The 72,089-nt window shown below is 44.6% G+C and overlaps 3 protein-coding genes across 3 annotated transcripts; all 3 read right to left on the minus strand.

Moving 5' to 3' along the window:
• Window positions 1-31,389: 31,389 nt before the first annotated feature.
• LOC128467476 (vomeronasal type-2 receptor 26-like) lies at window positions 31,390-37,029 on the minus strand. The gene is made up of 3 exons (XM_053449135.1): window positions 36,689-37,029; window positions 33,857-33,980; window positions 31,390-32,294 (listed from the first exon to the last, which is right to left on the minus strand). Exons 1-3 carry the CDS (start codon window positions 36,905-36,907, stop codon window positions 31,390-31,392), a joined length of 1,248 nt encoding a protein of 415 aa, XP_053305110.1. The 5' UTR covers window positions 36,908-37,029.
• Window positions 37,030-40,182: 3,153 nt separating this feature from the next.
• LOC128467485 (vomeronasal type-2 receptor 1-like) lies at window positions 40,183-57,810 on the minus strand. Its single transcript, XM_053449146.1, has 6 exons — window positions 57,585-57,810; window positions 57,136-57,190; window positions 47,774-48,065; window positions 41,911-42,744; window positions 40,391-40,553; window positions 40,183-40,265 (listed from the first exon to the last, which is right to left on the minus strand). Exons 1-6 carry the CDS (start codon window positions 57,808-57,810, stop codon window positions 40,183-40,185), a joined length of 1,653 nt encoding a protein of 550 aa, XP_053305121.1.
• A 6,530-nt stretch (window positions 57,811-64,340) lies between these two features.
• Window positions 64,341-70,187, minus strand: LOC128467496 (vomeronasal type-2 receptor 26-like). Its single transcript, XM_053449156.1, has 3 exons — window positions 69,581-70,187; window positions 66,777-66,900; window positions 64,341-65,245 (listed from the first exon to the last, which is right to left on the minus strand). Exons 1-3 carry the CDS (start codon window positions 69,761-69,763, stop codon window positions 64,341-64,343), a joined length of 1,212 nt encoding a protein of 403 aa, XP_053305131.1. The 5' UTR covers window positions 69,764-70,187.
• Between the last annotated feature and the right edge of the window lie 1,902 nt (window positions 70,188-72,089).

Here is a 72,089-nt window from a genome sequence, read left to right on the forward strand (position 1 = left end):
CTTTACAGCAGAAATAATAGGCAGGCTAGATGGTTCCTATCTACCAACCGATTTTATGTTTCTATGAACAGGAGGTTTTTCTAGTGATCTTGTTTTACCATCAGAATTTTTGTTCAGGAATTTCAAAAAGATGTTAAAGAGATCTCTGAACACTCAGATCCACTTAGCGATCCATGGAAAACCACAAGTCAAAAGTTTATGGCAGAGAAACAAGAGCCTCCATATTAAAATATATTTTTTTAATATTAATTGTAGATTTATGGTTAGAGAAGCGTGTTTTCATTTTCTGGATAGTCTCACCAACATAAATGAAATGGACAAGTAAGCATATTTCTATACAAATATAGAAATGATAAAATTGTATAAAAGTATATATATCTTGTCTTAAATAACATTTGTTTCATGTATACTATCTAATATGAGTCAGTTTTTGTCAAGAACCGGGGGAACAGGTCTGATAGGAGCCCAGGTGCAGGGGATACGAGGGGCTCTGTCTGTACCCCACGATGCATGATGGCCTGGGGTTGGTACAGACAGGCGCAGGAAATAACTCAAAGACAGAGGATGCGGATTAAGAGTTGTATTGCATATGATGGTACAATATATATACAAAGAAAGTCTCTTGGTAGGAAGCCCTCTGGTTGGGGCACACACGGCTGGAAGCCCTCTGGATGGGGGTACACACGGCAGGAAGCCCACTTGCAGGGCACACGGCAGGAAGCCCACTTGCAGGGTACTCGACTTGGGAGTCCAGTTAGTGGGGCGCTGGCCGCAACTCAGGAACACAGCAGGAAACAAATCAGGAACCAAAGCAGGAAACAAATCAGGAACCAAAGCAGGAACTAAAGCGGGAACAGATCAGGGAACAGATCAGGGAACAGATCAGGGAACAGATCAGGGAACAGATCAGGGAACAGATCAGGGAACAGATCAGGGAACAGATCAGGGAACAGATCAGGGAACAGATCAGGGAACAGATCAGGGAACAGATCAGGGAACAGATCAGGGAACAGACTGCAGGGCTGGGCAGGTTTATATAGGCTGTGATCTCCAGGTGCACCTTGTTTCCTGGTTATGGCAATCAGATCTGAGTGCAGCTGGACTAGATAATGACTCTGAGTGCTTCAGAGTGACAAGAGCGGCCACTAGAGGTTGGAAACGGGAATGAGCCACACAAAGTATGAACAAGTCAAGCCAGTGAAGGGTGAAAACGTGACAGTTTTTTCAAAAGAGCGCTTGAGTAAGGTTAAATATTCTCTAATGTGTCATATCTTTTGTGTTTTACAGATCGCGGTAATCATCCTCGTTTTTTTCATCTTCGGCGCAGCTGTTCCCGTAGCGGTACAGTTATTACTATTATATTGTGCTGTGCTAAGCAGCTGCATACTCAGAATCCATAAATATATAGAATACCTCCCAAAAGGGAGTCCACCCCTCACATTTTTGTAAATATTTTATTATATCTTCTCATGTGATAACACTGACAAATGACTCTACTACAATGTAACGCAGAGTGTACGGCCTGTATAACAGAGTAACTTTACTGTCCCCTCAAATATAACTCAACACACGGCCTTTAATGTCTAAACCTTGGCAACAAAAGTGAGTGCACCCCTAAGTGGAAATGTCCAACAACAGAAACTTTCTCTAACTCTGTAAAAAAAATAATAATAATAATAATAAAAATATCTCGCTGCTGTCACTCAGGGGATCAGACTGCCTAGAGACAATCGGGCATTTCCTTTTTGGGGCTGTCAGGGCCCTTTTATTTGATTTTTTTGCTTGGATGGTACCGGCGCATGCGTCTAGAATTTCAGAGCCAGAACTTTCCAGGATGTGCCATTAAAAAGGTAAGTGAATCTTTTATTTAAATAGGTGGCCCTGTTTTTGTACCAGTGAGAGGGCAGAAGTCACCTTACAAACCTCTGGGGTATAAGGGGACATTTGTGAGTTGGATCACTTTTACAACTGCAGATCAGTGAATTTGTCTGTTGCCTTAACCTCACATGCACTCGCACACAATCACATTTCCTAATGCGGGTAACTTTAATGGATCTCCCCGTATTGTTTTTCATTTCATTGTTGGCTGACCTCATGACCTTTGCATCACGATACTTAAAAGGCCTAAACGATTACATTATGTAGCAACATAGTGAAGAGGAAGCAACTGACAACAGAAGCTGAAACTTTACTACTACCCCTAGATCGAAGATGAAGCATAAGATCATGGATAAACTAGCCACAGTGACCCCTTAAGAGCGATTACCAAGGCTTAGCAGAGAAGGACCATCACCTAGTATGCTAGAAAATGCCAATAGATGTCTTACAACCATTCCCACTACCACCAACTCAGACCAACAAACTGATATACACCGATCAGCCATAACATTCTGAGCACTGACTGGTGAAGTGAACACTGATTATTTATCATGGCCAGTGGCGTCGCTACAGGGGGGCAATTGCCCCCCCTAGGATATTCCTTGCCCCCCCTGTTGCCCCCCCGCCGAATTTGGAGCCACCCAGGACAGTCCCCTTGACTGCTAACAACGGCATGGTGCCGTCGCTAGCAGTCCCAGTCGGGTGCTAACGACGGCACCATGCCGTCACTAGCACTATCTTACCTTGATGGAGGTCTGTGGACCCCCATCACCAGCTACCCCGGCGATCTGCCCCTCACACTGAAGGGCATCACCGGGGCCACCCGATCCGGCCGGTGACGTCTCGCGCAATGACGCGATGACGTCACCGCGCAACTTTATTAATAACTGACAATTGTCAGTTAAAGCGGTATGGGGGCATGCTGCTTAGTATCTCAGGCATCTAAGCAGCTACAGACCTCCAACATATACCGTTGGAAAGGTAATCGCCTCACCTTTCCAACGGTATATAGCTTGTAAAAAAATTTAAAAAAATTACATTAAAAAAATGTAAAAAAAATTATTTAAACATAAAGTAGTTAAACTTTAAAAAAAAATAAAAAAAGTTTAAGTATTCTAGCTAAATGATCACTGTGGTAGCCAATGTTACCACAGCGATCATATAGCTATAAAAAGTCACATTCCCTTTTTAAAAATGGCCGATACTAATTTTTAATCCTATGATCCCTTTGATCATGGGGTTAAATTTAGCCAACGGTAGAGGGAGGCAATTTTTGAAATCCTGATGAACTACAAATATTATTAAAATCAGCCATTTAGCCTGTGCGGTACGTGAGTAACCATATCATCCCTGGAGCGCCTTGCATTTTTACTGCAAAACTTATTTTTGCTGTAAAAGTGATTTTTGTTTTCTCCCTTTACCATCATTTCTTTGGGATTGTAAGGGGAAAGAATGGTGTGTGCTTCTGTGAGTGAATGTATGGAAAGTATGGTGTGTGCTTCTGTGAGTGAATGTATGGAAAGTATGGTGTGTGCTTCTGCGAGTGAATGGAGATATGAAAGGCGTGTGAATTTAGGGTTGAAGCCTTGACGTGGCATTACTGCTCACGTAGGAAGTTAAATTATGGCACAAAAAGTACATATTTGCAAGAACTACACCCCTTGGCGCATCAAATGAGGGGCTGTATGTGTTTCTAGTACAAACCTGGAGTGCGCAAGACACAAATGAACATGTCGCTATGGTTAGAAAAAACATATTTTCTAGCCAAAGCGACATATTCCGTCATTATTTGTGCACTCAACTTTTGTCCTAGAAATACATGTAGCCCCTCATTTGAAGCTCCAAGGGGCGTAGTTTCTTAAAATGGATGAATTGTCTGAATGAGGGAGAGCATGAGTTAATGTGTGGATGAATTGTCTGAATGAGGGAGAGCATGAGTTAATGTGTGGATGAATTGTCTGAATGAGGGAGAGCATGAGTTAATGTGTTTGTGTGTATCATAGATGTATAATTGTGGAAGGGCAAAGATGGCACTAGCAGGATGTTTGAGCCTTGGGAACCGAGATGGCACAGGCCGGGTGTATATGGGACAAAGATTGCAAATCTTATGTGTGTTATCTGGGTGCTGGTCAGGTTCTATGTGGACAGTGTGGACGCCAGGGCTGGCTTTGGGGTGTGCAACCTGTGATCTATCCCTGTAATTTAGGGGGTTTTAAATATACCATTAATGCCGTGTTTTTATGTGAATTCCAATTGATCTATACCTGCAAAGCTGGGTTTCTGTGTTATTCTGTAAATCCATATCTGGTATGCTATGTTTCCATACATTATTTATGTATACCTGCAAATACAGGGTTGGTATGTCTGATTCTGTTTATTTGATATATACCTTCAGTGCTGAGATCACAAGTGAATTTAAATTGATCTATACATGCAAAGCTGGTTTTGTGTGTTAATGTATTGATCTATACCTGCTATCGGCAGCAGGGTCTAATATTTATATATATATATTTATATATATATATATATCGTCAGCAGGGACTAATATTAATATATATCGGCAACTAATATGAATGTATATGGGCAGCAGGGGCTAATATATATATATATATATCAGCAGCAGGATCTAATATTAGGCCCTGAAATCATTTAGTGCAAAAGTTAAGGTATTGTGTTGTTTAAAGGATTTTAAGGATTAGTCGTACTAAATTGTGGCTTCAGGCTTCCCATGTTGAATGATCAAGTATTGTATTGTCCAATAACATATATATGTGTGTGTTTTTTCAGTGGTATGATTTAATGGTGGAAATTATTAATGCCCCCCCAGTTTGACTGTGGTATCTTGTGTGCCCCCCCTATATATTGTTTCTAGAGTCGCCACTGATCATGGCACCTGTCATTGGGTGGGATATATTATGTAGCAAGTGATCATTTCGTCCTCAAAGCTGATATGTTAGAAGCAGGAAAAATGAGCAAGCGTATGGATCTGAGCTACTTTGCCAAGGGACTAAATTGTAATGGCGAGAAGACCGGGTCAGAGCATCTCCAAAACTGCAGTTCTTGTGGGGTGTCACAGTCTGCAGAGGTACCTATCAAAAGGGGGTCCAAGAAGGAGCAACAGGGTCATGGGTGGCCAAGGCTTATTGGCTTATTGAGGCATATAGGGGGCGAAGGCCGGCCCGTGTGGTCAAATACCACTACTATAGCTCAAATTGCTGAGGACATATTCCCTGATAACTCATATCCTAAAGATTTCAAAGACCTTTCTAGGTGACCCACCACAGCCACAAACCTTCCCTAGGATGCGGGGCTCATATCTCTACTTTTTCACATGCCAGACGCGTTTCGGAATGGACGCCGCACACTGAGCTACCAGAAGCAAGACATATTCTCCCACGTTTTATGAGCACGGATATCACATGTATGTAGTATGTCAACATTACGCCGTCACAAGAGACTCCCAAATCACAACACTACGACACATCTGATAATTTGGGGGGGAAATCCAACCCCTCAACACAAAAATAACCCCTACAAACTGTATTTCCCCTGAATGCACATTGTCTGAAGATTTTAACTCACTCCCTTTACCTTTCTAAGTAAGAAACAAGCATGAATCTAACAGGAACTTTAGGATTTTAGGGCTTTGAGGATTTTCCCCTTTACAATTTAAAGTTTTGTGCACATTTTGGGACGAATGCTGCATGCTGGAGTCCCTCCATTTACTGGCACACTTGGTAGGGTTTTGGCAGCGTGCCTTTATCGGTTTTAGGGGTTTCTTTCAAATGTTAATTAAAATCTAAAACAAAAATGTAATCAACAACCAATATGCTTGGTTTTAGTACAATATGCGAATATTACAATAATGTAAAAACAAATTAAAAATGTAAATGATTCAAAAACCCAACTAGTGTAATCATGTACATAGATATATATATGAATATTTATACTTCTAATATGTTTGGACCACTAAATTATTAGACACGTTCTCTTTGTGCGATAGCAACTTCCATATTTTAAGAAGATGACCTTACTGTGCTGTGAAGTTCATCCCCTCCTACCGAACATACACTAGTCACCAAAATATGGAAAATGCTGAGTATGCAAAACAAAAATCAAAAAAAAAGGGATTAAAGCCAATTACTTACAGAGTCCGGATCAGGAGGGGGTTAAAGAGTTAGACATTTTTTGGATTGATTGCAAGTTGAAAGCAAATGCTCTTTGGAGACCTTTTTCATATCGTGCCGGACAGATGAGGGTTTCATGTAAAACCGAAAAAACTACACCCATAACAAAAAACACTAACACTGAACTACAGACAGACAATGTATAGATTAGAGATTAAGAATAAAAGTTATAGGAAAACTACTTACAAATAACAATACGTTCTTCGCCCTTTCTCCTCGAAAAGTTGAATCCTTACTGTAAAGATCCCACCGATAATAACGTCTCCATCCTGGACATATTTTGGTTCAAACACAGCAATTCTGAGGGGGAGACGGCATCCCGGTGTCACTGTTTGAAAACCCCCTTCTGCCGACAGCAACCACAGACAGGCCATCACCGCAGACAGAGCGGATCTGCCACCCGTCAGAAAGTCCTGGGTCTTCTCCATGAAATAATCTTCTCCCGGGGGAGCTCGGTGCAGGTCTGTTGGACGCGTGACGTCTCGTAACTAGACCTGCATTTTGCAAGTGAATCTGATTTGCAGAGTTGAACGTTTTTATATTCTCTGGAAGGGAGTCTGGAGACTTAGGTGACGCGTTTAAGCCATAAAAGAACTGTACGTACTGGGAATAGTTTCATACTTTAATTATTTTTTTAGACTCTAAGCTCGGAGGAACCCAGGATTAAAAACAATCCATTTAACTGGAGTTAAAATAATAATAAAAAGGTTTATCAATAATTTCCATACAAAGCCTGTACAGTGAATGACCCTGACAAATTGGCCGAAAACTGCCCGGCCGCTTCTGGACGTCACCTCTGGGGTTGGGGAGCAGGTAGAGGAGCAGCAAACTTAAAGTGAAATGTAGGATCAACTAAGTAATCATGACTTTAGAAGAAGAGGGTGATTTGCATCATCAACCCAAGGGTGGGAAAGAATGAAACCATTTTTTTATTGGTACCCTTTTAGTCAATACTTAGTCAATACTTTGTGCCTTATCACTCTGCCAAGATAACAGCTCTGGTTCTTTTTTGTATAATGTCTGATAAGGTTGGAGAATACATAGCAAGGGGCCGCAGATCCTTCACATTTTGAGGTCGATGTGGTGGCCTCTCCTCTTCAGTTCACCTCCAGGTTTTCTACTGGGTTCAGTCAGGGGACTGGGATGCCCACGGTAGGAATTTATGGTCAGTAAACCATTTTGTGTTGATTTTGATGTATATTTTGGATCATTGCCCTGATGGAAGATCCAACCATGTCCCATTTTAAGCTTACTGACAAAGGCAGTCAGGCATTTACTTAATATCTGTTGATATTTGATAGAGCCCGTGATTCCTTGTATCCTAACACAATGTCCAGGTCCTCTGGCAGAAAAACAGCCCCAAAACATTAAAGAGCCACCGCCATATTTAATCATGGGTATGAGATACTTTTCCATATGGCTATCTCTCTGTGAGCGCTAAACCCACCTCTGGTGTTTATTGTCAGAAAAGCTCTATTTTGGTTTCATCTGCATATGAAACCCGATCCTATGTGAAGTTCCAGTAGTGCCAACTAAAGAAGGTTGAGTTTGTTTTTGCATGATAGTCATGGCTTTTTTTCTTGAAACCCTTCCTGACAACCTGTGGGCATGTAGGTGAAGTCCGATTGTTGTTTTGGAGACTTTCTCACCCCAAGATGCAACTACCTTCTGTAATTCTCCAGCTGGGAATCTTGGAGATTTTTTGGCCACTTGAACCATCCTTTGAGACATTGAGACAATATAGACGCAATATAGATATGCGACCTCTTCCAGGTTAATTCAAAACATTTCCAGTTGAGTGAAACTCCTTAATTATGGCCCTGATGGTGAAAATGGGCATTTACAATGCTTTTGCTATTTTCTTATAGCCGCTTCCAATTTTATGAAGCTCTACTGTAATGATTAGGTGAGGAAGAACCCCTTGACGTAAAGTGGTTAAAAAGTCATTTTAGAGGAGGGGCGTGGCCAGCCGTCGGAGAAGATGGACGCTTAGGAGAGGAGCTCCGCTGCGGCCCTAACCATTGATAGCCATCCATAGCCATCCTGCATCATGGGCAGAAATAAAAAGTTGCCTGTATAGCCAGAGACCCCCAAGGGCAAAAGCAAAGTGTCTTCCGGCTCCTTGCGGGAATACTTTCAGACGCCACGAGACCTGGCCCCGCTGCCTCCTGAGGGCCTTGGGGTCCCTTCGCCTGCGAGCACGGAGGGTACGGAAGACAGCCGGCAGAGTTGCAGTGACGATGTTCCTGCCGATACCCGAAGCCAGGAGACCGTACACCGTTTGTTTTCCTCGGCCCCATGGAAGGAAGACTTCAGTACCCTGATCACAGAACTTAAGCACGCGGTGAAGGAAGAAGTGGCGATGCTGCGAGCTGATCTATTAGGCCTTGACAAGCGCCTTACCACTCAAGAACAGGAATCTACACGTCTCACGCATAACCTTAAGAACGTGGCAAAGGTTTCTGCTCAACATACTCTTTACCTGGCGGATTATAGACGGCGGTTGGAAGATCTCGACAACCGAGGCCGGAGGCATAATATCAGGGTCCGAGGCTTACCTGAGGCGCTACCCCAGGAGGGTGAGGACTTGTTCCGGATACTTACCGCCTTGTTCAACGCACTCCTCAACCGACCCCCGGAGACGGCTATCTGTATGGACCGAGCCCATAGGGCTTTACGACCGCGTGGTCCACCGTCGGCACCCCCCCCCGGGATATCATCTGTCACCTGGTTGACTTTCGATTGAAAGAAGCCATTATGCAACGAGCGCGGGAGGTAGGCTCTTGGCCCTATGAGGGTCACGATCTTTCGTTCTACCATGACCTCTCTGATCTCACGCTTCAAACCAGGCGGCTATTACGACCACTGACCAGGGAGCTGCAAAGAAGGGAGCTGAGGTATAGCTGGGGCTACCCCTTTAGCCTGAATGTACGGATTAACAACGCCGTTAAATCACTCCGCTATTTCCATGAGCTCCCGGAGTTTCTGGATGCCCTTGGCATCTTGGGTCTTCACATCGAAGACTGGGGTCTACCGGAGCTACATGTGGCCCCAGACCGCTCGGATCGCCTCTCCCGCCGCCGCCGACGTGAGACGTCCAGACCCCGAAGTCCTCCGGGACCACCGGATTTGGCTCCTGTCCCTCGTCGTCCTGCTGATCCTCCAGGTCGATTCACGCGAGAGGAGTGAGGTTCTTCTCGGTTTTATTGCCCCATGAAGACATGTTTGGGCCTTGCCACGTGGTTTTCGCCTGCTCCATCATGGCGTCGAGACTGTGCACCTGGGACTTCCTTTTTTGCCATCTATACTGCCTTCTATGCCTGTGAGTATCCGAGGTCGCCGGCCATGTGCTCCGCCTGTCCTTCGTGACTTTAACACCGTAAATGTCTTCAGACCGGGCTGTTTTGTTTTGATTTGGATTTTGATTTTGGTTTGTATGTTATGGTGTGCTACTGTATTGTGTGGTACATTATGCGAGCCATGTTAATGTGGTTTTCTTGCCAATGTTTCTGTGACCATGCCACCATTATCTCTATGTATGTATTTGCGAGGGGGGGGTTTGATTTGGGAGGGGGGGGGTTGTACGATATTGCACTGTACGATATATGCATTGCCCTCACATTTAGCTATTCATGCTTTTGATCATGTGTGCACCTGTGGACGGACCCTGTCGTTTTCGGTGGGCCCTTATGTCCTTACTATTGCCCTAGCGTATTGAGGCCGCTCCTAGGCAGCCCGGTCTGTCGAGCTATTCCCATCACACATTTTCTCGATGAGGGAGTTCCCCCTCCCTCTCTGTGTACATTTTGTGTAGCTGTATGGGGATGCTTTGGGTCTACTTCCACACACATTACTCTTCTTATTATTTTGGGGGATATGTGGGGGGTGGGTTTCGAGGGGGGGTTGCTTTGGGGTGTTAGGGGAGATATATAAATTTTCCTTTTTTTATTTTATTAATATTTTGGGTTTTTATTGACACCTGTGGTCAGGCATCACAGCTAGAGTTGGCCCTGTGGCCCTCCCTCGACGTTACACTTCACACTACATTCATGCGGCGGGGCTGTTCTGGGCTTGGTTCGGTTGCTCATCAACTCTATCTGTTTGTATTATACATGGCATGCATTCACACCACGTTTTTATTTATTTTTTTTTTTTTTGCATATACTTCTGCCCGGGTTCTATCGTCCCGGCCTTAATTTGGGCCCTCTATGAATGCGCACTTTCACCTGGATACACGGGGGAGGAGTTTGTGGGGGTGTTTCTTCATGTGTACCCTGTACTGTGCTATTCTGGTCTAGACGCGGAGTTGCGCCGTGAATGTTTTCTTCGCTTATCGCACCTCCCAGATGCACCACACTTACACGTCTTTATGCTTTATTTCTTTATGGGGGGGGGGGATTGGCTTAATTTGTTTATTGTTTTTCTTTTTCACACCTCCTTGCGGTCATGGTCGACCGCCAGGATACCCCCTCCACGGGTGTGCCTTTTTGCCTCCCTCACCCTAGATTTCTTGCCCCTTGGGGTTGTTCTCTGGGATGCGACTCCGTGTCTGGACTGGATTATATATTTTATGTTTTTTTTTTTTTTTTTTTTTTTTTTTTTTTCGTTATATATGTATATTTTCAATGTTGTACATCTGTATTTGCTCTGTGACCTGGCCCGGTGCATTGCGTGCTCTGACGGCCACCTTCTGCTGCCCTTTATTGGGACCCCGCCACTACATGGTGTATGCTGTTTTTTCTGTTTGTACTAGTTCTCTTCGGTCTCTCGCTCGTTTTTCCTCTGGTATCGAATGTTTCATGATTCCTTATTGGAATCCTTCACAGATTACTATTAGTAAAAGAGGTATCACACTGATGTTTCTCTCTTTGGATCTTTGGTAATTCCTGCGGGATATAGAAATCCTGCTGATGGTTCGGGGCGGCGGCGGCTGCCCTCCGCACCAGTGCTGTTATTTTGTTTTTATTCCCTTAGTTATACAGTTTTTGGTGCACCTGCTTCCCCTCTGGATGGGTGACGCATACCCCCTCATTGGGAGTGTTTAACGTTACTGAGGTGGTTAAGACTGCCGTCCTTCCTTGTTAGGGAGGCCGCGTTCCACTATCCAGTAGTCACTCCAGGTGGTTTTTGTGTCCCTTCCCCTTTTTCTTCCCTGCCCTTCCCTCCTCAGCCCCTCCACCCCCCCACCCCTTTATTTATTTATTTATTTATTTTTTCCTTTTTTTTCCTCTTCTTTCTCTTCTCTCTCTTTCCTCTCTTCTCTCTTTTGCTTCTCTCATGGCCTCTGCTGTGGCGCCCTTGGCGCTCAGGCGTCCTCCCTGTGTTCCTCGTGACCTTACCATTGTCTCCTATAATGTGAAGGGTCTCAATATACCCGAAAAACGTTCCCATTTGTTGAGAGACCTGCGCTATCACAAAGCCTCTGTTGTCTACCTTCAGGAGACCCATTTTAGGGCTTCCGGGCCGCCTACGTTGCGCAACGCTTCCTACCCATTGGGGTTTTTTAGTAATAATGTTACCTCTAAATCTAAGGGCACGGCGATTCTTTTTGACAAACATACCCCGTTTCTTGAGAAGGCTACTTTGACGGATCCAGGTGGTAGATTTGTTTTTGTGAAGGGTACAATTGCGGACTCCCTGTACACTTTCGCTAATGTTTATCTGTCTAACAGGCAGCAACATCGCTGCTTAGCTAGGATTCTTGAGTTGCTGCGGTCCTTTCAGGAAGGTCTGTTGGTCCTCGGAGGGGATTTTAATGTGGCTCTGGAGCCTGCGGTGGATACTTCTGCTGGGCACTCCTGCACCCCCCAATGTCCTCCATCGGTTGAAGTCCTTACTCCATGATTTCCAACTAGTGGACTGTTGGAGGGCGCTACATCTTTGCGACAGGCACTATAGTTTTTTCTCCACTCCTAGGGGGCTCTACACTAGAATTGACTATTTCTTTCTGCCGTACTATCATCTACACTTGTTGAGGGCGGCGCGATATGGTTCGATTACCTGGTCTGACCATGCACCGCTGATACTGGACTTGACTTCGACGTTGACCAGGCCGACCTCCTCATCGTGGAGACTTAATGAAACGCTCTTTTCTGACCCTGTGCTTCTGGCCGACACTCGGACGCTCTTGACTAATTACTTTTTAGAAAATTCGACGCCTGACGTTTCCCCGCTGACTGTTTGGGAAGCTCATAAGTGTGTGGTCCGCGGGCATCTCATTAAGCTTGGCGCTGAAAAGAAAAAGGCGGACTCGGCTGCCCTTGGGAGATTGTATCAGGAAATAGCGACTATTGAACAGGTTCATAAGGACACTCCCACGGACACACTGTTCCAGCGGTTGGTCCTTCTTAGGAAGGATTTATCCTCCCTGCTTGCTGCTAAAGCGAGGCGTTCCTTTCTCAAATTGAGGGCAATATACTATGAACATGGGGATAAACCCGGCAAATTTCTCGCACGGGCACTGCGTGCTCGCCGGCGACTCTCTTACATCCCTAAAGTACGTTCTTCGTCTGGGGCCCCCTGTAGGCTCCCCCAGGAGATTATGACAGCTTTTACGGAGTATTACTCCGGTCTCTATAACCTTTCTGATCCTCTCCCCCCCGCCCCCCAAGCTGTGCGGTCATCCAAAATATCTGCTTACCTCGATAGAACTTTGAGGAGAAAATTGTCTGTGGCGGAGGCGGAGAGTATGGAAACTCCCATCACCTTGTCTGAATTGGGGGCTGCCATTAAAAGTTCAAAGCTGGGGAAATGCCCTGGTCCTGACGGGCTTCCCTTGCTCTATTATAAAAAGTTGTTGGACGTCTTGGGTCCGCAGCTGGTGCTCTCTCTTAATGCTATCCTGGACGGCAAGGCTATCCATCCGCACACCCTGATGGCTACTATCTCCTTAATTCCCAAGGAGGGCAAAGATTTGGAACAATGTAGCAGCTTTCGGCCCATTTCTCTGCTTAATGCAGATCTTAAATTATTTTCTAAAATCCTTGCTTCTAGAATGCAGTGTTTCATTCCGGTCCTGGTCCATCCCGACCAATCGGGTTTTGTACCGGGGGCGGGAGTCCAGGGATAGCACGATCCGGGCCCTGAATTTGATACATTACGCGCTCCAATCTCGGACTGAGACTATCCTCCTGTCGACGGACGCTGAAAAGGCGTTCGACAGGTTGGATTGGTCGTTTATGTTTGCGGTCCTGGAGCGAATGGGTTTTGGTCCCAACATGCGACGTTGGGTGGAATCCTTGTATTCCGGCCCGTCCGCCAGGATTCGGGTCAATCGGATGCTTACTGAATCCTTTCCCATCACGAACGGAACTAGGCAGGGCTGTCCGCTATCTCCTCTGCTTTTTATATTGTCCCTGGAGCCCTTTTTGGAATCTGTACGGCGGAACACTGATATTCGGGGACTCCGAGTTGGAACGACTACGCACAAAATTTTGGGCTGTGCGGACGATTTGCTCTTTGCGATTACGCAACCGCAGTTGTCTCTCCCGATTGTTCTCCGGGAATTCCGGGAATATGGAGAACTGGCGAATTTAAGAATCAATAACTCCAAGTCTGAAATCCTTAATATAAATCTCTCTGCCGCAACTGCTACGCTCTTGAGATCTAGTTTCCCCTTCAGGTGGTGTATGGAGAAGATGCGTTATTTGGGTATCAGGCTCACAAATGATATGTCCGCTCTATATCGCCACAATTTCGCACCGCTACTGGTTGCGATCCAAAAAGACCTCAATGGGTGGGCCCCCCAGCATATCTCGTGGTTTGGGAGAATCAACGTGATTAAGATGAATATCATGCCTCGGCTTCTATTCCTTTTTCAGTCGCTCCCGATTGCGATTCCCTTGGCCTTTTTTACCTCTGTGAGGTCCATGTTTCTAAGATTCATCTGGATGCGGAAGCAGTCCAGAATCAAATTTGCCACCCTGTGTAGGACGAAACGCTGTGGCGGCGCTGGTCTTCCTAACCCTCGCTTGTATTACCAAGCGTGTCATCTTCTCAGGGCTTTGGAGTGGTCCCATCGACCTCTCCATAAACTTTGGGTCGATATTGAGTCCGCGGCGATTACACTGCCGCTGCATCACCTTTTATGGCTGCCTCGCCATCATTCCCGAGCTCAAGCCCGCGGCCACCCATTTGTGTCCGCTACACTGCAAGTTTTGCATTCTTTACACTTGACACACGCTTTAACGACGTATCCTTCACCCTTGCTGCCGATTCGGAACAACCCTGACTTTCCCCCGGGACAAGGGGCGGGCCCCTTTCTCTCGACTTTGCTGACAGACAAAGCCCAGATCTCTATGTTTTTGGTTGACGGCAAGTTACGGCCCCTGACAGACATTGTGGTGGACAGACTACCTACTGCCTTAGATAAATTTCATTACCTTCAACTAAAGAGTTATCTTGCTACGATCCCTCAGAGGTGGATGCTGACTAGGGACCTTACCTGCTTTGAACTCCTCTGTACCGGGTCTTCCCTGCCTGCCCATGGCATCTCGCTGTTGTATCAGCTCCTATTACAGTCTATGACCGCCGTCCCTCTGCGCTTTCAGGGCTATTGGGAACAGGCTTTGCAGGTTTCTTTGAGCCCCCAGGAGTGGGAAAGGATTTTCCTTCTTACACACAAATGCACGCGTAGTACGAAGTTGCAGGAGACTTCATATAAACTTCTTGCTTGCTGGTACTGGACCCCTGTGGCGATTCATGGCGCCTTCCCAGACGTGCCCGATACCTGTTGGAGATGCATGGCGGGGGTGGGTACGCTGCTACATATCTGGTGGGAGTGTCCGAGGATAGTTCCCTTCTGGCGACGGATTCACGCGCTTCTGCTGAGGTTCACGGATTGCTCAATTCCGTTTTCCCCTGCCACCTTTCTTTTACATAACACCTCCAGTTCGGTCTCCAGTTATAGGAAGTCGGTAGTGCCTCATCTTTTTAATGCTGCAAAAGCTTTAATACCCCTGCATTGGAAGGACCCCGTACCTCCTTCCTTCAAGGAATGGATTGTGAAAGTGGAAAGCATTAGAACATTGGAGGAACTAACTATGTCCTCTGATGATCAGACTGTGAAGTATAATAGGACGTGGTATTACTGGTTGGAGTACGTTGCAAGCCCTGATGCTCGGTCCATGCTGGGGATCTAGGTGTGGGCATGGTGCTTGGGGTGCTGTTGGAGAGGCTCTTTAATTAATTATTATTATTATTTTTTTTTTTTTTTTCTCTTCTCTTCTTTCTTCCCTTTCTTCTCTTCTCTCTTTACCTACTCTTCCGCTACTCCGTACTACCCTGTTTTCCTGTTCCTTTCCCTTCCCTGTAGCCTCTTGTCCTACCCTTTTTGTTTCCCGTTTGTGCTGCCCTTTACGATGGTCATGTCACTCCATGCTGCTGCCAGTTTCGGGTGGTACTTTGATTATGGATGCAGACACGCACTGTTTAAGTTTTGTACATGTGCTTTTCGTACTTTCTGTAAATCTCTTATGTGACAGTATTATATTCTGCCAGTTCCGCTGCGTCGGGACTTATGTTTCCCTTCCCCGTCCCTTGATGGTGTGTTGAATGTCTCCTCTACCCTCTCCCCATTTCCTGTTCTACTTGTATGAAAAATTACTGAAAATTAATAAAAATATATTTACAAAAAAAATGAAAAGTCATTTTAATTGTTGACCACTGGACAATTTTGTTCCCAAAGAGGAGTTGCCCAGACCAGACCCCTGTCAGTGAGTAGGGAGATGACATATCCAACACGGGCTATGTCAGATGGGAACAAGTGGGGAGACATCTCGAAGTGAATGGCGCACTGGTTTAGGAATGCACAACACCTCCATATCTGGGAGGAGGAGGCAAACGGAGGGTATGAAGACTTGGGTCAGCCAGCGGTGGAACAGCAACAGCTGTGGCCGTAGGCGCAGGTGGAGGACCACGTGATGGATCAGTCCTCGCCAGGAGTGTTTGCAAAGCCTGAGCGAACTGGTACATGTGATGATCTAAACTTTCAATACAGGCTTCACAGGCAGACATCTTCTGGCCAATCTCCGAGGGATCCATGGTGGCCCCCGGCTGGCGGAGTGAGCCAGGCAAACAGGAACCAGGAGTAGACAAGAAGCAGGTCTGAGAACTAGCCTGGTAAAACCAGAAAAGCGGAAGCCGAATCAATATCCAGAAGAGTAGTCAAACTAGCCGAGTCAATACCAGACAATAAGATAACAGGAGCCAAATCAGAAAACAGGAACAGGGGCGGGCTGGAAACTGCCCCCCAGGCCGCCCTGAATCCGTCCGGACGGCAGACGAACATTCAAAGCAGCCGCAAAGTTCAAAACTAATCGGCTGCGAGCGGGATTGAATACTGCCGTCCTGCCTATAGCGTAGCTGGCGGGGGGCGGTCTGCCCCGGGTGCCGCTCATCTGAGGGGTGCTACCATGCCAGCACGCCTCCAGAAACAATGCGCGCGGCAACTGTGGCTGTGCGCTGGGTATGGTGATAGGTGTTATGCTGTACCACTGTTGGTGCGTGCCTCAGTATATAATGATAACAGTTATCTTATACCACCGTCAATGTTTGCCTCAGTGTATAATGATAGATGTTATGCTGTGCCACAGTCAATGTTTGCCTCAGTGTATAATGATAGATGTTATGCTGTGCCACAGTCAGTGTGTGCCTCAGTATATGATAACAGTTATGCTGTACCACAGTCAATGTTTGCCTCAGTATATCATGATAACAGTTATGATATATCACTGGCAATGTTTGCCTCAGTATATAATGACAGGTATTATGCTGTACCACAGTCAATGTGTGCCTCAGTATATAATGATAGCAGTTATGCTGTACCACGTCATGCCTAACCATAGAGACTATGCAGTTTTAAAGTGTGGAAGTCCCAGGTTTAAATAGGGAGAGATGGAGGTGTTTCCTGCATGTAGAGGTCACCCGAGGTTATAAGAGCACGTTACAGGTGTAACGTCCAATATAAACGTCCATCTGATGACTTATCGAAGATCTTCGTTAATTATCTTCGATAAGTCATCAGATGGACTTTTATTGACTTTTATTGTTTTTATATATTTTTATTCAATTGATTTTATTTATTGAATTTGGGCTAGTCCCATAATAAATATTACTTTTCTATATAATCTGCACTGTATTGGATCCGGAGGGAAAAGAAGAGCACCAGCTCAGAATCCGTTGGGAAATAATCATGCTGATTTGCACATGGTCGGATGTGCAACATCTCATGTGAGTGCAACTGATACATTACTTATATTTACCATTAGAAAAACATACTGCACCATTGGGCCTCTGGTTCTCTTTTCCAGTATATGCCAGGGAATACAAGAAATATCCAAAAAGCTTGAAAACCCTAATATCTTTGTGAGTGCAATAATATACCTGAATATTGAATTATTGGTTTAAACGGTCTACACTATCATTGTTGTTATTTTCTTCTCTCTCTTTTTTTCTTATATGAGCGCCCCCAAGTGGATCTTTTTTGGTATTGTTCAACATTTGGAGAGTGTTGTGGTTGGGTGGCAGCTGTAAGGACTGAAGGAGGAAGTATATACATATATTTTTTTCTGTTTCATTTATATTCATTTCACCTCATTTTCTTTTGGGTGCACTGGTTTTTTCTCACCCCACTTACATACTTTCTACGTATATATATATATATATATTTGCCATTTCTGGCCTAGCCAGATTCAAAAAAATTCTGCTTGACCCCAAGCCCATAAGGGTCAAGGGGAAAAGCGTTGCAAGCAAAAAAGGCCACCAAAGTGAGATTGTGCGCTCATGGTAACAGAGGCGTGCAATCTCTACACCATGACTCCGGCATTTCACCAGGGCAAATCAGCACCTCGGACTCCTTGCTATCCCGGTTCTAAGGCCATATGGGTACTACACTTGATCTTAGCCAAAAGACCAAGCAGTACAGAGCAGCAACAGTGAGAAAACCAAAGCTCTCTAAATCCCAGTTTCCCTCCTTCCTTCAGTCTGACCAGTATTATTGGTTCTGATGGCAGGATTGTGTAAGTTGGTGTGGTTTTCTGTTAAAAACTAATTTGCGGGGGCGGAGCGAGCCACGACCCAAGATGGACGCGTAGAGCTTTTGCTCCTCCACTCAGCCCTATAATATGCTATAAATTCGCGCTCACTTTCACCCTACATCGCTTCTTTGCTGCTGTGTGTGGCCAGAGAATGTCCGGGAAGCCCCGCAAGTCTTCCAAGCAGAAATCGGTGCAGGACTTATTCTCCCACCAGCCCGCGACTCCTGAGCCTCCTGGGCTCTCTCTAGACGACGACACGAGGCCTTCGGCCGACATGGCGGCACAGGCCTGCTCCAAGCAAGATATTGCCGAAATCAAGGACCTTGTGCGCTCGGTGAAGAGAGATCTGATGGATCACATCCATGCAGAAATCGGAGACCTGAAGCGCGACATCCACGATATCGGCACCCGCACTGATACACTGGAGCGGTCACACGCCGTCCTTCAGCGGGAAAAACGCAAGATGGCGGGCGACATTGAATCCCTACAGCAAGAGGTTCTGGCTCTTCAGGACGCTCAGGAGGACCTGGAAAATAGATCCCGGCGCTCCAATTTCCGACTGCGGGGGATTCCTGAGACTTACCTCGACCTGACGGAGGTGCTCCGCTTGGTTCTCCACCAACTCCTTCCGCAGTCTGCCCATGAGGTGCTCCCGGTGGACAGGATACATATGACTCTGCGGCCTCGTCCAGGCCCTGCTGACAAACCCAGGGATGTCATCATCAAGTTGAGTGATTATACCCTCAAGGAGGAAGTTATGAAGGCGGCGAGATCGACTACGCTCACGCTCGACAACTTCGAGATCCAGGTGTATGCTGACCTCTCACCCCGGACCCTACAGCGACGCAAGCTTCTTAAACCCCTTACAGACCATCTTCGGGCGCACTCCATAGCTTATCGCTGGAGGTTTCCGTTTGCCTTACAGGTCCACACTGGCGACAGACAAGGCTCCTTGCGGTCCCTCTCGGAAGGCCGAGGACTTTCTCCAGACCCTGGATCTACCACCCCTAGGCTTGGGCCGGAAGACAGAGCCCTGGTGTCCCCGACCCGGGAGATTGGCAGGAGGTCCCGGGCAAGCACCCTTCCGTGAGGACTCTCGTTCTATGCTGCGCGACGCCTCCATGAGCTATCTGGCCTCATGGACTTTTTATTTATGTTCTGTTTTCTTTCACATGTTTTTGCCAGGCCTGCTGTCTGTTAGGTCGTTCCTCGGCTTCGTGCCGGGTCTGCCGTTGTAGTAGGTGAGCTAACTATCCCTTTTTTTTTTTTTTACGGGCTTTCGTGCACCGTTAGCCGGGAGCCGCTCGCGCCCTGTCACATACACGGGGCTTGCCTTGCTGCACAGGCGGGATGTATGCCCATTCTTCATTGCACACACACAACATTCCCCATTTCCCACCTTGGCCTCTAGGGGGCTCGCATGCACCTAGACCACTGGGGGGCTCGCATACACATCATGCATACATGTTTTTTTTTTTTCTTTATTGTTTGTTTACTTTTCTCCTCCTCCGCTTTCGTGCGTCGTTAGCCGGGAGCCGCGCGCGCCCTGTCACATATATGGGGCTTGCCTTGCTGCACAGGCGGGTTGTATGCCCATTCCTCATTGCACACACACAACATCCCCCTCTTCCCGCCTTGGCCACTAGGGGGCTCACATGCACCTTGACCACTAGGGGGCTCGCATACACATCATGCATACACGGTTTTTTTTTTTGTTTGTTTTTCCGTTTGTTTACTTTTTTCCTCCTCCGCTTTCGTGCGTCGTTGGCCGGGAGCCGCTCGCGCCCTGTCACATACACGGGGCTTGCCTTGCTGCACAGGCGGGATGTATGCCCATCCCTCATTGCACTCACACAACATCCCCCTCTTCCTGCCTTGGCCACTAGGGGGCTCACATGCACCTTGACCACTAGAGGGCTCGCATACACATCATGCATACACGGTTTTTTTTTTGTTTGTTTTTCCGTTTGTTTACTTTTTTCCTCCTCCGCTTTCGTGCGTCGTTGGCTGGGAGCCGCTCGCGCCCTGTCACATACACGGGGCTTGCCTTGCTGCACAGGCGGGATGTATGCCCATCCCTCATTGCACTCACACAACATCCCCCATTTCCCACCTTGGCCTCTAGGGGGCTCGCATGCACCTTGACCATTAGGGGGCTCGCATACACGTCATGCATACACGTTTTTTTTTTGTTTTTTTTTTTCCTCCCTCTGCCTTACTATGCTACACACGGTGCCTGGACGGCAGATTGTTTATTGTTTATTTTTGTGCATTTCTTGTTATTTGTTTATGTTCTTACATCTATGGGTGATTGTCCACCGCTAGGGCGGGGTATCCACCTTGATGGTAGTGCTGTCTTCTACCCCCGTACGGCCGTTACTGGCCGAGTTACAGCCTGATGGCTCTTCCCCCGGGCAGCTCCTGGTGGGAGGTTTAGTCAGGGTTCAGAGCTGTAGTTTCCTTGGGCCATGTGGCCATGATGTGTTCTCTAATACTCCTCGTGCCTTATTTTGTCAGTTTTTTATGCAAATGCTGTTATGCGCCTGTACTTTATTACACGATATTGGCATGTTTCCCCTGTGTTTTTCCCTTTGTCCCTCCCTCTCTCCTGTTTTTTTTTTTTTTTTTTTTTTTCGTTCCCGTGGACCTTCATCGCCTTCGCTCTCTCCCGCATCTCCAGCCCCGACGATTTTCCTCCGTGAGTGACCATGCCGCCGGATCAACTTAAGATAATTAGTCACAATGTACGGGGCCTCAACTCCCCCCAGAAGCGGCGACAAGCTATGCGATACTATCAAAAGTTACATGCCGATGTTATTGTGCTGCAGGAGACACACCTTCGTAAGGCCTCCTTGCCCTCGTATTGGAACAGGTCCTTCGGAGTCCACTACCACGCTACGCATCCTACTAAACGTAAAAACGGCGTAAGTGTTTTCCTGAGAGCCTCGATGGGATTCCAGTGTGCTGACGTTTTGCGTGACAAGTGGGGCCGTTACCTTCTTTTGTCGGGACTTTTACACAATAAGCCAGCTGTCATCCTCAATGTTTACGCTCCTTCGACTCAGTCGGCCTCCTTTTATCATCAGCTCTCGAATCTCCTTCTGCCGTTCCGCAACCATATGCTTATTGTAGGAGGCGATTTTAATACGTATTGGGACGCCTTCGTTGACCGGAGGGGTGCGACTGTGCGGCAGGGCTCTTCTCCTGCCTCCAAACAGCTACGAGACTTTGCTATGACGGCGGCGCTTGTGGATATTTGGCGGCTCCATCACCCTAAGGACCTAGACTTCACCTTCTTCTCTCATCCCCACGGCTCTTACTCGAGGATAGACTACATTTTCCTCAGCCAGAACTTAGCTCCGGTTGCCCATGCTTCGCGGATTCACCCCATCTCCTGGTCCGATCATGGAGCAGTGGAATGTTCCTTCTGTCCTGCCGACTGGACCCCGGGTGCGCGCACCTGGCGCCTTGACAAGTTCCTGCTTACGGACCCGGGGGTGCTGACTGAGGTCATCTCCGACATCACGGAGTTTCACCGCTTTAATGACACTCCGGGCACTGACCCGCAGCTCCTTTGGGTTACTCACAAAGCCTTTGTCCGTGGCTCGTTCCTTCGCATCGCGGCCAGGAAGAAGAAGCTGAGGCGCCATGCCATAGACTCCCTCACTGCTAAACTTTCCTCCCTCGAACAGGTCCACAAACGGACACTGGATCCTGCTGTTCTCCGAGAAATTATTCAACTGCGGGGCGAGTTAAACGTTCTTTTCAGCAATGACGTCCTCCACTCCCTGAACCACACCAAGCAGACATTTTTCGAGTCCGCTAATAAACCTGATGCTATGTTGGCGCGCCGGTTGCGCTCCCAGAGGAAGTCGCAGAATATCCGCAAGATCATTGACTCTGCCGACACTCATTGGGTGTCACCTAAAGACATTGCTCACCAATTTGCGCTTTTTTACGGCTCCTTGTATGACGGCAACAAGGCCCCCAGGAACCGCTCTGGGAGTGACTACATCCGCTGTTTTCTTGACTCGCTACCCGCCCCGAAACTCTCTGACCAGCAGGTTGACCTCTTAAATCAAGCAATTTCGGAGGACGAGCTCCTCGCTGCCATCTCCAGTATCAATTCGGCTAAGGCTCCGGGTCTGGACGGCCTCCCGGGTTCCTACTACAAGAAATTCAAGGCGCAACTTCTGCCGCACCTGCTCCGTCTCTTCAATTCCTTCCTGGCAGGATCTGCCCCCAAGCCCGAGATGCTGCAAGCTAAAATTATTGTTATCCACAAGGAGGGGAAGGACCCCTCTAGATGCGGCAGTTACAGGCCCATCTCGCTCATCAACGCTGATGTGAAGCTTTACGCCAAGGTTCTGGCCAACCGCCTGGGCAAAGTCATCGCCTCCATCGTCCACCCCGACCAGGTCGGCTTCATCCCGCATCGAGAAGCACCTGACAATATCCGGCGCACGGTTGATCTGATCGAAATGGCGACGCTCACCCACCAACTGACTATGTTACTGGCCCTCGACGCTGAAAAGGCGTTCGACAGGATAGACTGGGCTTACATGTGGGAAACTCTGAGCTGGTTCGGCTTCCACGGTGATTTTTTGCGGGGTATCTGCGCTCTCTACGACGGCCCAACGGCCTCGGTCGCTCTGATGGGCTGTGAATCCGGAACCTTCAACATTCTTAATGGTACAAGACAGGGGTGCCCTCTCTCCCCCCTTTTATTCGCCCTGTGCTTGGAGCCTCTGGCTATAGCTATCCGCAAGCACCCTAATATCACCGGTGTTGAGGTTTAGGGTCAGCAATATAAACTGGGACTTTTTGCCGACGATATCCTTCTGACTCTGTCTCGCCCCCTTATATCTCTGCCGAACCTATATACGGTCTTGAACGAGTTCCCAGATTTCGGGCTACAAGATCAACACCGCTAAATGCGAGGCCCTAAATGTCAATTTGGATGCCGGGGTGCAACAGACTTTAGCCATGTCCTTCCCGTTCCAGTGGCAACCATCGTCGCTCAAATACTTGGGCATTAATCTCACCAACAGCCCCCGGACGCTTTATGCCGCTAATTACCCTCCGCTACTGTCGTTGCTTCGTCAGGATCTTCGGCAATGGGCGCAGTACCACATTTCCTGGCTGGGCCGGATTTATGCGGTCAAAATGAATACACTGCCACGTCTGCTGTACTTGTTTCGCGCCCTGCCAATTGCTGTCAACACCCGTGACATCGATTCGTTTCAGTCGTGCATTTTCCAGTTCATATGGAATGGTCGGCGGGCCAGGATCAATCGGCACACAATGTACTTACCTAAGGAGCGGGGCGGCTTGGCGGTCCCATGCCTTCGCCTGTATTATCTATCCGCCAGGCTTTCACAGCTGGAATCCTGGTCTTTCCCGGCTGGCACGTTGCCCTGGATTGACATTGAACGCCTCTGTCTGCCTGACCGCCAGCTCCAGTTATGCTTGTGGCTCGACCGCGGTCGGCTGCCAGGCTCCCCGCTCTTGTCCACTATGCAGACGTCCTACTCTCTCTGGATGAAAGTCAGATTTAAGTACCAGTTGAGGGGACGTGTGTCCCAGCTGACCCCGTTGTTCTTTAACCCACTCTTCCCGGAGGGCATGGACTCCAGACGATTTCAGTGGTGGGACGAGGCGGGCCTGAGTAGGCTGGGTACCCTGGTGCGCGGGGGGCGACTCCCTACGTTTGAGGAGCTGCTTGAACGCTATCGCATCCCCCAGGCTGAGAAGTTTCGCTACCTGCAGCTCAGACATTTTGTAACCACTCTGCTACGTGACGCCGGAATCTCGGAGCTGACCCCCCCTTGAACAGAGGTTTCTTACCCGCCGCAGGCTACGGGGCTCTATCTCTCTTCATTATTCGTACCTCGTGGCTAAGACATACGTCTCTCCTCCGGCCTATCGGGCACGCTGGCATACCGCCCTTCAATGTACCTTCGAGGATGATGACTGGTGCAGAGCGGCAACTAACACACATCGCCTTACTGTCAACACAGTTATAAGGGAGCGGTCTTACAAGGTTATTGCCCACTGGTATCTCTCGCCGGTGCGGCTCTCCAAGCTCTACCCCACTTCCGACGCCAACTGCTTTCGCCACTGTGGTGATGTAGGCACCTACCTCCACACCTGGTGGTCCTGCCCGCTTGTCCTACCAATCTGGTCTAAGTTCTTCCGGGATCTCTCGATGGCATTGGGCACTCCGGTGCCTGCTTCCCCCCAGACGGCTCTACTGAACATGGATGTGTCGACGATGCAGTTGTCTATCCCTGGGCGTCAACTGGTGCATCGGATCTGTGCAGCCATTAAACAGGCCCTGGCCAGGAGGTGGAAGGGAGCCCCCCCGACCGCCGATGAAATTCAGTCCAACATTTGGCAAATCATCTCCATGGAAAGGATTACGGCCAAACTTCATGATGAGATGCAGAAATTCTCCGATATTTGGGACCCCTGGATTGCTGCCTTCTCCCACGGGGGCACTGTCTTGCCGTTGGTGTCCCTCTGACTCACCGCTGGGTTGGAGGTCTCTTCTGTTGGGAACGTTTTTTTTTTGTTTTTTTTTCCTCTTCTCTCTCTTTTCTTTTCTCATCTTCCCCGCTCCCTCTGGGTCCTCTGTCCCCCCTTCCCTCCCCCCCTCCCTGATTTGGTAGCTACCTTCTGCTGACTATGTTGGTTTATGCCATTGCATCCGTTGTCTTTCGGCGCCTGTGGCGCCGCCTGACGGCTCTGCCGCACTGCACGAGCGTTTTCGGTATGTCAGAAAAAACAGAAAATACTGTCGATTTATTCAGGTTTTTATCTTTATTTTTCTGCCCTGTACGCGTACCTGCCATACCGGCCATGTTTATATGTACCATCTTTTAATGCTGTACCGTGGGTGCCTTTAATCTTATTGGAGTCCTTTGCATTCTCTTATAGGCCCTGCGGGCTATTTCATGACTGGCTGTTTGTTTATGTCTCTCTTACGCCATTTGTTGTATTGATGTCGACACCAATAAACATATTTAAAAAAAAACAAAAAAACAAAAAAACTAATTTGCATATGATCTGCATATTATGTTTTACATATGGTGTGATGCATGCTGGTTGTAACTCACTGCCAGCCAATTGAAAGGCTCTTGGAGGCTGGTGGTGATTGTTTCCTCAATAAGGTTAGTTCCTGTTTTATCTCAGTAGTATGAGTCCTGTCTTATCACCAGAGGCGTATCTAGGGTATGGCACCTATGGCTCGTGTCATGGGCGCCATTTGAAAGGGGCGCGCCAGTGAGCGGCTTTCAAACGCCGTCTTTTTTTTTTTTTGAGGAGAGGGGCGCTTAGCAACCGCTCGGCGCCCCTCATTCTCCTCCACGAGGCCTCTACCTCTGTCCCGGTGCTGGCATTTCATGCTCAGTAGTGAAGCAGCGGGCACCAGCGAGCGGCTTTTAAACGCAGTCTTTTTTTTTTTTTATGCAGAGGAGAGAGAGGGGCGCCTATATATTATATTTAGCAGTACATTAAAATGTTATTTGGAACAGAAATGTATTCATGTTATTAATGTGCTAATAATGCTAACAAATATTTTATTATAAACTACATTTCTACATTTATATTATTTTATTATATATGAGATTCCGCTATAATGGATTTCTACTTAAGGGAGGTTAACTACTCATAACATTTAATATATTCCATTATATGTTACTTTCCTTAATAATCTAATTCAATTTATAAAAGGTGATTGATATTTTATTATGATATGAAATGAATGAAACACTTTATTACAGTTACAGATGATGTCATTTCTATAAACGATGAGGTTTGTTCTCCGTGGATTTGCTTAGAAATCACGTTGTTTTTCCTCGTAAGTTTCTCAGACTTTCAAATAACTTTTCTAAGGCTTCAAAAACAGATCTGTGAATAACCGCGTCTCTCGGCAGATCAGTAATTACAGGGGAGGCGCCGGGAGTGCGTTTTAATTACGGTTATAGGAGAATCAGATGATGAAAGAATCGTTATTTTCTTACAGCGGAGAAGAGAAAAAAGCTTCAGCCGTTCCCTCTGGGAATGGAGACCGAACTTTGCTGTTAACCATCTGTTCCTCGCGGCTAAAGCTCAGCTCTTTACCTGTAATGAATAAAGCTGCTCATATTACACTATGGCATATGATACCCTCTAATAACAATAATAATAATAATAATAATCTGGCCTCATTTTCGTACGAATTGTCGAATTTGCCAATGTTCGGTAAATCTGTTATTCGTAATGCACACACCTAATAATTATTGTATAGCGAGGACATGACTCACCAAAGACTGCCTATGCAAGAACACCCGACGTTTAAGACGTTTATCTGAAGCTGTCGGAGGGTGACCTTAGCCAAACTGACTCAATGAAAAGGAGTCTAAATATCTCTGGAGTGCAACCATTTTTTTCCTGTGGGAAATTGACACTCAAGGGGATACACATTTATTCCACTCCTCCCTTCCTACTAGACTTGTGCATTCGTCTTCGGGCGAACATGAAAACGAACACGAAGAGTGCGTTTTGGTTCCGAAGACACGCCGAATAGAAGACAGCGGCGGTAAAATGTAGGCGAAGACCAAGACACACACTGCGAAGATCTTCATGATCGTCTACCACTCTCTCCGGTCCCTTCCCCTTCTAACTTACCTTGGCATCGCGGCATCGCAGCAGTTCACGGAAGTGGAAATCCGCAGGTTCGCCATCACGGGTTACAGGGCAGTGCGAATGAGCCTATTGGTCGCCTACAGGGACAGGTGACCAATAGGCTCACTCGCACGGCCTTTGTAACCCCTGACAGCGAACCTATGGATACCCGTTAACCCCTTCGATGCTGCGTTAGATAACGGGAGCGGAAATCCATAGGTTAAAGGGCCGTGCAAGCGACCAATAGGCTCACTCGCATGTACAGACTTTAAAAAGTTAACCCCTAATGAAACAACTTGTCTGGCACATCCCACTGGTCTCCCTGTTCTATCAGTTAATAAATGATAGAACAGGGAGACCAATGGTATCTGCCGGACAAGTTACGGCACCAGGAGTTTAACAGTCTGTACGAGTGACCCTATTGGTCACCAGCAGGGGGCTCTTCTGCCATCAACCATTGGCAGACGAGCCCCCTGCATTTGAAATACCCTGGGGTGTCTATTTTTCAAAAATATATGGTTTGACGGGGTTAAATTGAGTTAACCGGCTTCAAAGATGTTCCAAAGAGGAGATGGAGGCAGACTGACCAGATTTGTTAAAAAAGGTTTGGAAATCATAAAACGCTGCTTGTACTTATTGCCCTATAACTTACAAAAAACAGCAAAAAAACATAAAAACATGGGTATTTCTAAACTCAGGACAAGTAGTAGAATCTATTTAGCTAGTTTTTTTACTTGCTTTTTTAGGTGAGTAACATTTTTGAGCAATAATTTTTAATTTTTTTTACTAATCACTCTGATTCGTGAGCTGGGCTCCATTGACCTTGCATGGTTGGATGCAGTACCTGGATAGACCCTCTATGAACTCATTTTCTATTGTTAATGCCATCCTGTGAATGACTGCAACGTCATTTACAGGATGGCACTTGTGGTTGCTCTTCGGAGCAATCACAAGGCTATCGGGGTAGGGGGGTAGTGTTACTATACGATATGGAGGCATGTCAGCAACACAGTTTATGCTTAGGAACCGATTCCGATCGCTTCCTAAGCTGTTTTAGCCGGGCGCCATTCCTCCCCGGGCGCTTTCCTCCCTGGATCCACGGTCAGTCGATCGCGGCGATGCAGCTATTTAACGGCAGCCCGTACATGTACGGGCATTGTTGTTATCACGTTGCACGGCAACCTCGTACATGTAAGGGCTTTGTTGTTAAGGGGCTAATTAATTAATGCTAGTGTGACATGCCATCATAGGGTTAATAACGTATAACATGCCAGCATAGGGTTAGCAACGTGTAACATGTCGGCATAGGGTTAATAACGTGTAACATGCCGGCATAGGGTTAATAACGTGTAACATGCCAGCATAGGGTTAATGTTGGGTTCATCCATTTTCCGAGGTGCCCGTGTTTGATTAACTCTATAAACAGAACCATTTGGAACTATTAGTAAGATTTCGGTATTAGTAGGGGTATTAGTAGGGCGATGTGAAAGGAAGGTAGCCTGGCCGCAGCATCGGTGATGACTTGTGCAGAACACAAAGGGTACGAAGGACACCGCGTAGGACAGAATCGCAGAGTCAGGATGAAATATAATTATGACTGATGTAGCCTCGATGTCCGGGCCAGGTCCACCCACCTACCTACACCACACCAAAAAGTGGGGTTAAAAAAGGCCACAGCCGATTTATTTATTTAACCGAGTCATCGCCATTCAACCAAAACCAAAACTAGATGCATAAACAGGGCAACGACTACCAAAGCGAACACAATAAATAACATAAATAATTAACATGAATAAATAAGAAAAACCCAAAACACCCCAGTCCTGAGGCTCTGAGCACCACCTGCAAGGAAAGGGTGAAGCTCAGAAGCCTTGAGGAGATTGTTTTAGACTTTATGTAGATATCCTTAGAAACGGAGGCATGGGGATTACTTACACAAACAAGGAGGGAAGGAAAGAGATCGGGGAGGAAAGCTAGACCTGAGTGTCACTGGCGTTGAGGTGGCAAGGAAAGTCTAAGGACAGAAGACGTTTACCAAAGGAGGCAATGTGACGTGAGAACAGAAGAGGTCTGAGAACCGAGCCTTGGGGTACAAAAAGAATGACGACGAGAACAAAGTGCGCTTTAGACTGTGTACCTTTACTGCCCCCACACTTACTCAGAGCTCAGTACTGACTCTTCAGTCAGCCTCAGGCGCTAATCTACACCCCCTTTCCTAACCTCTTGCCCCCTCTAACCCCCATCACTACCCGTCTTTCTGTCTCTTCCTCACACAAGATCCTACTCTGTAACAAATTCATTCCCTTACTATATCCTGTCTGAATGATTCCAACGCATTACTAACCAGCCTCGCACCATCTTTCACCACTCATTCTCAACATCTGTGGCACAAGAATCTTCTCCTCCAATTCTCTCTTCATCCATTAGCGTCCACGTTTTTTTTTCCAGGGGGGCAAAATATCCTCCCCACCTTTCCCCTCCCTAATACCTCCTTACCTCCTCCCCATTGCCATCCTTTGTTGGCTCAGGAGAGAGGATTCCTGGTGGGAGATAAATGTTAGTTACCCATTCAAAGTGATATGACCGGTAGTAGTAGCTACAGACCAGCATGTACCAGCCACATGAGAATGTTCCAGTAGGTGAGGTGGTAAAGATTTGCCCCAAATACCCCTTAATATGGCTGTTTGGCCAGTAATGGCTGACTGTATATACTGAGAGCTGCAGTTAGTGTGTAGTGTCGGCCTCCACAACCCCAGTATATAACTACAATCCCCATGAAGCTCAGCCAGCAGTAGTTTTGTAGCTGCAGTCTAAAAAGTTAGTGTTTGTACTGCAGGTTTAGTGCACCCCTCCCCCCCCAACCCAATCTACAGTTACAGCTACTATTCCCATAATAATCAACTAGCAATGCTGCTGGATCAACATCATGGGAGTTGCAGTCAAGAAAAGTTCATCTTAAAATTCAAGGTTCATGAGGTTTTACAAAAAAGAGGGTAGTAAAAAAAAAAAAAAAGGGGCCCACGAGCCGTGGGGGGGGTGAGGGGCCCTCAGACCCCAGCAGAGAGGAGCCGCTCTACAGCAGGAGATTACCGGATTAATCCAGTCAGAGCAGCTCCTCCCACCCAGCGGCCATCCACACCCAGACAGGAAGAGGGGGAGGAGTTAAGGGCACAGAGAGAGCTCTGATTGGACCTTCCCTTAAATAGGCTTGTGTACCCTGCGCAGGCCTGTTGGGACAAGAAGGAAGCGACATCCAGTGCAATGGCTGATAGCAGCTGAAGGGCGACATCATGAAGAGATGTAGGGGATTCTGCAATGAACTATTTTACTTTTAATGTTAATGCGATTCTATTTGTTGTAATGTGGAGGGGCCCATTTTTATACTCCAGGGGTCCCAGGTCCTGTGTCCAGACTATGTTATACAATATATAATATAGTATATAATATACGCGGTGCCTGGTCACTAAACACTTCCCCAGCAAGAGCCTATGCGGGTTCCAGTCCTGTATTTGGGGTCTCAGCACCAGTGAGGTGCGACCAGAGCTGCAGAGAGACGTCTGTGAGGGAAGAGAGCACCAGTTCCAGCCAGGAGAATAAAGAGACAGCATTCCAGGGCTGCCTGAAGACATTAAAGAGAGGTAACTTATCAAACACTACACTTTTACACCATATAGTGGTAGCCACATCTGGGGCCCCAACAGTGCCCTGGCACAGGGACCCCTGCATTTGGGAGAGGAGATGGGGGTTACTCTGTTCCATCCATATACTCTCAGGACTGTGCATGCGCTGCTTAGGCCGACCTGCATAGCTGCAGCTGCACAGTCGTTACTTTAGGACACCGGGTTATGTGTTACATGGTTATTCTAATACACTTTACATTCTGTGTGTATCTTTATTGCGTGTTTTATTATTTTGTGTGGAAGGGGCCATTTTCTGAATGGGTGGGTTTAGTAAATATCACTGAGTGGAGGCCGCCATGTTCTTCTCTCAGATAGGCCGGGATCATTGGGATCCAACCACCGCAGAACACCAGCATGCTGAAGGTGGTGTACTTGGCCTCATTAAAACTGTCCGGTAATGTCCTGGCTAAAAAAGCTATAATAAAACTAACAGCTGCCAGAAGCCCCAAATAACCCAGGACACAGTAGAAGGCGATAACCGAGCCCTCGTTACACTGCAGGAGAAGATCAATATCAGGTGGGCACTGACAGCTACTGACGATACAGTATTAAAAGTGAACCTATATCTATATATTTTGATCTGAGAAGCAGAGATATTTGGCAATTTCTAGTCATAACAGAAAATTCATCATGCGGGGCCACTCAGCCCTTCTTCCAGGGAGTGCTCACTGGATTTGCCCTTTGAAACGTGCAGGGAGGCTGATGTGAAATGTTTAATTTTTCCTCAAATAACATGAAGCATACAGCTTAGTGAATACACCCTTATGTAATGCGGTTTTGGTTGGGGTTGTGCTTGCTTGTGTGCAGTGTTGTACTTTTATTATTTTGAGCTCTCGGGAGAACGTGTTAATGCAGATTAGTCTATCCCCAGTGGGTCAAATACCTTCCGATCCATATACTTCCTGGTTATTGACCGTGACAATATCAGGCACATTCCCCATTCTAAGAACCCGCTTTTAGTAAGTGTTTCTTTGTATTCATGCTCGGTTTCACCAAAATTATATAACATTTTGGAAAAAATATACAGCACAGAATTCCAGCGCTGGAAGCTAATATAGCAAAAATCTCTACAATCACAGTGTTTTTGCCCATGACGCTCATATAAGCCGGGATAAAAGTGACCCAGACATTGCAGAAAACCAGCATGCTGAAGGTGATGTACTTGGCTTCATTAAAACTGTCCGGTAATTTCCTGGCCAGGAAAGCGACAACGAAACTCACAGCGGCCAGGAAGCCCATGTACCCCAGAACAGTGTAAAAGGCAACTACTGACCCCTCATTACACTGAATAACGATCTTTCCAGGAGAGGAGTGAGTGTTCATTTCCTGGTACGGAGGAGAAATAGACAACCAGCAGATGCAAATGACCACCTGAATAAATGAGCAGACAAACACCACACCGTTGGGTATTTTGACCCCCATCCATTTCTTCCAAGTGCTGCCGGGTTTGGTGGCTTTGAAAGCGATGCAGACCATGATGGTCTTGGCCAACAGAGAAGACACAGCTAATGAGAAGAGGATCCCAAAAGCAGTTTGCCGCAGCATGCAGGTTACATCCTCAGGACGACCGAGGAACAGAAACACACAGAGGAAGCTCAGGATGAGGCAGACCAGGAGGAGGAAGCTGAGGTTCTGATTATTAGCTCTGACAATGGGGGTGTCCTGGTATAAAATAAATATCCCCAAAATAATGGAGGTTACGACAGACATGAAAACAGATATAGAGGCAAATACTGACGCAACTGAATCTTCTTTGTAGGACAAGAATTCAATGGGTTTTGGAACGCATTTATCCTTCTTCTCATTAGGATGTTGGTTTTCAGGACATTTCTGGCAAGATTCTCCATCTATAAGATATTTTAACATTTTACTAAAACATAAACAGTTTCTATAAATGAAGCCAGTTGTGGACCATGTGATGCCATGGATAATACGTCCCCGTTACTGTAACATCCTTTAGTAAAATCCTAAATTTTCCTATTAGGAGGCTGAACCCATTCCCCATTAAGCTGTGACTGTGTTTTGTTTAGAGCTCACTGAATTAGGGTTACTCCCCAACACGTCTATAGTGAGTTCCACAGCAGATGAGGTCTACTGTAGGGTTCCTGTCAAACTTGGTCAATGCTGAACCAGCAAAGGTAAAAGCCATCCATAGGAATGAGAGCTTGCCCCATCAGCCAATTAATATTAGTGCTACCTGCATCACATATAATGAGTGCCTAGCAGGTTCAACATGGTTTGTCTTAAGAACTAACAGCGCTCCGACTAGGTGGTATATTATTAATTAGGAAATATTTACTCAGCTGTGTTCATTTGACTAAGGACTGCATATAAGAGATGTTAATGGCCTCTGTACAGGGAGATATTTTGTGCACAGTTGATGTACATATGGGTCCATGATGTCGACCGTGTGGAAAGCAGGGTGGACCAATGCTCCAAACTAGGAACGCACAGAAACATCGTTGGCCGAAACATATTGCAGAAATAAAAGAAAAATGGCAGAAAATGGCACTATCGGCAAATTGTTGAAGTATAAGAAAAACGGCCTAAAATAATCATCTGCATCAGCCCTGCTGCTTACCTGTGTATTGCCCGCACAGTGCAGCATCTCTTGTTCCATTTAGGGGAAGCAGAAACCCAGCAGAGTCACGTGAATTTACTCATGTCACATGACTGTGCTCCGTTCCTGCTTCCCCTGGGCAGATCAGGAGATAAGTTGTTTGCAGAGGGAAGCAGTGGCCCCTGCGAAAGTCTGTGAACAGCACAGGGAAATCTGCAGTTCAGGTAAGGGGGTGGAGTAGGGTTTATGAATGAGTATGCGTGATTGAGGTAATGAATGTTTGCAAATGAGTAATATATGTGTGATAGCATGGATGTGTAAGTGCATCCACAGGCAGGGCACAAGAAGGCTGTAAGTTATGTGCAGACTCCCTCCTGCAGGGCAGCATTTTATCTGGGCTGGCAGCATCAATACACAAGCGGGGCAGCTAGCCAGGTTTCAGCATATATTGGCTGCTTGTATATGATTGCTTTATTAAATATATATATATGGTTGCCTGGGCATGATAGGAGTGTGATTCCTGTTAGCAATATATTAATATTGTTATTGATTTTTTTGTCCAAATTTGGTGTGTGACTTACTTTTAATAAAGCGTGGTTATTTTTTTAATATTTTTTTTTAAAGATGGGGATGGGAGTCATTTTTTGTTTCGGCCAAGTGCATCCTGTATTTTCGGTCCTGAATTTTTCCGTGCATCCCTACTTCAAAAGCATATTTTCAGATTGTATGTCCAAGCCGGGTTTACTAATGTGATTTATGACCTTTCATTAAACCATCATGGGCAAAGGGCACAGATAGCGCTGATCCTCCCTCAATAAACTCTGGCGTGTGTAAAACATTGCTATGCACCTGTTGTGTTGGAGATCTCTCCTTCGGAGCACGGGACACAGTCGAAGCAGCAGGTGTGCTTTCCTTTGTGCCAGACTCGTCTATAGCCAGGAGGACAGTCTTCAGAACATCGAGAGCGAGGAATCTTAAAATCAAGAAACAGGATTGGAGGAAATGTGAGAAGAAAGTGCAAGTGTCATTGGCCATTACTCTGCCCATGTTCCACCCATCATCCTCTCCTAAGCAAACCTTATGATCCTCTGTTGCACATGCTTTTTTCCCACCATCATCCCTTATGCTTCTCCTGCGGTATGAAAGCAGAAAGGCCGGGCCCCTGCTTGGCTTTGCCAAGTTCTGGCTGTACCCTTGTGGTAGCAGCCCCGGTCACCAAATTAATGTGAAAGAAAAGAAGATATTGGAGTATAAACTCATGCTAAAATTTGACACCATTCATTCAGGCCTAAACTCAGCTTTATGTTGCACGGTCAACAGAATGAGTCTTACACAAAGACACAGGGAGCTGATATCATCCGCCTGTACAAGGGACCATTTTCCAGTTTTGAAGCGATCGCTATGCTTTACCTTTTACTTTTAACCCCTTCAATCCCAGGGGTTTTTGGTACCTCTAGTCCCAGAGCAATTTTGCCATTTTTGCGCTATGTCGGTTCAGTGATTATTCTCTTTTCCTGTGAATAGAGTACCCATGGAAACTATATATTGTTTTTTCAAGGAGAGACAGAGCTTTCTTTTGATACCATAGTTGGATGATTAGCTGAAAATTTAGGATGAGAAATTTAGTAAAAAATAGCAAAAATTACAAAAAAAACACCTAATTTTTTTTTAATTTTCCCTCTTAAAGTGATGGAAAATCCCCTCAAAGTTTATCAATTCAGGTGTCCTGATTTCAGAAATATCTAATTTTATACAGATTTTCTTTACTTTCCTAGCACCAGGGAGCATACTATTAGGTGTACATTTTCTGTAGAATTTTTATGCCTATGGCTTAACGAGTTTGGGGGTTGTGAACGGGGCAGGAGGGTTATACTGGCTAGATGTTATGCTAGGGCAATGGGATGTAAGGTTCTTTACATTTTTTTATTATTATCTTTTTTATATATATTTTTGAATTTTTTTATTTTATTTTTTTGGGATTTTTTATATATTTTTTTAAAAAACAAAATGGTTAGAGGTCCTCTTAGGGACCTCCTGGATGTGTTATTAATGCCAGTGATGTCACAATGACATCACTTAGCTCACTTTATTATTATTTTTTATTATTATTTATATTATTATTTTATCTTTTATTATTATTTTTTAAATGAATAACTGTTTTTTTGTTGTTGTTTGTTTTTTTCTCTTTCAGCATGGGAGGAGGGTGAGAGACATGCACCGATCACACTGTGATCTCTATGCAGGTCCTCACAGACATGCATAGAGATCACAGCGTCTGTGCCTCATCGGAGGACAGGATATCCCCTACCGGTGAACTTCCATGTTACCCGGAAGGCAATGCCTGATCGCGCGATCGGGCAGTTTAAAATGTAACAGCTTTCATGCCGGAAGCTGTTACATCAGATCAGACAGCTGTCAGGGGGGAGTCCAGGCTGTCAAACAGACAGCCTAATCTCCTGTGCAGCAGCAGGAATGTGTCCCTGCCGCTGCAAGAAGGGCTGGACATACCGGTACGTCCATATGGGATTCATGGGATGCGTTTTTGGACGTACCGGTACGTCCATAGGGGATTGAAGGGGTTAAGCTTTTTTCAGGCATCAGACTCCTTTTCTACCGTCTTGGTCTTTACTGGACAGAGATGAGAAACCAGGTGTCACAGCTAGCTAACGGATAACCAGACACATTAACGATACCAGCCCTCTGATCACTCACTTAACCATTAAACACACCACAAAAACCACACCAGACTGGTAATATGCTGCCACCACCAAGTTATGTTTTAAGCTGACTACAGCTTATGGATACTTCAGTAAGCCCAGCACCGCACTGAACCGATCAAAAATGTATAAAACCCAATTTAAGTAAAACAAGTAACGCGGTTTATTCCGGCTGTCTCGGAAGGTAGAGTTCGGTTAGAGCACAGAGACAGAAACTGGAATAATATGTGGTTTAATCTGACAAATGTCACTGTGCTTATGTACAAAAATATGAACAAAGGTGATAACAATTTAGACACACAGCATACGACACAGTTTGTAAAAAATAAAACAATGAGAAACGCAGAAAAGACTAATTATACAAAACCCATATAGGTCATCTGCGGGAACCTCAATGTCCTTGTTGAGTTTGTTGATGATTTTCTGTGATGTTCTCAGAGAGGTTTGCTAATTTTTAAAAAAAACAGTAAATTTTTTCCCCTGGTGAGATGTTCCGCCCTTCCAGTGTCACAGAGAGACGTCCCAGGCCTAGCCCTTAGTATCACACACACACACACACACACACATATACTCTTAACGTACATCTGTTTGACAGATCTCATTGTGTCCTCAAGATGACCCAAGCCCAGCATAGAAGACCATCGCCCTAAATTCCATATCATAGGGGAGGCACAGCCAATGGTCACTGAGGCTGAACCTGAATGAATTTATGGCAAGACACCAGGTTCTTTACTGCAGACAAGGCCTAAGAGAAATGGATGCCTATTGGTGCAAGAAACTATCTGGTTATCCAATACACCCTATATATGCTACAATCTTACACGCACACAGTATAACACGGCATGTAGATTAGGCCTTATCTCTGCATTTAATGAGTGTAATATACACAGGGTGAGTTATATGTTATTTGGAACAGTTGTTTCTGATGTTTGTCTGGGTAATAAGTCACATATATGTCACTGACCTCCCGTGAGTGGTTTTTCCATCTTATGAGGCTGTGATTGAGGAATAATTGTTCTCCTTCTGGAGCTGATACTTTGAAGTGCCCGACACGTTCGTGTAAGATGCTTTTATTGGGATATTGTGCGTAATTCCTTATTTCATAGAAACTCTCCAACTCTCCCTTCTCATTGAAGCTCATTTTCATATTACTGGCACCATGGAATTGAATTCTTCTCAACATTATCTAAAATAATGAATATGCACATATGAGGGGGTTTCAGCAGCTTGATGACATTGCAATATTTATATCAAGATTTCACACAATAGAGCGTGAGGAAGTGAGGGAGAGAAAGAGACTCTATACAATTCTGGAGATCTCTGGTCAGACCTCACCTAATGTGGAAAAACCATCACCCTCTTCCTAACATTAATGCCAATGGCTTAGAAAAAGAGACCTCTGACATCTTTAAAGGCTATGTGATCCTCCATATTTTTCTATGTCAGCCCAATAGAAGGTATTCTCTATGATCATAGATCTCTGTGTGGGGGGGGGGGGGGGTTGGTGGTCAAAAAAAAAGTAAATGGTTTGCATGATCAGAAATAGCAGGGGTTACCAGAGGAAGAGTTTGTCAAACAAAACAGGAGGTGCAATTGAAGTCACCTATATAGATTTTAGTAAAGCGTCTGACACCGTCACTCATAGAAGAATTAGAAATAAATTGCAGTCTTTGAGTTTGGATGCCAGAATAGTTGAATGGATAAGCCAATGGTTGAGTGAATAGAGGCAGAAGGTTGTAGTTAGTGGGTTAGATTCAGAGGAAGGACTTGTCACTAGTGGGGTACTTGTGGGTCAGCATTGGACCTGTACTTTCACATTTTTATTTGGTCAGATATATCTTTTTTCAGATGATACAAAGGTCTGCGACAAGGTAGACATTCCAGGTGGAACAACTCAAATGGCGAATTTAAGTAAATCAGAAGAGTGGGGGAGAGAGCGGCAGCTGCAGTTTAATGTTAGAAGAATGGGGGAGAGTGCGGCGGCTGCAGTTTAATGTTAGAAGAATGGGGGAGATCTCGGTGGCTGCAGTTTAATGTTAGAAGAATGGGGGAGAGCTCGGCAGCTGCAGTTTAATGTTAGAAGAATGGGGGAGAGCTCGGCAGCTGCAGTTTAATGTTAGAAGAATGGGGGAGAACGCGGCAGCTGCAGTTTAATGTTAGAAGAATGGGGGAGAGCGCGGCGGCTGCAGTTTAATGTAAGAAGAATGGGGGAGAGCGCCGTGATTGCAGTTTAATGTTAGAAGAATGGGGGAGAGCTCGGCAGCTGCAGTTTAATGTTAGAAGAATGGGGGAGAGCTCGGCAGCTGCAGTTTAATGTTAGAAGAATGGGGGAGAACGCGGCAGCTGCAGTTTAATGTTAGAAGAATGGGGGAGAGCGCGGCGGCTGCAGTTTAATGTAAGAAGAATGGGGGAGAGTGCAGCGGCTGCAGTTTAATGTTAGAAGAATGGGGGAGTGCGTGGCGGCTGCAGTTTAATGTTAGGAGAATGGGGGAGAGCGCGGCGGCTGCAGTTTAATGTTAGAAGAATGGGGGAGATCTCGGTGGCTGCAGTTTAATATTAGAAGAATGGGGGAGAGAGCGGCAGCTGCAGTTTAATGTTAGAAGAATGGGGGAGAGTGCAGCGGCTGCAGTTTAATGTTAGAAGAATGGGGGAGAGCTCGGCGGCTGCAGTTTAATGTTAGGAGAATGGGAGAGAGCGTGACAGCTGCAGTTTAATGCAGATGAACTTCCGGGTTACGTCAGCAGTGATGCAACCCGGAAGGGAATGCGCGATCTGGCAGTTTAAAATGTAACAGCTTTCATGCCGGAAGCTGTTACATCAGATCAGACAGCTGTCAGGGGGGAGTCCAGGATGTCAAACAGACAGCCTAATCTCCTGTGCAGCAGCAGGGATATGTCCCTGCCGCTGCAAGAAGGGCTGGACATACCGGTACGTCCACAGGGGATTCTTGGGATGCGTTTTTTGGACGTACCGGTAATATGCTGCCACCACCAAGTTATGTTTTAAGCTGACTACATCTTATGGACACTTCAGTAAGCCCAGCACCGCACTGAACAGATCAAAAATGTATAAAACCCAATTTAAGTAAAACAAGTAACGCGGTTTATTCCGGCTGTCTCGGAAGGTAGAGTTCGGTTTAATGTTAGGAGAATGGGGGAGAGCGCGACAGCTGCAGTTTAATGTTAGTAGAATGGGGGAGAGCGCGGCGGCTGCAGTTTAATGTTAGAAGAATGGGGGAGAGCGCGGCGGCTGCAGTTTAATGTTAGAGGAATGGGGGAGAGCGCGGCGGCTGCAGTTTAATGTTAGAGGAATGGGGGAGAGCGCGGCGGCTGCAGTTTAATGTTAGAGGAATTGGGGAGAGCGCGGCAGCTGCGGTTTAATGTTAGAGGAATGGGGGAGAGCGCGGCGGCTACAGTTTAATGTTAGAAGAATGGGGAGAGCTTGGCAGCTGCAGTTTAATGTTAGAAGAATGGGGGAGAGCTCGGCAGCTGCAGTTTAATGTTAGAAGAATGGGGGAGAGCGCGGCAGCTGCAGTTTAATGTTAGAAGGATGAGGGAGAGCGCGGCGGCTGCAGTTTAATGTTAGTAGAATGGGGGAGAGCGCGGCGGCTGCAGTTTAACGTTAGAAGAATGAGGGAGAGCGTGGCGGCTGCAGTTTAATGTTAGAGGAATGGGGGAGAGAGCAGCAGCTGCAGTTTAATGTTAGAGGAATGGGGGAGAGAGCAGCAGCTGCAGTTTAATGTTAGGAGAATGGGGGAGAGAGCGGCTGCAGTTTAATGTTAGAAGAATGCAGGGTTGCACGGGGAGAGGCATTAGTGGCAGGAAGGGGATATGATTATGCCACTTATATAGATCTGTGGTCAGGTCTCACCTAGGGTAATGAGTACAGTTCTGGAGACCCCATCCCCAGAAGGATATCGACACATTGGAGAGAGTTCAGAGGAGCTACAAAAATGGAAAGTTGTCTGCAGGACAGAAATTATCAGGAAAGATTAAAGGATCTTAATAGGTCCGGCTTGGAGGACAGAAGAGGAGATCCAATAGAAATATTTAAATACTTAAAGAGATTTAACAAAATACAGGAGGAGTAATGTTCGAACAAGAGGTCATGGTCTAAAACTTAAAGGCTTAGATGTAAAGTTCTACTTTTTTTCAGAAGGTAGTAGATAAATGGAACAGTCTCCCAGCAGCAGTGATGGAGGCTAATATAGTGAGGGAATTAGAATTCCATGTTCTATGATGCAGTTTCCTGTTTATTGGTGCAATCCATTCCCAGGAACAGGCATTTCTAAATCAATCGTAGTGCGGCTCAAACCCTGTGATGGGATCAAATGATTTTAGAATTGTCTGACTAGTAATATAACATTTTTATACCACAGAAAATCTAAAATCTAAAGAAAATATATACACTTTATGACCAAATGTATGAGGCCCCTCCTACTTATTGAGTTTAGGTGTTTCAGCTGCACCCGTTGCTAACAGGCGTATAAAACCCAGCCCATAGGCAGCCGTCTCCAACGGTAATACTAAAGAGCTCAGAACCTTTAACACAAGACCCAGTCAGGGGATGCCGCCTTTGCCACAAGTCAGTTTGTGATATTTCTGCCCCGCTCGATCCGCTCCAATCCGCTGTAAGAGCTATTATTGTGAAGACCACGCATACTCACAGAGCTCCAAACTGCCTCCGGAAGCAACATCAGCGCAGGCACTGTGTCTCAGGAGCTTCATGAAATGGGTTTCTATAGGCAAGCAGTCTGTACACAAATCAAAGATCACCATGCGCAATGCCAACTGTGCACTACAGTGGTATAAAGCTACCTCCACTGGGCTCTGGAGCAGTGAAAATGGGTTCTCTGGAGTAATGAATCAACATACCTGGGAACTTCTGAGCTCCGGCTACCCAGAGCCTTCCCTTGACGTCGGTGGGCAGTCCTGTGACGTTGGTGGGTGGTCCTGATGACGTCAGTGAGCGTCTCCACTTACGTTGGGCCATTCCCTGGTTTTATCCTGGTCATGATATATGAGCACTGTACTTATTATCATACCTGGGAACTTCTGAGCTCTGGCTACCTGGAGCATTCCCTTGCAGGATGCGGAGAGGACCGCCCACTGACGCCGTTGGGCTTTCCCGCAGACATCGCGGGGAAAAACTCAATTTAAAGGGAAAATTGGTGGGGAGGGTCCATAATAAGCCACTCTGCCCCCAGATTTGCCTTTTAACCCTCTATACGCAACCTTGTCTCCCTGATATGCCTTCTAACCCCCTATATGCCACTATGCCTCCAAAAAACCATTAACCCCCCCATGCCACTCTTAACCCCCCCACCACTTACCAGTGTATCCCTTTACTTGTTGTGACTCATGATTCAGATTCCTTGGTGTCTAGTGGGATAGTCTGCGCGATGCAGACATCCACTTCTGCTGGCCAATACTTCCACCAGGGCTTCTATGACTGAGCGCTGGCATCACATGACCCCTCCGGTGCTCCACCATAGAAGCCCCGACAGAAGTGCTGGCAGGAGTGGATTTTGTCTGTGCGCATCCCGCAAACATTCACCGGCTGCCAGAGAGGCGGATCAGGGTCCCCTGCAGCGCTGCGGGGGATCTTAGTCTTGTAGTTAGACCTCTATTTGACGTCTGATTAGACGATGACCTCGAATATAAGAAGATGGGTATTTTTCAGAACATTTGCTCGTCTTATAATCGAGCAAATACGGTATTAATGCTACAGCATGCAAAACATTTGATGCTTCCATTGTATACTACCAACTTTGTGGCCCCAGTTTGGGAAAAGCCCTTTTAACATGACTGTGTTCCTGTGCACAAAGCAAGCTCCATAAAGATATGGCTTGACTAGTTTGGTGTGAAAGCACTCGAGTGGTTGCCTAGAGCCCTGACCTTAACCATAACGCAGACTGTTGGACTATTGCAATGATGACTGTGAGCCAGACCTTCTAGTCCAACATCTGTGGCTAACGTCAAAAATGCTCTTTTGGCTGAATGGATGCAAAATTCAAACAAAACACTCAAAAAATTTGTGGAAAGCCTTCACAGAATAGTGAAGGGGGGGGCAACTCCATATTGATGGCCATGGTTTTGTAATGGGATGCCCAACAAGCTGATATAAGTATAAGAGTCAGGTGTCCACATACTTTTGGTCATATATTTTTTGTTTGAATGCCATTACCCGATAGTTAGTTTTATATAATGTTTTATCATTCCTCTTTAATTTCTCTGAAATGTAAAACAGCAGTAAATGGAGAGGCCAAATCATAGCAAAGACGGATTGAAGCACATGGCATGTAGTTTGAAATGTCTTAGTCACATAATACTGCGTGTCAAGTCTAGTGATTGTATCCGTCCTGCTGCAGTTTATTAATGATGTATTCCCAATTCTTGCCATGAACTTATTCCATCTAGAGTCTGAAGTTAAACATCTGAAATAAAATAAACGTATGTATTCCAATAAAAGGTCATTGGGTCGATTTGATGGACTGATATTCTCTAGAAAACTCTGAAGTTGTTGGTGGTAACAAGTAGGACGAGCAAATGCTAAACCTCCATCAAAAGGAAATTGGTGACTTTTATCCATATGTAAGATTAAATTCCAACTTGCAGGCATAATGTAAGTCCTGGTTTGAAAGATAGGATATTCTTTTAGATACAAATATAGACCTTCTCCATAAACTGTCCCAGTAAGTATAATGATCTTGGAGGTCGCTTTCTTAAGGATAACTTTTTGTCTCTCTATTACTTTTATTCTGTCTTGGGGATGTGGCGGAGGCATCTTTAGTGTGAACTCAAAGCATACACCGTGTCTTTCACCCAAGTTTTTCAGTTCCAGAGTCTGTCTCTCTCCGACATCATCATCTGAAGCGAGGATACCGACCCAGTTCCACCCAAAATGTTTGAGAAGTTTTACAATGGCATCAAACTGAACCCGGTCACTCGGAAGGGTCTGGAAAAAAGACCGGTATAATTGTTTGTTTGTTAGAAGAGGATCTGTCGCTCCGTAGCTGATCTGGAACCATAGAAATAAAAACAGGTGAGTAGATGCCAGTGAGATGTATAGAATGTATAGTGAGCCCATGGATCAAAATCTACAGAACGGGGCATGACCTCTCTGCAGTCCGTCCTAAATGCTGCTGCTAGGCTTATCTTCCTTGCACGCTGCTCCTCTCCTGCTCCCCCACTCTGTGAAACCCTCCACTGACTCCCTATTACCTTTAGAATTAGATTTAAAATTCTGGCCCCCCATAACACTGCCCCCCCATAACACTGCTCCTCCATACATTTCTGCCCTCATAAGCAAATACTCTCCTACTTGATCCTTACATTCTTCCATGGGCTAAGGCTCTCCTCCTCACTTATCACCTCTTCATTTTCCCATCTACAAGATTTCAGATGTTTCTTGAATGTTGGGAGGGTGAAAGCTTCGGTGGGAGTAGTTTCAAGAGATATGGGGCAGCCCGAGTGAAATCTTGTAGACGGAAAAAGGAGGAGGTGATAAGTGAGGAAAGCCTTAGTTTGACAGCCTGGACTCCACCCTGACAGCAGAAGCCAGCATCGCCGGCTTTCTGCTGCCCGATCTGATGTAACAGCTTCCGGCACGAAAGCCGGAAAACTGTTTTTAAACGCCGATCGCGTGGTTGGGCATTCCCTTCCTGGTCGCCTCACTGCTGATGTCACCCAGAAGGTCATCGGAGGACAGGATATCCCCTGCAGAGTCTGTCCAGACCCTGCAGGGGATATCCTGTCCTCTGATGAGGCACAGACACTGTGATCTCTATGCAAGTCTGTGGGGACTTGCATAGAGATGACGGTGTGATCGGTGCAAGGGGATCGCAGGGAGGAGAGTAAGAAACCAGGTCTCTCACCCTCCACCCATGCTGAAAAACAAAACTGAGAAAAAAAAAGGTTAGTGATTTAAAAAAAATAATTTAAAAAATCACTAAAATAATACAATAAATAATAATTAAGAAAAACAATAAAGTGAGTTAAGTGATGTCATTGTGACATCACTGGCATTAATAACATGTTCAAGAGTTTATAAAAAAAAATACAAAAAAACTAATAATAAAAAATATATAAAAATGATAATTAAAAAAGAAAAAAACCCTTACATCACATTGCCCTAACACAACATCTACCCAGTATAACCCTCCTGCCCCCGTTCACAGCCCCCAAACCCGTTAAGCCATAAGCATAAAAATTCTACAAATAATGTACACCTTATAGTATGTTCTCTATAAGTGCGGGGAAAGTATGGAAAATCTATATAAATTAGGTATTTCTGAAATCAGGACACCTGAATTGATAAACTTGGAGGGGATTTTCCATCACTTTACCTAATTTTGTGAGGATTCAGAGGCAAAATAAAAAATAGGTGTTTTTTTCAAATTTTCACTAGTTTTTACCAAATTTCTCATTCTAAATTTTCAGCTAATCATCCAACTATGGTATCAAAAGAAAGCTCTGTCTCTCCTTGGAAAAACAATATATAGTTTCCATGGATACACTATTCACAGGAAAAGAGAATAATCGCTGAACCGACATAGCGCAAAAATGGCAAAATTGCTCCGGGACTTGAGGTACCAAAAACCCCTAGGATTGAAGGGGTTAAGCACTCATCTACAGACACCAGACAAGCCAGAAGGCTTATTTTTCCCTCAGAAAAATGTAATGGTATTTTTTTCTTTACTGATCTCTGGAGCATAGGCAACAGGGTCCGGGGTTTTTGGTTGAATCTGTACTCTCTGGATGCCATCTCTCAAGAGGTCCGTCTGGTGCTATGGGAGAGGCTTTCCTCCGTCACCTGGAAATGGCTGGATCGGCCTTTATCTTTGGCTGTTTACCCTGAATCCACCGTTCTAACGCCCCATGGTAACTCTCCAGTGATGAATAGACTGATCATTGAGATTTTCCAATTTTCACGGCTGACTCTAGGATATGATTTCCATGAGGTTCCAACATCAGTTTTGTGGCTTCACATAAACTAGACTTGTGTACGAGGCCCATAATTCATTCATTTTTGGACTACAAATTTTGTTCTCTGCCCTTCAGCCTTCTCTGTCCACCGGCCTTGTCTGTGCCTTTCTTCTTTTGTAGAAACAGGGAAAAGAAAAAATGTCGGTGCGCTAAGCTAGTCACAGGCTCAAATAATACAAATGTGTAATACGAGGCCTACCAAACAGGTGTAAGCATGCTGCAAAAACAAGAAACAAAAACTGTCTGCGCTTCTTACCCTAATAAAGTTGGCAACAAATATATAAACATAATATAAATGAGAGGTTTTGGTTATATGAATTGGCCAAAGCATAATTAAGCTCACCCGCCACGTCAAGGCACACTCTCAATAGGGTGAGAACCTACTCTCACCTCCTACATAGTGGGCACACAAAGCAGTTTATACTGCTACCAAAACCTTATTAATGTGTTGGGGGAGGTGCAATTAAACCTCCTCCCCATTAACCCCTGGACAGCAAGCTGCAACCAGACTGATGAGGAGCCAACAACCTCAAATATGTGCAAACAGGGAAAAGAAAACGTGTCGGTGCGCTAAGCTAGTCACAGGCTCAAATAATACAAATGTATAATACGAGGCCTACCAAACAGGTGTAAGCATGCAGCTTGCTGTCCAGGGGTTAAAGTTTGTGAAAGTTTGTGTGAATACGAATGCGCATGTCTTATATAAACACTGTATGGTTGTGGCTGTTATGTGAATGAGGAGTACAGCAAGAATGACTTTTTGGTGTCAGGACTTACCACGAGATCCCCACGGCCCGATCCAGCGATGTACTGCCCTGAAGTGAGTCCTCATTGTCTTTACTTCTACCAGGGGCCACCACTTTCTCTTGCGTCTGATTGGCAGACTACTGTGCAGTAACCACAATATGGCAGCACATATCCCTCCAGCTTATCGAACAGAGGGGAGTCCCAGCACAGATAGAGAATGATGCCCACGGGGGGGGGCAACATGGGCTATAGTGGTCCCTGACTGTTGTGCGGAGGAGGGGTAGGCTTTTTGGTGGGAATTTCGGTGGTGGAGTTGGGGGAAGATTATATAAGTGGCTGCTTTCCCGGGCTCAGGAACCATTCTTGTGGTTGGCTTACCTGGTTGCGTGTCCCACCCTCCCTCCCTTTTATTTTGTTTGTTGGTTTGTGTCGTTTGTCACAGTCTGTGGGGCGGCAGCTTGCCAGGTATCCAGGGGGTTAATGTGGTGGTAAGTGAATGGTTGGTAACATCTGGTGGGAGGTTCTTGGCTGTCTGGGAACCTCAGGTCAGGGTGGGGACATCTGGGTATGTCCCTTCCTTAAGTGGTATTTGGTTGTGGTACCTGGATTACTTGGCAAGCTTGGTGTGTTCATTGTGTTTATATATTTACACACATATATATGTGTGTATATATTTACATGTTTGTGTTTTGAGTCATTGTCCTTGTTAACGCACCGATGTTTGTTGTTTCAGGTTTTGGCATGACAATGACTCTAATAAATATAATTTGCTGTGGCCTTTTCTTATCCATATTCTATGGTGTGCGATGTCGTTATTGGGGTTAATGAGGAGTTAAGCCTAGCCCGGAAAATCGAAGCTACAACAGTCAGGGGTTAGAGAGGATATTGGATGGCAGCAGCTACCCATAGATACCCCCGGCAACACCTCTGACCATGAAGATACATGGGGTTATTGTATTATTACCAGGGGGTGATAGAGGGATTGGGTTACCTCACAATGATCCTAGCAGCCCTATAAATTCTCCCTGGGCTAACCTGCCAGTCGTCCTGGTCCCATTTTAGAGTGTGTTCCTGTTCTGCTCTGCCTTTTGGATTCAATCATCAGTATGCTTTGTTTGACCTTCCAGTTTCTGACCCTGCTTTGCCCTCCTGGACGTCCTACTGTTACTGACCAATCTCTACCAGGGCCCGCTGCCTACCCGTCTACTAGCTCCATCCTCAACCTTAGATCTGGGAACTCCATGCATTGGCCACAGAGCTCTTCCTGTGTCTCCTGAGAAAGATAACTGGGGGGTGCTGAGGCAGCAAGGTATGAGGATGACCCTTATAGATTATATTGATAATGTACTCCTCGCGGCCCAGGACATATTTTACTTTTAGAAAGCGTGTACGTTCCAAGAAACCTATACAGCTGCCTCATCAGCCTAGATCAGCTGGTCGTAATGCTTATGCCCATTAGTCTATCGCCAGATTTCATCTCTAAGACCCAGAAGACATTGCTTGACTTCTGAATGGGAAAACCTGCTCCCTTTGCTGAACTTCTTCTAATTAGCAGCAAGTTAACGTGTTTGAACGTTTAGCATTAGTTCCACTTGTAAGTTTATAGCTATCTGCCAGAATACATGCACTCACATTTTACTGAATTGACCTGTTCCAAGTGGGAACAGCTTAGCTACCTCAATACCATGTGTGCTGATCCCAACACTGCACCAACTACTCCCCAAAGGTAAGCTCTGAAGGTGTGCTGTGGGATCCGGCACCAAGACGTTAGCAGCAGATCCTTTAACTCCTGTAAGTTGCGAGGTGCGGCCCTCATGAACGCGTTCCGGTGCAGTGTGTTCTCCAGGTAAACAACGGACCCGGCCATCCACATGATGTAAAAGAAAAGATGATGCATCAGACCAGGCCACCTTCTTCCATTGCTCTGTGGTCCAGTACTTATGCTCACATGCCCGTTGATAGGTACTGACCCCTGCAGACCAGGAACACCCCACAAGAGCTTCAGTTTTGGAGGTGATCTGACCCAGTCGTCACAATTCGGCCCCATGACGCTCAGATACTTACACTTGCCCATTTTTCCTGCTTCTAACATATTAACTTTGAGGATGAAATGTTCACTTTCTGCGTAATATATCCCCCCACTGACAGGCGCCATGATAACGAGATTATCCGTGTTATTGCCTCCACCTGTCAGCGCGCAGAATGTTATGGCCGATTGTTGCATTTATGTAACTAATAATGGCAGAAAAGGTGCAGTTGGCCCATCTAGTCTGCTTTTTTTCATTTTTCTTATTAAAATATAAAAGATCTCCTACCTGTGGGTAATCGTATAGGCTCAGTATATTGGCGATATGTAAGGATGTTTCTGAAGACAGATCTCCAATAACCCCAGCCAGTTTGCCGTGACTCCTGCAGGAGTAATTGGGGACAGTCCTAGAGGGTCCGGATAATATCCGTAACACATTTTCTATGGCCTTATTCACATCTCCGCAGGAATCGAGCGCATGGTATCCCAGAGTCAGGTTGCGTAAAATAAAAGGATCCCTGTTTATCTCATTAACAGTAAAAATAAAAGCCAAGAGATATCTGTAATACCTGGGCGTTGGGCTGTGGGAAAGAAGTGAGTGAGGTAAATATTAATATAAATATTCTTTATTTATTATATATATATATTCTTTATTTCAGCCATCAAACATACATGAAACACACAAAGGACAGCACATAGATACACGCATACACTTATAGGACATATGACCCTGCTTTTGGGCAGACATGTTTACAGATAGGGATTGCTCAGGTTTCCGCTTCCTTTTTGGCCGGCATGGAGTATCCAGAATCATGTAGACTCTTGGCAGGACTTCTAACAACCCCAGTCCTGTGGTTCTGGGTATATGTATCTGGGTATAGCTGCCAAGTCTTGATGGCTTTGGGAACTAGTGACCGCCAAATTAAAATCTTTACGGTTTAAGTACCCATAGGTAATATTGGCTTAAAATATTGTTGATGGCCTACTTCCTTACTGAACAGTTGCCATGGACTGATGAATGGTGGAGACTTTACAGCAGAAATAATAGGCAGGCTAGATGGTTCCTATCTACCAACCGATTTTATGTTTCTATGAACAGGAGGTTTTTCTAGTGATCTTGTTTTACCATCAGAATTAAAGAGATCTCTGGTTTCATGTATACTATCTAATATTAGTCAGTTTTTTCAAAAGAGCGCTTGAGTAAGGTTAACCCCTTAAGGACCGGGCTCATTTTGTCTTTTTGTACCCTGTGGGACCGAGGCTGTTTTAATACTTTTGTGGTGCTTGTGTTCAGCTGTAATTTTCTCCTCACTCATTTAGTGAACCCACATAAGTTATATATTGTTTTTTTCAGGACAAGATGGGCTTTCTTCAGATTTTGATCGTATCATCTTATTTACTATAAAAAAAAAGTAAAAAAAACATGGTGAAAAATTGAAAAAAACACATTTTATGACTTTTATTTGAAAAATCTTTTCCCCCCTAAAAAGCAAGTAAAACAAGTAGCTAAATAGATTCTACTATTTGTCCTGAGTTTAGAAATACCCAATGTTTTTATGTTTTTTTGCTGTTTTTTGTAAGTTATAGGGCAATAAGTACAAGCAGTGTTTTATGATTTCCAAATCTTTTTTAACAAATCTGGTCAGTCTGCCTCCATCTCCTCTTTGGAACATCTTTGAAGCCGGTTAACTCAATTTAACCCCGTCAAACCATATATTTTTGAAAACTAGACACCCCAGGGTATTCCAAATGCTGTTATTTTAACCCTTTCCATGCACCAATTATAGAACTACACTTTGTCAAACTTTGTAATAGTATTTTTTTTTTTTTCCACACAAATTGTACTTTAGTTATAGATATACAGGTTCTGGTATATGTCACTGTAAAACAACCCCCCAATATGTGTTCAGGAACATCTCCTGAGTGCAGTGATACCCAACATGCATGGGTTTGTCGTGTTGTTTGAGATTTAAAATGCCACATTTAGGAAGCGCGCTTTTTTTTCTCCATTTTGGTCAGTCTGTACCTATGCCCTATCTTTGAGCTCGGCCACTCCAATTTACCCCATCAGCCATTTTTTTTTTTTATATTAGACACCCCTTGGGTATTTGAAGTGCTTTTATTTTAACTCTTTGTTGAGATTTTTGAGAAATTTTTAGCACTTGCTCAAAATAATAAACTTTATTTTTTTATTTTATTTTTTGTAATACTTTTTTTTATATTTTTTACACATTTTGCTGGTACTGGATGGTTCCTCTAGTGACATCACTGCATAATTATTTGTAAATGTTAGCACATTTTTTTTTCCATTTTTTTTATTTTTTTTTGAATATTTTACTAATCACATTGTGATTAGAAAGCTGGGCTCCATTGACTTGCATGGTTGAATGCAGTACCTGTATTCAACCTGCAAGTGGAGCCAGAGTTCTCTAGAGGGTCTGGAGACCATCTAGCGAACTTTTAAAAATTGATTGTTTTTTTTACAGGGCGGCCGCCATCTTGCTGATGGTGAAGATCACCGGCAGTGGCGGCTGTGACTGCTCCGGAGCGGTCACAGTCCATCCTGAGGTAAGTGTTTGGTGTCGTTGGATCGTTGATCGCCTCCTAAACACTTTGTATGGCGGCTGTTGACGCCCCGGGGAGGGGCCAGACATGGCCCCCGATGCCGATCTCGGCATTACTGAATGCCTCGACATCGAGGCATTACAGTAACGCCGTTTAAGCGAAGAAAGTGATCGTTGATCACTTTCTAAGCTTATTTAATTTTTTTGACAGTGCAGGACCGTCAAAGGTCATTAAGTGACCGTTTTTCCGTGACGGTCCTGAACCGGCAAAGGTCGTTAAGGGGTTAAATATTCTCTAATGTGTCATATCTTTTGTGTTTTACAGATCGCGGTAATCATCCTTGTTTTTTTCATCTTCGGCGCAGCTGTTCCCGTAGCGGTACAGTTATTACTATTATATTGTGCTGTGCTAATCAGCTGCAGACTCAGAATCCATAAATATATAGAATACCTCCCAAAAGGGAGTCCACCCCTCACATTTTTGTAAATATTTTATTATATCTGTTCATGTGATAATACTGACGAAATGACTCTACTACAATGTAACGCAGTGAGTGTACAGCCTGTATAACAGAGTAACTTTACTGCCCCTCAAATATAACCCAACACAAAGCCATTAACCCCTCAATATAACCCAACAGGCAGCCATTAACCCCTCAAATATAACTCAACACACAGCCATTAACCCCTCAAATATAACCCAACACACAGCCATTAACCCCTCAAATATAACCCAACACACAGCCATTAACCCCTCAAATATAACCCAACACACAGCCATTAACCCCTCAAATATAACCCAACACACAGCCATTAACCCCCCAAATATAACTCAACACACGGCCTTTAATGTCTAAACCTTGGCAACAAAAGTGAGTGCACCCCTAAGTGGAAATGTCCAACAACAGAAACTTTCTCTAACTCTGTAAAAAAAATAAAATAATAATAATAAAAAAAATATCTCGCTGCTGTCACTCAGGGGATCAGACTGCCTGGAGACAATCGGGCATTTCCTTTTTAGGGCTGTCAGGGCCCTTTTATTTGATTTTTTTGCTTGGATGGTACCGGCGCATGCGTCTAGAATTTCAGAGCCAGAACTTTCCAGGATGTGCCATTAGAAAGGTAAGTGAATCTTTTATTTAAATAGGTGGCCCTGTTTTTGTACCAGTGTGAGTGAGAGGGCAGAAGTCACCTTACAAACCTCTGGGGTATAAGGGGACATTTGTGAGTTGGATCACTTTTACAACTGCAGATCAGTGGATTTGTCTGTTGCCTTAACCTCACATGCACTCGCACACAATCACATTTCCTAATGCGGGTAACTTTAATGGATCTCCCCGTATTGTTTTTCATTTCATTGTTGGCTGACCTCATGACCTTTGCATCACGATACTTAAAAGGCCTAAACGATTACATTATGTAGCAACATAGTGAAGAGGAAGCAACTGACAACAGAAGCTGAAACTTTACTACTAGCCCTAGATCGGAGATGAAGCATAAGATCATGGATAAACTAGCCACAGTCAACCCTTAAGAGCGATTACCAAGGCTTAGCAGAGAAGGACCATCACCTAGTATGCTAGAAAATGCCAATAGATGTCTTACAACCATTCCCACTACCACCAACTCAGACCAACAAACTGATATACACCGATCAGCCATAACATTCTGAGCACTGACTGGTGAAGTGAACACTGATTATTTATCACGGCACCTGTCATTGGGTGGGATATATTATGCAGCAAGTGATCATTTCGTCCTCAAAGCTGATATGTTAGAAGCAGGAAAAATGAGCAAACTCATGGATCTGAGCTACTTTTTCAAGGGACTAAATTGTAATGGCGAGAAGACCGGGTCAGAGCATCTCCAAAACTGCAGTTCTTGTGGGGTGTCACAGTCTGCAGAGGTACCTATCAAAAAGGGTCCAAGAAGGAGCCACAGGGTCATGGGTGGCCAAGGCTTATTGGCTTATTGAGGCATGTGGGGGGGGGCGAAAGCCGGCCCGTGTGGTCAAATACCACTACTATAGCTCAAATTGCTGAAAAAGTTTGTGCTGGTTCTGATAGAGGTGGTAAGGCATCAGACTATACAGTGCATCGCAGTTTGTTGCGTATGGGGCTGTATAGCCACAGCCACAGACTAGTCAGGATGCCCATGCTGACCCCTGTCCGCTGCAAAAAACGCCTACAATTGGCACGTGAGCATAAGAATCGGACCATTGAGTGATGGAAGAAGGCAAGGTGGCGGAGGCAATGTGATGCTTTCGTCAATGTTCTGCCACGAAATCTTGGGTCTTGCCATTCATATGGATGTGACACGTACCACCTATCTAAGAATTGTTGCAGACCATGTACAACCTTTCATGGACACGGTATTCCCTGAAGGCATTGGCCTCTTTCACCAGGATAAGGCATCCTGCCACAAAGAAAAACCATGAATGGTTTGAGGAACACAACAACTTCAAGGTGTTGACTTGGATTCCAAATTCTCCAGATCTCAATCCAATTAATATTTACTAGAAAAGCTTTTTTCCTATTGGTTCGTCTTATATCCAGGCTTTTTCTTTGTTTCCTTAATTAATATTCAGATTTGGGGGGTCGCCTTATGATCGAGCAAATACGGTACTATCAGGCATCATAGCCACCAAGCTACAGGAACACACGGGCCAGCACATGATCATAGCCCAGAAGGGAATTAGGAATAACACCAGAGGCTCTAAGCACCAGTAGCACATAGACAGAGCAGTTGTCCAAGACTGAAAGTATAGACAGACCAACCTGAGCACGGCTTGGATTGCCTACAGGAAAGTGTACGATTCAATGCCACACACATGGATCTGTGAATGCCTGGAGCTACACAAAGTCAACAGGACACTAAGGACCTTCCTCAAGAACTCATTTGGAGTCTGGAAGTCAACACTGAAAGCCAACTCAAGACAGCAAACACAAGTGACCATCAAGTGTGGCATATACCAAAGACATGCACTGACCCCGCTGCTGTTCTGCATAGGCTTGAACCCCCTCAAACTGCAAAGGCCTGATACTCTGTGGATGTAGCGGGCAGACTATGCCAGACCCTTTAGGGAGCTCAATAAAATATTATTATTAAGAAGATATTACAGTCATCGTAGGTGTAAAAGGAGTTAAAGTGATCTGACCGCAATGAAGAACGTTTGGCCAGTTGATGTTTCGCACTCACAAAAAGGACAGGCGGACAAACTTTTAGTGAAGTAAAATTATAGCAAAATTATTGAAGCCCACATCAAAAAGGCAAACGACAGCAGCAAAAAAATGAACAAATTTACAGGTTTTATTGGTTTAAACCACAGAAACTTTCTCCTGAGGAAGCCAAGAGCGAAACGCGTCGAGGGAGCAGTTTTAAAAGATATTTTTTACTCTTTTTTTTTTACCGGACTGTGCTGTGGACTCTGAGAGGATCAAGGGACATTAAATCTACTGTATACGGTTATTGCCATTTGCGCTTAACCCAATTGTAAGAGCAATTCAACTTCCTATATACTCCATGATCAGAGTTACTATCACTATTGCGGTCTGTTTTATCAATTTTTAGAGTTTTAAGAAGATATTAAAGAGATTTTTCCAAAGAATCATCAGATGGGCTTGATATTTCTACTTTATTTGTGAGTGGTACTTACATCTCTACATATTCATTGTTTTACGTAACTATATTACACTATTTAATTTTTTTTTCCCTTCTATGTCATTGCGCCCCAACTTTGGATCTATTCTAAACCCCAACTTCCTGTTTGTAAATACTGCATTGTATTGGCTGTGAAAGCCGTAGTTCCTGCGTGTAGATAATGTCTATGATAGCGTGATGGGATCTGTAAATAGATAGCATTTGTTTAGCGTGAATCTTTAGATCTTTGTAAATGAGACTCTGTAAAGATGTTTACCATATAAGAATCTTCCCCAATACTTTGTTACATCCTTGTTACCATACCTTTGTCCATTCCCATTTGTGGGCTTCATTACAGTATTATACCCTCTATTTTCTTATTTGATTGTATTTAACGAAGACAAAGGGGTTCCGGCACCTGGAAACGCCTTATTTCCTCCAAAGCATCTTCCATTTCCGACATAGAGTACTTCCACCATGTGGACAGCGTCTCCCCCATTCCTCCAATAGGGGTGAGGTTGTGTGCTTGGTGTTCGTGGAGGCTCCATCCTGATGCAGAAGCGCTCCAAGAGGACAGTTTAATGGAATGGATAGCAGGGGGAGCAGATAAAGAAGAAAGACAGATTACAGAAGACAGACAAGAAGCAGGGTTGCAGAAAAGTAGACAGGGATATTGAAGTGGTTGGTGAAGAAGGTAGAGAGACATTCAGAGAGAGTGAGCATGAGAGTGAAAAGAAACGCAAATGAAAATTCAGAGCTCTCTGCTCCAAGAATGGATGCTGCACGCTGGACTACTTGGAACGTATATCATGTGTCCGCGTTACAACAAAAACAAACCCGCAGACGACATATTCCCTGATAACTCATATCCTAAAGATTTCAAAGACCTTTCTAGGCCACCACGGCCACAAACCTTCCCTAGGATGCGGGGCTCATATCTCTACTTTTTCACATGCCAGACGCGTTTCGGAATGGACGCCGCACACTGAGCTACCAGAAGCAAGACATATTCTCCTACTTTTTATGAGCACGGATATCACATGTATGTAGTATGTCAACATTACGCCGTCACAAGAGACTCCCAAATCACAACACTACGACACATCTGATAATTTGGGGGGGGGAATCCAACCCCTCAACACAAAAATAACCCCTACAAACTGTATTTCCCCTGAATGCACATTGTCTGAAGATTTTAACTCACTCCCTTTACCTTTCTAAGTAAGAAACAAGCATGAATCTAACAGGAACTTTAGGATTTTAGGGCTTTGAGGATTTTCCCCTTTACAATTTAAAGTTTTGTGCACATTTTGGGACGAATGCTGCATGCTGGAGTCCCTCCATTTACTGGCACACTTGGTAGGGTTTTGGCAGCGTGCCTTTATCGGTTTTAGGGGTTTCTTTGAAATGTTAATTAAAATCTAAAACAAAAATGTAATCAACAACCAATATGCTTGGTTTTAGTACAATATGCGAATATTACAATAATGTAAAAACAAATTAAAAATGTAAATGATTCAAAAACCCAACTAGTGTAATCATGTACATAGATATATATATGAATATTTATACTTCTAATATGTTTGGACCACTAAATTATTAGACACGTTCTCTTTGTGCGATAGCAACTTCCATATTTTAAGAAGAAGGCGTTACTGTGCTGTGAAGTTCATCCCCTCCTACCGAACATACACTAGTCACCAAAATATGGAAAATGCTGAGTATGCAAGACAAAAATAAAAAAAAAAGGGATTAAAGCCAATTACTTACAGAGTCCGGATCAGGAGGGGGTTAAAGAGTTAGACATTTTTTGGATTGGCTACAAGTTGAAAGCAAATGCTCTTTGGAGACCTTTTTCATATCGTGCCGGACAGATAAACCGGAAAAAACTACACCCAGAACAAAGAACGCCGACGCTGGACTACAGACAGACAATGTATAGATTAGAGATTAAGAATAAAAGTTATAGGAAAACTACTTACAAATAACAATACGCCCTTTCTCCTCGAAAAGTTGAATGCTTACTGTAAAGATCCCACCGATAATAACGTCTCCATCCTGGACATATTTTGGTTCAAACATAGCAATTCTGAGGGGGAGACGGCATCCCGGTGTCACTGTTTGAAAACCCCCTTCTGCCGACAGCAACCACAGACAGAACATCACCGCAGACAGAGCGGATCTGCCACCCGTCAGAAAGTCCTGGGTCTTCTCCATGAAATAATGTTCTCCCGGGGGAGCTCGGTGCAGGTCTGTTGGACGCGTGACGTCTCGTAACTAGACCTGCATTTTGCAAGTGAATCTGATTTGCAGAGTTGAACGTTTTTATATTCTCTGGAAGGGAGTCTGGAGACTTAGGTGATGCGTTTAAGCCATAAAAGAACTGTACGTACTGGGAATAGTTTCATACTTTAATTATTTTTTTAGACTCTAAGCTCGGAGGAACCCAGGATTAAAAACAATCTATTTAACTGGAGTTAAAATAATAATAAAAAGGTTTATCGATAATTTCCATACAAAGCCTGTACAAACCCTGACAAATTGGCCGAAAACTGCCCGGCCGCTTCTGGACGTCACCTCTGGGGTTGGGGAGCAGGTAGAGGCGCAGCAAACTTAAAGTGAAATGTAGGATCAACTAAGTAATCATGACTTTAGAAGAAGAGGGTGATTTGCATCATCAACCCAAGGGTGGGAAAGAATGAAACCATTTTTTTATTGGTACCCTTTTAGTCAATAATTAGTCAATACTTTGTGCCTTATCACTCTGCCAAGATAACAGCTCTGGTTCTTTTTTGTATAATGTCTGATAAGGTTGGAGAATACATAGCAAGGGGCCGCAGATCCTTCACATTTTGAGGTCGATGTGGTGGCCTCTCCTCTTCAGTTCACCTCCAGGTTTTCTACTGGGTTCAGTCAGGGGACTGGGATGTCCATGGTAGGAATTTATGGTCAGTAAACCATTTTGTGTTGATTTTGATGTATATTTTGGATCATTGCCCTGATGGAAGATCCAACCATGGCCCATTTTAAGCTTACTGACAAAGGCAGTCAGGCATTTACTTAATATCTGTTGATATTTGATAGAGCCCGTGATTCCTTGTATCCTAACACAATGTCCAGGTCCTCTGGCAGAAAAACAGCCCCAAAACATTAAAGAGCCGCCGCCATATTTAATCATGGGTATGAGATACTTTTCCATATGGCTACCTCTCTGTGAGCGCTAAACCCACCTCTGGTGTTTATTGTCAGAAAAGCTCTATTTTGGTTTCATCTGCATATGAAACCCGATCCTATGTGAAGTTCCAGTAGTGCCAACTAAAGAAGGTTGAGTTTGTTTTTGCATGATAGTCATGGCTTTTTTTCTTGAAACCCTTCCTGACAACCTGTGGGCATGTAGGTGAAGTCCGATTGTTGTTTTGGAGACTTTCTCACCCCAAGATGCAACTACCTTCTGTAATTCTCCAGCTGGGAATCTTGGAGATTTTTTGGCCACTTGAACCATCCTTTGAGACATTGAGACAATATAGACGCAATATAGATATGCAACCTCTTCCAGGTTAATTCAAAACATTTCCAGTTGAGTGAAACTCCTTAATTATGGCCCTGACGGTGAAAATGGGCATTTACAATGCTTTTGCTATTTTCTTATAGCCGCTTCCAATTTTATGAAGCTCTACTGTAATGATTAGGTGAGGAAGAACCCCTTGACGTAAAGTGGTTAAAAAGTCATTTTAATTGTTGACCACTGGACAATTTTGTTCCCAAAGAGGAGTTGCCCAGTCCAGACCCCTGTCAGTGAGTAGGGAGATGACATATCCAACACGGGCTATGTCAGATGGGAACAAGTGGGGAGACATCTCGAAGTGAATGGCGCACTGGTTTAGGAATGCACAACACCTCCATATCTGGGAGGAGGAGGCAAACGGAGGTTATGAAGACTTGGGTCAGCCAGCGGTGGAACAGCAACAGCTGTGGCCGTAGGCGCAGGTGGAGGACCACGTGATGGATCAGTCCTCGCCAGGAGTGTTTGCAAAGCCTGAGCGAACTGGTACATGTGATGATCTAAACTTTCAATACAGGCTTCACAGGCAGACATCTTCTGGCCAATCTCCGAGGGATCCATGGTGGCCCTTGGTACTGTAATGATTAGGTAAGGTAGGACCCCGGCTGGCGGAGTGAGCCAGGCAAACAGGAACCAGGAGTAGACAAGAAGCAGGTCTGAGAACTAGCTGGGTAAAACCAGAAAAGCGGAATACCAGACAATAAGATAACAGGAGCCAAATTAGAAAACAGGAACAGGGGCGGGCTGGAAACTGCCCACCAGGCCTCCCTGAATCCGTCCGGACGGCAGACGAACATTCAAAGCAGCCGCAAAGTTCAAAACTAATCGGCTGCGAGCGGGATTAAATACGGCCGTCCTGCCTATAGCGTAGCTGGCGGGGGTCGGTCTGCCCCGGGTGCCGCTCATCTGAGGAGTGCCACCACTCCAGAGTGCCACGCCTCCAGAAACAATGCGCATAGCAACTGTGGCTGTGCGCTGGGACACTGAAGCCACAACCGCCGTCTTTCGCGCTCACTGCACAGGAAGGACAGGACACAGGAAGAACAAAGAGGAGGAGGAAAAGTGACAGTGACAGAGGAAAGGTAGGAAAATATTCAGGGAGAGTGGACGTTGGCGTGCAGTCCTGGCCACGTACTGCAAGGGAAGGCTCCGGGTAGCCGGAGCCGGGAAGTTCCCAGGTATGGTGATAGGTGTTATGCTGTACCACTGTCGGTGCGTGCCTCAGTCTATAATGATAACAGTTAACCTGTACCACCATCAATGTTTGCCTCAGTATATAAAGATAACAGTTATCTTATACCACCGTCAATGTTTGCCTCAGTGTATAATGATAGATGTTATGCTGTGCCACAGTCAGTGTGTGCCTCGGTATATGATAACAGTTATGCTGTACCACAGTCAATGTTTGCCTCAGTATATCATGATAACAGTTATCCTATATCACTGGCAATGTTTGCCTCAGTATATAATGACAGGTATTATGCTGTACCACAGTCAATGTGTGCCTCAGTATATAATGATAGCAGTTATGCTGTACGACCATCTATGTCTGCCTCAGTATGTGGTGATAGGTGTTATGCTGTACCCCCGTCAATGTCTTCCTCAGTATATAATAATAACAGTTATGCTGTACCACTGTCAATGTCTGCCTCAGTATATAATGATAACAATTATGCTGTACCCCTGCCAATGTTTGCCTAACCATAGAGACTATGCAGTTTTAAAGTGTGGAAGTCCCAGGTCTAAATAGGGAGAGATGGAGGTGTTTCCTGCATGTAGAGGTCACCCGAGGTTATAAGAGCACGTTACAGGTGTAACGTCCAATATAAACGTCCATCTGATGACTTATCGAAGATCTTCGATAAATATCTTCGATAAGTCATCAGATGGACTTTTATTGACTTTTATTGTTTTTATATATTTTTATTCAATTGATTTTATTTATTGAATTTGGGCTAGTCCCATAAAAAAATATATGTAATGGTATGGTGAGGTAGGACCCCAGATGGCAGAGTTAGCCAGGCCAAACAGGAACCAGAAAGTCAGAGAACCAACCGGGTCAGACAGGTAATCAGGATAAGCCAAATCAGAATCCAGAGACGAGGTCAACAAGCCGAATCAATACCAGACGAGCAGGAATCAGGAGCCGAATCAGGAGACAGGAACGAGGTCAACAAGCCAAGTCAAACCGGAGCAGTCAGTAACAATCAATGCGCAAGCAAAATAGCAAAATACACCAACCAAGGGTGATCCAGAAGAGGAAGTCCGGGTTTAAATAGGGAGAGGAGGAGGCGTGTCCTGCATGAAGAGGTCACCCGAGGTTTTAAAGGCATGTAATAAATGTAACGTGCAATATTAACTTTTGACTGTGGTACCTGTTTGCCGCGTGGTCGGCCATGCGGTGAAGACGCCTACCGGGTAGCGGTGGTACTAGCTGCCCGGAAAGCCGCCTGAGGAGGAAGCGTTGCGGGAGCAGCCATGGAGCGGAGCCGGAGAGGCAGGTAAGTCCTTACAATATTACTTTTCTATATAATCTGCACTGTATTGGATCCGGAGGGAAAAGAAGAGCACCAGCTCAGAATCCGTTGGGAAATAATCATGCTGATTTGCACATGGTCGGATGTGCAACATCTCATGTGAGTGCAACTGATACATTACTTATATTTACCATTAGAAAAACATACTGCACCATTGGGCCTCTGGTTCTCTTTTCCAGTATATGCCGGGGAATACAAGAAATATCCAAAAACCTTGAAAACCCTAATATCTTTGTGAGTGCAATAATATACCTGAATATTGAATGATTGGTTTAAACGGTCTACACTATCATTGTTGTTCTTCTCTCTCTTTTTTTCATATATGAGCGCCCCCAAGTGGATCTTTTTTGGTATTGTTCAACATTTGGAGAGTGTTGTGGTTGGGTGGCAGCTGTAAGGACTGAAGGAGGAAGTATATACAGATATTTTTTTCTGTTTCATTTATATTCATTTTACCTCATTTTCTTTTGGGTGCACTGGTTTTTTCTCACCCCACTTACATACTTTCTACGTATATATATATATATATATATTTGCCATTTCTGGCCTAGCCAGATTCAAAAAAATTCTGCTTGACCCCAAGCCCATAAGGGTCAAGGGGAAAAGCGTGCAACGCAAAGTGGGCCGCCAAAGTGAGATTGTGCGCTCATGGTAACAGAGGCGTGCAATCTCTACACCATGACTCTGGCATTTCGCCAGGGCAAATCAGCACCTCGGGCTCATATGGCCTAAGGCCATATGGGTACTACACTTGATCTTAGCTAAATCCCAGTTTCCCTCCTTCCTTCAGTTTGACCAATATTATTGGTTCTGATGGCAGGGTTGTGTAAATTGGTGTGGTTTTCTGTTAAAAGCTAATTTGCATATGATCTGCATATTATGTTTTACATATGGTGTGATGCATACTGATTGTAACTCACTGCCAGCCAATTGAAAGGCTCTTGGAGGCTGGTGGTGATTGTTTCCTCAATAAGGTTAGTACCTGTTTTATCTCAGTAGTATGAGTCCTGTCTTATCACCAGAGGCGTATCTAAGGTATGGCACCTATGGCTCGTGTCATGGGCGCCATTTGAAAGGGGCGCGCCAGTGAGCGGTCAGTGAGCCGTCTTTTTTTTTTTTTTTTTTGAGGAGAGGGGCGCCTAGCAACCGCTCGGCGCCCCTCATTCTCCTCCACGAGGCCTTTACCTCTGTCCCGGTGCTGGCATTTCATGCTCAGCAGTGAACCAGCGGGCACCAGCGAGCGGCTGTATATTATATTTAGCAGTACATTAAAATGTTATTTGGAACAGAAATGTATTCATGTTATTAATGTGCTAATAATGCTAAAAAATATTTTATTATAAACTACATTTCTACATTTATATTATTTTATTATATATGAGATTCCGCTATAATGGATTTCTACTTAAGGGAGGTTAACTACTCATAACATTTAATATATTCCATTATATGTTACTTTCCTTAATAATCTAATTCAATTTATAAAAGGTGATTGATATTTTATTATGATATGAAATGAATGAAACACTTTATTACAGTTACAGATGATGTCATTTCTATAAACGATGAGGTTTGTTCTCCGTGGATTTGCTTAGAAATCACGTTGTTTTTCCTCGTAAGTTTCTCAGACTTTCAAATAACTTTTCTAAGGCTTCAAAAACAGATCTGTGAATAACCGCGTCTCTCGGCAGATCAGTAATTACAGGGGAGGCGCCGGGACTGCGTTTTAATTACGGTTATAGGAGAATCAGATGATGAAAGAATCGTTATTTTCTTATAGCGGAGAAGAGAAAAAAGCTTCAGCCGTTCCCTCTGGGAATGGAGACCGAACTTTGCTGTTAACCATCTGTTCCTCGCGGCTAAAGCTCAGCTCTTTACCTGTAATGAATAAAGCTGCTCATATTACACTATGGCATATGATACCCTCTAATAACAATAATAATAATAATCTGGCCTCATTTTCGTACGAATTGTCTAATTTACCAATGTTCGGTAAATCTGTTATTCATAATGCACACACCTAATAATTATTGTATAGCGAGGACATGACTCGCCAAAGACTGCCTATGCAAGAACACCCGACGTTTAAGACGTTTATCTGAAGCTGTCGGAGGGTGACCTTAGCCAAACTGACTCAATGAAAAGGAGTCTAAATATCTCTGGAGTGCAACCATTTTTTTCCTGTGGGAAATTGACACTCAAGGGGATACACATTTATTCCACTCCTCCCTTCCTACTAGACTTGTGCATTCGTCTTCGGGCGAACATGAAAACGAACACGAAGAGTGCGTTTTGGTTCCGAAGACACGCCGAATAGAAGACAGCGGCGGTAAAACGTAGGCGAAGACCAAGACACACACTGCGAAGATCTTCGTGATCGTCTTCGTCTACCACTCTCCCCGGTCCCTTCCCCTTCTAACTTACCTTGGCATCGCGGCATCGCAGCAGTTCACGGAAGTGGAAATCCGCAGGTTCGCCGTCACGGGTTACAGGGCAGTGCGAATGAGCCTATTGGTCGCCTATCTGCGTTATCTAACGCAGCATCGAAGGGGTTAACGGGAGCAGAAATGCATAGGTTAAAGGGCCGTGCAAGCGACCAATAGGCTCACTCGCACGTACAGACTTTAAAAAGTTAACCCCTAATGAAGCAACTTGTCTGGCAGATCCCACTGGTCTTCCTGTTCTATGTTGGTCGCTCGTACAGACTTTTAAAACCCGAACGCTGCAACTTACCCAGCAGATCCCACTGGTCTCCCTGTTCTATCAGTTAAATGTCCGTACGAACGACTTTATTGGTCGTTCGTACGGACATTTAACTGAGAGAACAGGGAGACCAATGGTATCTGCCGGAGAAGTTACGGCAACAGGAGTTTAACAGTCTGTACGAGCAACCCTATTGGTCGCCAGCAGGGGGCTCGTCTGCCATCAACCATTGGCAGACGAGCCCCCTGCTGACGACCAATAGAGTTGCTCATATGGATATTTAAACTCCTGGCGCCAGAGCTGCTGCGGTACGCGTTAACCCCGTATTAACCCCTTAACCGGAAAAAACGAAGAAAAACTGAACACGAAGAATGTCCACGAATATTCGCCCGAAGAGAAGACAGGAACAGGTGAATATTCACGGAATACGAAGATTTTTTCCCCGAAGACGAGCAAGAAGACATGCTTCCTACATATCTAAAAGATGCAATTTTACATAAAAATTACCTGTTTTTGCAGATTTTAATTTGATACCCTTGCCTTCCCCGAGCATCACATTCCCTCCTGATCCTAAGAGCTGCTTAAATTGTTGGCGCTATATAAATAAAAGATAATTAATAATAATCTTGACATTTATTTAACCCCTTAAGGACAATAGGGGTTATTACTGTATATTGTGGGACAATGGCTCTTTTAACATTTTTCAGTGTTGCTTTTTAGCTGTGATTTTCTTCTTTATCATTTCGTGCTTCCACACATATTATAGATTATTCGTCCTGAGTTTAGAAATGTTTTTATGTTTTTTGTTTTTTTTCTGCACGTTATGGGGCAATAAGTACAGGTAGCGTTTTGCTATTTCAAAAACATTTTTTTCAAATCTGGTAATTCTGCCCCCCCATGTGCCATTTCGGGGATCTTTGAAGCCGGCCAATGAAATTCAGATCAAAAACTAGACACCCCAAGGTATTTGAAATGCTGATATTTTAACCCTTTCCATGCACTGATTTTACCACCAGCCTTTGTGAAACTTTATGGTAGTAATTTTTTTGGTATTTTTTCACACACGTCCTGGTATATGTCCGTGTCAAACAACACCCCAATATGTGTTCAGTAACATCTCCTGAGCGCAGTGATACCCCACTGGGCCGCCTTTGTGAGGTGTGTATTTTTATGCCATTTAGACATCTGGTCCTACTGCCCCATGACCCATATTTGGGACATCTTTGATCCCGGCCAATTCAATTTACCCATCAAATCATACATTTCATACAACTAGACACCCTATGGGCATTTGTAATGCCAATATTTTAACTCTTTCCGTGCTGGAATTTTTGTGAAGATAAAGAATTGTAGGACTTGCTTATTAAAAACTTTTTTTGTCTTTGGTGACAGTGGGGATTTTTACATGTTACCATATTTAAAAAAAAAAATTAACAGTTTTGAGCAATAATTTTTAATTTCATTTTTTTTACTAATCACTCTGATTAGTGAGCTGGGCTCCATTGACCTTGCATGGTTGGATGCAGTACCTGCATTCAACCTGCAGGAGGAGCTCGAGAGTTCTCAAGAACTCATTTTCTGTGAACTCATTCTCTATTGTTAATGCCATCCTGTGAATGACGGCAACGTCATTTACAGGATGGCACTTGTGGTTGCTCTTCGGAGCGATCACAAGGCTATCGGGGTAGGGGGGTAGTGTTGCTGATATGCCTCGATATCCAAGGAATGTCAGCAACACAGTTTATGCTTAAGAAGCGATTCAGAGTCAGAGCAGCTCCTCCCACCCAGCGGCCATATATCCCATATATTTCCTGGTTATTGACCTTGACAATATCAGGCACATTCCCCATTCTAAGAACCCGCTTTTAGTAAATGTCTCTTTGTGTTCATGGTCGGTTTCACCAAAATTATATAACATTTTGGAAAAAATATACAGCACAGAATTCCAGCGCTGGAAGCTAATATAGCAAAAATCTCTACAATCACAGTGTTTTTGCCCATGACGCTCATATAAGCCGGGATAAAAGTGACCCAGACATTGCAGAAAACCAGCATGCTGAAGGTGATGTACTTGGCTTCATTAAAACTGTCCGGTAATTTCCTGGCCAGGAAAGCGACAACGAAACTCACAGCGGCCAGGAAGCCCATGTACCCCAGAACAGCGTAAAAGGCAACTACTGACCCCTCATTACACTGAATAACGATCTTTCCAGGGTAGGAGTGAGTGTTCATTTCCTGGTACGGAGGAGAAATTGACAACCAGCAGATGCAAATGACAACCTGAATAAATGAGCAGACAAACACCACATAGTTGGGTATTTTGACCCCCATCCATTTCTTCCAAGTGCTGCCGGGTTTGGTGGCTTTGAAAGCGATGCAGACCATGATGGTCTTGGCCAACAGTGAAGACACCGCTAATGAGAAGAGGATCCCAAAACCAGTTTTCCGCAGCATGCAGGTTATATCCACAGGACGACCGAGGAACAGAAACACACAGAGGAAGCTCAGGATGAGGCAGACCAGGAGGAGGAAGCTGAGGTTCTGATTATTAGCTTTGACAATGGGGGTGTCCTGGTATAAAATAAATATCCCCAAAATAATGGAGGCTACGACAGACATGAAAACTGATATAGAGCCAAATACAGATGCAACTGAATCTTCTTTGTAGGACAAGAATTCAATGGGTTTTGGAACGCATTTATCCTTCTTCTCATTAGGATGTTGGTTTTCAGGACATTTCTGGCAAGATTCTCCATCTATAAGATATTTTAACATTTTACTAAAACATAAACAGTTTCTATAAATGAAGCCAGTTGTGGACCATGTGATGCCATGGATAATACGTCCCCGTTACTGTAACTTCCTTTAGTAAAATCCTCTCTTTTCCTATTAGGAGACTGAACCCATCCCAATTAAGCTGTGACTGTGTTTTGTTGACTGTCTGGAGAGCTCACTAAGTTAGGGTTACTCACCAACACGTCTATAGTGAGTTCCACAGCAGATGAGGTCTACTGTTGGGTTCCTGTCAAACTTGCTCGATGCTGAACCAGCAAAGGTAAAAGCCATCCATAGGAATGAGAGCTTGTCCCATTAGCCAATTAATATAAGGTATTACTACCTTAATTACTACAAGGGTAGTGCTACCTGCATCACATATACCGTATTTGCTTGATTATAAGACGACCCCCCAAAATCTGAATATTAATTTATGAAAAAAAGAAAAAGCCTGAATATAAGACGACCCTATAGGAAAAAAGTTTTACCAGTAAACTAGCAATGCACAGAAACATATTGCCGAAATAAAAGAAAAATGACATAAAATGGCATTATCGGCAAATTGTTGAAGTAAAAGAAAAACGGCCTAAAATAATCATCTGCATCAGCTCTGCTGCTTACCTGTGTGTTGCCGCCCAGTGCAGCGTCTCTTGTTCCGCTTAGGGGAAGCAGAAACCCAGAAGAGTCACGTGAATTTACTCACGTCACATGACTGTGCTCCGTTCCTGCTTCCCCTGGGCAGATCAGGAGAGAAGTTGTTTGCAGAGGAATGCAGTGGCCCCTGCGAAAGTCTGTGACAGCACAGGGAAATCTGCAGTTCAGGTAAGGGGGTGGAGTAGGGTTTATGAATGAGTATGCGTGATTGAGGTAATGAATGTTTGCAAATGAGTAATATATGTGTGATAGCATGGATGTGTAAGTGCATCCACAGGCAGGGCACAAGAAGGCTGTAAGTTATGTGCAGACTCCCTCCTGCAGGGCAGCATTTTATCTGGGCTGGCAGCATCAATACACAAGGGAGGCAGCTAGCCAGGTTTCAGCATATATTGGCTGCTTGTGCATGATAGGAGTGTGATTGCTTTATTAAGTATATATGATTGCTCACAGCAATCACACTCCTTTCATGCCCAGCATGCACTGGTTGCCTGGGCATGATAGGAGTGTGATTGCTGTTAGCAAGATATTAATATTGTTATTGATTTTTTTTCCCAATTTTGGCGTGTGACTTACTTTTAATAAAGTGTGGTTATTTTTTTAATATTTTTTTTAAAGATGGGGATCGGAGTCATTTTTTGGTTTCGGCCAAGTGCATCCTGTATTTTCGGTTTCGGTCCTGAATTTTCATTTCCGTGCATCCCTACTCCAAAAGCCATATTTTCAACACATTGTATGTCCAAGCCGGGTTTTCTAATGTGATTTATGACCTTTCATTAAACCATCATGGGCAAAGGTTACAGATGGCGCAGATCCCCCCTCAATAAACTCTGCGGTGTGTAAAACATTGCTATGCACCTGTTGTGTTGGAGATCTCTCCTTCGGAGCACGGGACACAGTCGAAGCAGCAGGTGTGCTTTCCTTTGTGCCAGACTCGTCTATAGCCAGGAGGACAGTCTTCAGAACATCGAGAGCGAGGAATCTTAAAACCAAGAAATCAGGATTGGAGGAAATGTGAGAAGAAAGTGCAAGTGTCATTGGCCATTACTCTGCCCATGTTCCACCCATCATCCTCTCCTAAGCAAACCTTATGATCCTCTGTTGCACATGCTTTTTTTCCATCATCCTGCCTTATGCTTCTCCTGCTGTATGAAAGCAGAAAAGCCGGGCCCCTGCTTGGCTGGGCCAAGTCCATGCTGTACCCTTGTGGTAGCAGCCCCGGTCACCAAATTAATGGGAAAGAAAAGAAGATATTGGAGTATAAACTCATGCTAAAATTTGACACCATTCATTCAGGCCTAAACTCAGCTTTATGTTGGACGGTCAACAGAATGAGTCTTACACAAAGACACATATTTAAGCTCCCAATAATGAAAACATGTTTTTATTGACAGCTTAGTTATTTATTTATGATCAAACTCCCCTGTCCGTCCAGGGAGCCGATATCATCCGCCCATACAAGGGGCCATTTTCCAGTTTTTAAGCGATCGTTATGCTTTACTTTTTACTTTGAATCAAATTAACTTTTAACCCCTTCAATCCCAGGGGTTTTTGGTACCTCTAGTCCTAGAGCAATTTTGCCATTTTTGCGGTATGTCAGTTTAGCGATTATTCTCTGTTCCTGTGAATAGTGTACCCATGTAAACTATATATTGTTTTAGATAGAGAGATAGAGCATTCTTTTGATACCATAGTTGGATGATTAGCTGAAAATTTAGAATTAGAAATTTAGTAAAAACTAGCAAAAATTAGAAAAAATACACCCAATTTTCTTTTTACATTTCCCCTCTGAACCCTCACAAAATTAGGTCAAGTGATGGAAAATCCCCTCCAAGTTTATCAATTCAGGTGTCCTGATTTCAGAAATACCTAATTTTATATAGATTTTTTTTACTTTCCTAGCACCAGGGAACATACTATAAGGTGTAAATTGTTTGTATAATTTTTATGCCTATGGCTTAACGGGTTTAGGGGTTGTGAACAGGGCAGGAGGGTTATACTGGGTAGATGTTATGCTAGGGCAATGGGATGTAAGGTTTCTTTAATTTTTTTTATTATTATTATCTTTTTTATATATATTAATTTTTTATTTTATTTTTTTGTATTTTTGGGGTATTTTTTATATATTTTTTTTAAAAAAATGGTTAGAGGTCCTCTTAGGGACCTCCTGGACGTGTTATTAATGCCAGTGATGTCACAATGACATCACTTAGCTCACTTTATTATTTTTTATTATTTATATTATTATTTTAATGATTTTTCTATTATTATTTTTTAAATGAATAACCTTTTTTTTTTCCCTCTTTCAGCATGGGAGGAGGGTGAGAGACATGGTTTCTCACTCCCCTCCCCGTGATCCCCCTGCACCGATCACACTGTGATCTCTATGCAGGTCCTCACAGACATGCATAGAGATTGCAGCGTCTGTGCCTGCAGGGGATATCCTGCCCTCCGATGAACTTCCGGGTTACATCAGCAGTGATGCAACCTGGAAGGGAATGCCCGATCGCGCAATCGGGCAGTTTAAAATGTAACAGCTTTCCGGCTTTCATGCCAGAAGCTGTTACATCAGATCAGACAGCTGTCAGGGGGGAGTCCAGGCTGTCAAACGACAGCCTGATCTCCCGTGCAGCAGCAGGGATGTGTCCCTGCAGCTGCAAGAAGGGCTGGACGTACCGGTACGTCCACAGGGGATTCAGGGATTTTTTCAGGCATCTGACTCCTTTTCTACCGTCTTGGTCTTTACTGGACAGAGATGAGAATCCAGGTGTCACAGCTAGCTAACGGATAACCAGACACATTAACGATACCAGCCCTCTGATCACTCACTTAACCATTAAACACACCACAAAAACCACACCAGACTGGTAATATGCTGCCACCACCAAGTTATGTTTTAAGCTGACTACAGTTTATGGATACTTCAGTAAGCCCAGCACCGCACTGAACCGATCAAAAATGTCTCGGAAGGTAGAGTTCGGTTAGAGCACAGAGACAGAAACTGGAATAATATGTGGTTTAATCTGACGAATGTCACTGTGCTTATGTACAAAAATATGAGCAAAGGTGATAACAATTTAGACACACAGCATACGACACAGTTTGTAAAAAATAAATCAAGGAGAAACGCAGAAAAAACAAATTATACAAAACCCATATAGGTCATCTGCGGGAACCTCAATGTCCTTGTTGAGTTTGTTGATGATTTTCTGTGATGTTCTCAGAGGTTTGCTAATTTTTTAAACAACAGTAAATTTTTTCCCCTGGTGAGATGTTCCGCCCTTCCAGTGTCACAGAGAGACGTCCCAGGCCTAGCCCTTAGTATGACACACACACACACACACACACATATACTCTTAACGTACATCTGTTAAGATTGACAGATCTCATTGTGTCCTCAAGATGACCCAAGCCCAGCATAGAAGACCATCGCCCTAAATTCCATATCATAGGGGAGGCACAGCCAATGGTCACTGAGGCTGAACCTGAATGAATTTATGGCAAGACACCAGGTTCTTTGCTGCAGACAAGGCCTAAGAGAAATGGATGCCTATTGGTGCAAGAAACTCTCGAGTGTAATATACACAGGGTGAGTTATATGTTATTTGGAACAGTTGTTTCTGATGTTTGTCGGGGTAATACGTCACATATATGTCACTGACCTCCCGTGAGTGGTTTTTCCATCTTATGAGGCTGTGATTGAGGAATAATTGTTCTCCTTCTGGAGCTGATACTTTGAAGTGCCCGACACGTTCGTCTAAGATGCTTTTATTGGGATATTGCACGTAATTCCTTATTTCATAGAAACTCTCCAACTCTCCCTTCTCATTGAAGCTCATTTTCATATTACTGGCACCACGGAATTCAATTCTTCTCAACAGTATCTAAAATAATGAATATGCACATATGAGGGGGTTTCAGCAGCTTGATGACATTGCAATATTTATATCAAGATTTCACACAATAGAGCGTGAGGAAGTGAGGGAGAGAAAGAGACTCTATACAATTCTGGAGATCTCTGGTCAGACCTCACCTAATGTGGAAAAACCATCACCCTCTTCCTGACATTAATGCCAATGGCTTAGAAAAAGAGACCTCTGAGATCTTTAAAGGCTATGTGATCCTCCATATTTTTCTATGTCAGCCCAATAGAAGGTATTCTCTATGATCATAGATCTCTTTGTTTGGGGGGTGTGGTGGTCAAAAAAAAGTAAATGGTTTGCATGATCAGAAATAGCAGGGGTTACCAGAGGAAGAGTTTGTCAAACAAAACAGGAGGTGCAATTGAAGTCACCTATATAGATTTTAGTAAAGCGTCTGACACCGTCACTCATAGAAGACTTAGAAATAAATTGCAGTCTTTGAGTTTGGATGCCAGAATAGTTGAATGGATAAGCCAATGGTTGAGTGAATAGAGGCAGAAGGTTGTAGTTAGTGGGTTATATTCAGAGGAAGGACTTGTCACTAGTGGGGTACTTGTGGGTCAGCATTGGACCTGTACTTTCACATTTTTATTTGGTCAGATATATCTTTTTTCAGATGATACAAAGGTCTGCGACAAGGTAGACATTCCAGGTGGAACAACTCAAATGGCGAATTTAAGTAAATCAGAAGAATGGGGGAGAGAGCGGCAGCTGCAGTTTAATGTTAGAAGAATGGGGGAGAGCGCGGCGGCTGCAGTTTAATGTTAGAAGAATGGGGGAGATCTCGGTGGCTGCAGTTTAATGTAAGAAGAATGGGGGAGAGCGCCGTGATTGCTGTTTAATGTTAGAAGAATGGGGGAGAGCGCGGCGGCTGCAGTTTAATGTTAGAAGAATGGAGGAGAGCGTGGCGGCTGCAGTTTAATGTTAGAAGAATGGGGGAGAGCAGCAGCTGCAGTTTAATGTTAGAAGAATGCAGGGTTGCACGGGGAGAGGCATTAGTGGCAGGAAGGGGATATGATTATGCCACTTATATAGATCTGTGGTCAGGTCTCACCTAGGGTAATGAGTACAGTTCTGGAGACCCCATCCCCAGAAGGATATCGACACATTGGAGAGAGTTCAGAGGAGCTACAAAAATGGAAAGTGGTCTGCAGGACAGAAATAATCAGGAAAGATTAAAGGATCTTAATAGGTCCGGCTTGGAGGACAGAAGAGGAGATCCAATAGAAACATTTAATTACTTTAAGAGATTTAACAAAATACAGGAGGCTGATTTAAAAGGAGGAGTAATGTTCAAACAAGAGGCTTAGATGTAAAGTTCTACTTTATCTAGTAGATAAATGGAACAGTCTCCCAGCAGCAGTGATGGAGGCTAATACAGTGAGGGAATTTAAACTAGCCGAATCTTATCTGCCGTCACATTCAATGTTCTATGATGCAGTTTCCTGTTTATTGGTGCAAACCATTCCCAGGAACAGGCATTTCTAAATAAATCATAGTGCTGTTCAAACCCTGTGATGGGATCAAATGATTTTAGAATACAGTAGAAAATCTAAAATCTAAAGAAAATATACACGCTATATGACCAAACGTATGAGGCCCCCTCCTACTTATTGAGTTTAGGTGTTTCAGCTGCACCCGTTCCTAACAGGCGTATAAAACCCAGCCCATAGGCAGCCGTCTCCAACGGTAATACTAAAGAGCTCAGAACCTTTAACACAAGACCCTGTCAGGGGATGCCGCCTTTGCCACAAGTCAGTTTGTGATATTTCTGCCCTGCTAGATCCGCTCCAATCCGCTGTAAGAGCTATTATTGTGAAGACCACGCATACTCACAGAGCTCCAAACTGCCTCCGGAAGCAACATCAGCGCAGGCACTGTGTCTCAGGAGCTTCATGAAATGGGTTTCTATAGGCAAGCAGTCTGTACACAAATCAAAGATCACCATGCGCAATGCCAACTGTGCACTACAGTGGTATAAAGCCACCTCTACTGGGCTCTGGAGCAGTGGAAATGGGTTCTCTGGAGTAATGAATCAACATACCTGGGAACTTCTGAGCTCCGGCTACCCAGAGCCTTCCCTTGACGTCGGTGGGCAGTCCTGTGACGTTGGTGGGCATCTCCACTGACGTTGGGCCATTTTATCCTGGTCATAATATATGAGCACTGTACTTATTATCATACCTGGGAACTTCTGAGCTCCGGCTACCCAGAGCCTTCCCTTGACATTGGTGGGTGGTCCTGTGAC

The sequence above is a fragment of the Spea bombifrons genome, chromosome 1 (genome assembly GCF_027358695.1).
Source record: "Spea bombifrons isolate aSpeBom1 chromosome 1, aSpeBom1.2.pri, whole genome shotgun sequence".
NCBI lineage: Eukaryota > Metazoa > Chordata > Amphibia > Anura > Pelobatidae > Spea > Spea bombifrons.

Bases quoted from the DNA above. Each gene is read 5' to 3' on its own strand.
- LOC128467476 (XM_053449135.1), bottom strand. From the start codon at position 36,907: ATGTTGAGAAGAATTCAATTCCATGGTGCCAGTAATATGAAAATGAGC. The intron at 33,981-36,688 runs GTCAGTGACATA...CTTGATTTTAAG, and splicing joins GGAAAAACCACTCACGGGAG to ATTCCTCGCTCTCGATGTTC. The intron at 32,295-33,856 runs GTGCATAGCAAT...AATATCTTATAG, and splicing joins AGAGATCTCCAACACAACAG to ATGGAGAATCTTGCCAGAAA.
- LOC128467485 (XM_053449146.1), bottom strand. From the start codon at position 57,810: ATGGATCCCTCGGAGATTGGCCAGAAGATGTCTGCCTGTGAAGCCTGT. The intron at 48,066-57,135 runs GTAGTTGCATCT...TCTTTCCCACAG, and splicing joins CAGCTGGAGAATTACAGAAG to CCCAACGCCCAGGTATTACA. The intron at 40,266-40,390 runs GTGAGTATGCGT...CTTGTGTTAAAG, and splicing joins CGGAGGCAGTTTGGAGCTCT to GTTCTGAGCTCTTTAGTATT.
- LOC128467496 (XM_053449156.1), bottom strand. From the start codon at position 69,763: ATGAAAATGAGCTTCAATGAGAAGGGAGAGTTGGAGAGTTTCTATGAA. The intron at 66,901-69,580 runs GTCAGTGACATA...CTTGGTTTTAAG, and splicing joins GGAAAAACCACTCACGGGAG to ATTCCTCGCTCTCGATGTTC. The intron at 65,246-66,776 runs GTGCATAGCAAT...AATATCTTATAG, and splicing joins AGAGATCTCCAACACAACAG to ATGGAGAATCTTGCCAGAAA.